Here is a 72,089-nt window from a genome sequence, read left to right as displayed (position 1 = left end):
TAAATGAGTTCCTGACATGGAAGAAAAATGACACCTGCTGGAGTGCACCTCTACATAGAAGAAGGAGGTATGCAGGAAATGACATACATGTGGTTATATACAAGAGCATTTTGGGGATTTAAAAGCATTTTTTATTTTATTATTTTTATCATCTTTACATTTAATTTTGTTTTTTTATTATTTATTTTTTTATTCTTAAGTTAGCATACAGTGTAGTCTTGGCTTCAGGCATAGAATCAAGTGATATGTCACTTACACATAATACCCAGTGCTCATCCTAACAAGTACCCTCCTTAATTACCATCACCCATTTAACCTGCCCCCCAGCCCCCACCCCCATCAATCCTCAGTTGGTTCTCTGTATTTAAGAGTCTCTTGTGGTTTGCCTCCCTCTCTCTTTTTTATCTTATTTTTTCTTCCCTTCCTTTATGATCATCTGTTAAGTTTATCAAATTCCACATATGAGTGAAATCATGTGATATCTGTCTTTCTCTGGCTGACATATTTCACTTAGCATAATACCTTCCAGTTCCATCCACATTGCTGCAAACAGGAAGATTTAATTTTTTTCATTGCCAAGTAGTATTCCATTGTGTGTGTGTGTGTGTGTGTGTGTGTGTGTGTACCACATCTTCTTTATCCATTCATCAGACAATGGACATTTGGGCTCTTTCCATAACTTGGCTATTGTTGGTAGCATTGCTATAAACATTGGGGGTATGTGTCCTTTGAAATCAGCATTTTTGTATCCTTTGGATAAATTCCTAGCAGTGCAATTGCTGGGGCATAGGATAATTGTATTTTTAATTTTTTGAGGAACCTCCACACTGTTTTCATTAGTGACTGTATCCGTTTGCATTCCCACCAACAATGCAAAAGTGTTCCCCATTCACATCTTCCCAACATCTGTTGTTTCCTGAATTGTTAATTTTAACCACTCTGATAGGTGTTTTCATTGTCTTTTTGATTTGTACTTTCCTGATGACGAGCAATGTTGAGCATCTTTTCATGTGTCTGTTTGCCAATTCTCTTCTTTGGAGAAGTGTCTATTCATGACTTCCGCCCATTTCTCCACTGGATTATTTGTTTTTTGGGTGTTGAGTTTAGAAAGTTCTTTATAGATTTTCAATACTGACCCTTTATCCAATATGTCATTTGCAAATATCTTCTGCCATTCCATCAGTTGATGGTTAGTTTTGTTGATTGTTCCCTTTGCTGTGCAGAAGCTTTTTATCTTGGTGAGGTCACAATAGTTCATTTTTACTTTTATTTCCCTTGCCTTCGGAGACATGTCAAATAAGAAGTTGCTGCGGCCAAGGTCAAAGAGGTTGATGCCCTTTTTCTTCTGGAGGATTTGATATTTTCCTGTCTCACATTTAGGTCTTTCATCCATTTTGAACTTATTTTTGTGTATGGTGTAAGGAAGTGGTCCAGTTTCATTCTTCTGCATGTTGCTGTCCAAGTTTTTCCAGCACCATTTGCTAAAAAGACTGCTTTTTTTCCACTGGATACTCTTTCTTCTTTTGTTGAAGATTAGTTGGCCATAAAATTATGGGTCCGGAAACAGGAAGATGGCGGCGTAGGAGGACGCTGGGCTCACCGCGCGTCCTGCTGATCAATTAGATTCCACCTACACCTGCCTAAATAACCCAGAAAACCGCCAGAGGATTAGCAGAACGGAGTCGCCGGAGCCAAGCGCAGACGAGAGGCCCACGGAAGAGGGTAGGAAGGGCGGCGAGGCGGTGCATGCTCCACGGACTGGCGGGAGGGAGCCGGGGCGGAGGGGCGGCTCGCCGGCCAAGCAGAGCCCCGGAGTCTGGCCTGCAAAAGCGGAGGGGCCTGACGGACTGTGTTCCCACAGCAAGCGCGACTTAGCGTCTGGGAGGTCATAAGTTAACAGCTCTGCTCAGAAAGCGGGAAGGCTGGAGGACAAAGGGAGGGAGAGCTGCTGAGCCCCCGGACGACAGAGCTCAGTTTGGTGGGGAACAAAGGCGCTCGCCAGCGCCATCTCGCCCGCCCATCCCCCAGCCAAAATCCCAAAGAGAACCAGTTCCTGCCAGGGAACTTCCTCGCTCCGCGCAAACACCCAACTCTGTGCTTCTGCGGAGCCAAACCTCCAGCAGCGGATCTGACTCCCTCCCGCTGCCACAGGGCCCCTCCTGAAGTGGATCACCTAAGGAGAAGCGACCTAAGCCTGCCCCTCCTGCCCCTGTGCACCTTGCCTACCCACCCCAGCTAATACGCCAGATCCCCAGCATCACAAGCCTGGCAGTGTGCAAGTAGCCCAAACGGGCCACGCCACCCCACAGTGAATCCCGCCCCTAGGAGAGGGGAAGAGAAGGCACACACCAGTCGGACTGTGGCCCCAGCGGTGGGCCGGGGGCAGACATCAGGTCGGAGTGCGGCCCCGCCCACCAACTCCAGTTATACACCACAGCACAGGGGAAGTGCCCTGCAGGTCCTCACCACGCCAGGGACTATCCAAAATGACCAAGCGGAAGAATTCCCCTCAGAAGAATCTCCAGGAAATAACAACAGCTAATGAGCTGATCAAAAAGGATTTAAATAATATAACAGAAAGTGAATTTAGAATAATAGTCATAAAATTAATCGCCGGGCTTGAAAACAGTATACAGGACAGCAGAGAATCCCTTGCTACAGAGATCAAGGGACTAAGGAACAGTCATGAGGAGCTGAAAAACGCTTTAAATGAAATGCAAAACAAAATGGAGACCACCACAGCTCGGATTGAAGAGGCAGAGGAGAGAATAGGTGAACTAGAAGATAAAGTTATGGAAAAAGAGGAAGCTGAGAGAAAGAGAGATAAAAAAATCCAGGAGTATAAGGGGAAAATTAGAGAACTAAGTGATACACTAAAAAGAAATAATATACGCATAATTGGTATCCCAGAGGAGGAAGAGAGAGGGAAAGGTGCTGAAGGGGTACTTGAAGAAATAATAGCTGAGAACTTCCCTGAACTGGGGAAGGAAAAAGCCATTGAAATCCAAGAGGCACAGAGAACTCCCTTCAGACGGAACCTGAATCGATCTTCTGCACGACATATCATAGTGAAACTGGCAAAATACAAGGATAAAGAGAAAATTCTGAAAGCAGCAAGGGGTAAACGTGCCCTCACATATAAAGGGAGACCTATAAGACTCGTGACTGATCTCTCTTTTGAAACTTGGCAGGCCAGAAAGAATTGGCACGAGATTTTCAGTGTGCTAGACAGAAAAAATATGCAGCCGAGAATCCTTTATCCAGCAAGTCTGTCATTTAGAATAGAAGGAGAGATAAAGGTCTTCCCAAACAAACAAAAACTGAAGGAATTTGTCACCACTAAACCAGCCCTACAAGAGATCCTAAGGGGGACCCTGTGAGACAAAATACCAGAGACATCACTACAAGCATAAAACATACAGACATCACAATGACTCTAAACCCATATCTTTCTATAATAACACTGAATGTAAATGGATTAAATGCGCCAATCAAAAGACATAGGGTATCAGAATGGATAAAAAAACAAGACCCATCTATTTGCTGTCTACAAGAGACTCATTTTAGACCTGAGGACACCTTTAGATTGAGAGTGAGGGGATGGAGAACTATTTATCATGCTACTGGAAGCCAAAAGAAAGCTGGAGTAGCCATACTTATATCAGACAAACTAGACTTTAAATTAAAGGCTGTAATAAGAGATGAAGAAGGACATTATATAATAGTTACAGGGTCTATCCATCAGGAAGAGCTAACAATTATAAATGTCTATGCGCCGAATACCGGAGCCCCCAAATATATAAAACAATTACTCATAAACATAAGCAACCTTATTGATAAGAATGTGGTAATTGCAGGGGACTTTAACACCCCACTTACAGAAATGGATAGATCATCTAGACACACGGTCAATAAAGAAACAAGGGCCCTGAATGAGACATTGGATCAGATGGACTTGACAGATATATTTAGAACTCTGCATCCCAAAGCAACAGAATATACTTTCTTCTCGAGTGCACATGGAACATTCTCCAAGATAGATCATATACTGGGTCACAAAACAGCCCTCCATAAGTTTACCAGAATTGAAATTATACCATGCATACTTTCAGACCACAATGCTATGAAGCTTGAAATCAACCACAGAAAAAAGTCTGGAAAACCTCCAAAAGCATGGAGGTTAAAGAGCACCCTACTAACGAATGAGTGGGTCAACCAGGCAATTAGAAAAGAAATAAAAAAATATATGGAAACAAACGAAAATGAAAATACAACAATCCAAACGCTTTGGGACACGGCGAAGGCAGTCCTGAGAGGAAAATACATTGCAATCCAGGCCTATCTCAAGAAACAAGAAAAATCCCAAATACAAAATCTAACAGCACACCTAAAGGAAATGGAAGCAGAACAGCAAAGGCAGCCTAAACCCAGCAGAAGAAGAGAAATAATAAAGATCAGAGCAGAAATAAACAATATAGAGTCTAAAAAAGCTGTAGAGCAGATCAACGAAACCAAGAGTTGGTGTTTTGAAAAAATAAACAAAATTGACAAACCTCTAGCCAGGCTTCTCAAAAAGAAAAGGGAGATGACCCAAATAGATAAAATCATGAATGAAAATGGAATTATTACAACCAATCCCTCAGAGATACAAACAATTATCAGGGAATACTATGAAAAATTATATGCCAACAAATTGGACAACCTGGAAGAAATGGACAAATTCCTGAACACCCACACTCTTCCAAAACTCAACCAGGAGGAAATAGAAAGCTTGAACAGACCCATAACCAGCGAAGAAATTGAATCGGTTATTAAAAATCTCCCAACAAATAAGAGTCCAGGACCAGATGGCTTCCCAGGGGAGTTCTACCAGACGTTTAAAGCAGAGATAATACCTATCCTTCTCAAGCTATTCCAAGAAATAGAAAGGGAAGGAAAACTTCCAGACTCATTCTATGAAGCCAGTATTACTTTGATTCCTAAACCAGACAGAGACCCAGTAAAAAAAGAGAACTACCGGCCAATATCCCTGATGAATATGGATGCAAAAATTCTCAATAAGATACTAGCAAATCGAATTCAACGGCATATAAAAAGAATTATTCACCATGATCAAGTGGGATTCATTCCTGGGATGCAGGGCTGGTTCAACATTCGCAAATCAATCAACGTGATACATCACATTAACAAAAAAAAAGAGAAGAACCATATGATCCTGTCAATCGATGCAGAAAAGGCCTTTGACAAAATCCAGCACCCTTTCTTAATAAAAACCCTTGAGAAAGTCGGGATAGAAGGAACATACTTAAAGATCATAAAAGCCATTTATGAAAAGCCCACAGCTAACATCATCCTCAATGGGGAAAAACTGAGAGTTTTTTCCCTGAGGTCAGGAACACGACAGGGATGCCCACTCTCACCGCTGTTGTTTAACATAGTGCTGGAAGTTCTAGCATCAGCAATCAGACAACAAAAGGAAATCAAAGGCATCAAAATTGGCAAAGATGAAGTCAAGCTTTCGCTCTTTGCAGATGACATGATATTATACATGGAAAATCCGATAGACTCCACCAAAAGTCTGCTAGAATTGATACATGAATTCAGCAAAGTTGCAGGATACAAAATCAATGTACAGAAATCAGTTGCATTCTTATACACTAACAATGAAGCAACAGAAAGACAAATAAAGAAACTGATCCCATTCACAATTGCACCAAGAAGCATAAAATACCTAGGAATAAATCTAACCAAAGATGTAAAGGATCTGTATGCTGAAAACTATAGAAAGCTTACGAAGGAAATTGAAGAAGATTTAAAGAAATGGAAAGACATTCCCTGCTCATGGATTGGAAAAATAAATATTGTCAAAATGTCAATACTACCCAAAGCGATCTACACATTCAATGCAATCCCAATCAAAATTGCACCAGCATTCTTCTCGAAACTAGAACAAGCAATCCTAAAATTCATATGGAACCACAAAAGGCCCCGAATAGCCAAAGGAATTTTGAAGAAGAAGACCAAAGCAGGAGGCATCACAATCCCAGACTTTAGCCTCTACTACAAAGCTGTCATCATCAAGACAGCATGGTATTGGCACAAAAACAGACACATAGACCAATGGAATAGAATAGAAACCCCAGAACTAGACCCACAAACGTATGGCCAACTCATCTTTGACAAAGCAGGAAAAAACATCCAATGGAAAAAAGACAGCCTCTTTAACAAATGGTGCTGGGAGAACTGGACAGCAACATGCAGAAGGTTGAAACTAGACCACTTTCTCACACCATTCACAAAAATAAACTCAAAATGGATAAAGGACCTGAATGTGAGACAGGAAACCATCAAAACCTTAGAGGAGAAAGCAGGAAAAGACCTCTCTGACCTCAGCCGTAGCAATCTCTTACTCGACACATCCCCAAAGGCAAGGGAATTAAAAGCAAAAGTGAATTACTGGGACCTTATGAAGATAAAAAGCTTCTGCACAGCAAAGGAAACAACCAACAAAACTAAAAGGCAACCAACGGAATGGGAAAAGATATTTGCAAATGACATATCGGACAAAGGGCTAGTATCCAGAATCTATAAAGAGCTCACCAAACTCCACACCCGAAAAACAAATAACCCAGTGAAGAAATGGGCAGAAAACATGAATAGACACTTCTCTAAAGAAGACATCCGGATGGCCAACAGGCACATGAAAAGATGTTCAGCGTCGCTCCTTATCAGGGAAATACAAATCAAAACCACACTCAGGTATCACCTCACGCCAGTCAGAGTGGCCAAAATGAACAAATCAGGAGACTATAGATGCTGGCGAGGATGTGGAGAAACGGGAACCCTCTTGCACTGTTGGTGGGAATGCAAATTGGTGCAGCCGCTCTGGAAAACAGTGTGGAGGTTCCTCAGAAAATTAAAAATAGACCTACCCTATGACCCAGCAATAGCACTGCTGGGAATTTATCCAAGGGATACAGGAGTACTGATGCATAGGGGCACTTGTACCCCAATGTTCATAGCAGCACTCTCAACAATAGCCAAATTATGGAAAGAGCCTAAATGTCCATCAACTGATGAATGGATAAAGAAATTGTGGTTTATATACACAATGGAATACTACGTGGCAATGAGAAAAAATGAAATATGGCCTTTTGTAGCAACGTGGATGGAACTGGAGAGTGTGATGCTAAGTGAAATAAGCCATACAGAGAAAGACAGATACCATATGGTTTCACTCTTATGTGGACCCTGAGAAACGTAACAGGAACCCGTGGGGGAGGGGGAGGAAGGAAGGAAAAAAAAAAAAAAGGAAGAGAGGTTAGAGTGGGAGAGAGCCAAAGCATAAGAGACTGTTAAAAACTGAGAACAAACTGAGGGTTGATGGGGGGTGGGAGGGAGGAGAGGGTGGGTGATGGGTATTGAGGAGGGCACCTTTTGGGATGAGCACTGGGTGTTTTATGGAAACTAATTTGGACAATAAATTTCATATATTATAAAAAAAAAAAAAATTATGGGTCCATTTCTGTTTTGGGTTTTTTTTTTCCAGTACCATACTGTCATGTTGATCACAGCTTTGTAATACAAGTTAAGAAGTCTGGGATTGTGATGTCTCCAGCTTTGGTTTTCTTTCTGAGCATTACGTTGGCTATTAGGGGTCTTTTGTGGTTCCATACAAATTTTAGAATTATTTGTTCTAGCTCTGTGAAGGATGCTGGTGTTATTTTGATAAGTATTGCGTTGAATGTATAGATTGCTTTGGGTAGTATTGACAATTTAACAATGTTTGTTCTTCCAATCCATGAGCGTGGAATATTTTTCCATTTCTTTGTGTCTTCTTCAATTTCTTTCATAACCTTTCTATAGTTTTCAGTATACAAATCTTTTACCACTTTGGTCACGTTTATCCCTAAATATTTTATGGTTTTTTATGCAGTTGTAAATGGGATCAATTCCTTGATATCTCTTTCTGTAGCTTCATTATTGGTGTACAGAAATGCAAATCAATTTCTGTACATTGACTTTATATCCTGTGATGTTGCTGAATTCATGTATCAGCTCTAGCAGTTTTTTGGTAGAGTCTTTGGGCTTTCCATATAGAGTATCATATCATCTCAAGAGTGATAGTTTGACTTCTTCTTTGCCAAAGTGGATGCTTTTTATTTTGTTTTGTTTTCTGATTGTTGAGGCTTGGACTTCCAACACTACGTTAAACAACACTGGTGAGAGTGGACATCCCTGTCACATTCCTGATCTCTTAATCTCTGAAAAACTGAGAGCTTTCCCCATTTTTGATGATATTAGCTGTGAGGCTTTAATATATGGCTTTTATGATGGTAAGGTATGTTCCTTCTATTCTGACTTTCTTGATGGTTTTTATTAAGAAATTATGCTGTATTTTGTCAAATGCTTTTTCTGTATCTGTTGACAGGGTCATATAGTTCTTATCCTTTCTTTTATTAATGTGATGTATCACATTGATTTATTTGCAAATATTGAACTAGCCCTGCAGCCCAGGATAAATCCCACTTGATCATGGAAAGTAATTCTTTTAATGTACTGTTGAATTAGATTTGAGAGTATCTTGTTGAGAATTTTTGCATCCATGTTAATCACAGATATTGGCCTGGAGTTCTCCTTTTTCGTGGGGCCTTTGTCTGGTTTTAGAAGCAAGGTAATGCTGGCTTCACGGAATGAGTTTGGAAGCTTTCCTTCTGTTTCTATTTTTTGGAACGGTTTGAGAAGAATAGGTATGAACTCAGCTTTAAATACCTGATTCTTAGACACCCCACACTACCAAAACACAAACAGGAAGAAAAAGAAAATTTGAACATACCCATAGCTAGTGAAGAAATTGAATCAGTTATCAAAAATCTCCGAACAAATAAGAGTCCTGGACCAGATGGCTTCCCTGGGAAATTCTACCAGACATTTAAAGCAGAGTTAATACCTATCCCTCTCAAGCTGTTCCAAAAAATAGAAATGGAAGGAAAACTCTGAGACTCATTCTATGAAGCCAGCATTACCTTGATTACCAAACCAGACAGAGACCCCACTAAAAAGGAGAATTATAGGCCGATATCCCTGTATGGACATGGATGCAAAATTCTCACCAAGATACTAGCAAATCGAAGTCAACAGCATGTAAAAATAATTGTTCACCATGATCAGGTGAGATTCATTCCTGGGCTGCAGGGCTGGTTCAATATTCACAAATCAATCAGTGTGATACATCATATTAATAAAAGAAAGGATAAAAACGATATGATTCTGTCAATAGATGAAGAAAAAGCATTTGACAAAATACAGCATAATTTCTTAATAAAAACCCTCAAGAAAGTGGGGATAGAAGAAACATACCTAAACATCATAAAAGCCATATATCAGAGTACATAGCTAATATCATCTTCAATGGGGAAAAACTGAGAGTTTTCCCCTGAGATCACGACAGGGCTGTCCACTCTCACCACTGTTGTTTAACATAGTGTTAGAAATCCTAGCCTCAACAATCAGGCAACAAAATGAAATCAAAGGTATCAAAATGGGCAAAGGTAAAGTCAAACTTTCACTTTTCTCCGATGACATGATACTCTACATGGAAAACCCAAAAGACTCCACAAAAAGGCTGCTAGCACTGATATGTGAATTCACCAAAGTTGCATGGTACAAAATCAATGTACAGAAATCGGTTGCATTTCTATACACCAATAATGAAGCAACAGAAAGAGAAATAAAAAAAAAAAACTGATCCCATTCACAATTGCACCAAGAACCATAAAATACCTAGGAATAAATGTAACCAAGGATGTAAAAGTTATGCATGCTTAAAACTGTAGAAAGCTTATGAAGGAAATTGAAGAAGACACAAATAAATGGAAAAACTTTCCATGCTCATGGGTGGGAAGAATAAATGTTGTTAAAATGTCAATACTACCCAAAGAAATCTACACATTCAATGTAATCCCAATCAAAATTGCACCAACTTTCTTCTCAAAGCCAGAACAAACACTCCTAGAATTTGTATGGAACCACAAAAGACCCTGAATAGCCAAAGTAGTATTGAAGAAGAAAACCAAAGCGGGAAGCATCACAATCCCAGATTTTAGCCTCTACTACAAAGCTGTAATCATCAAGACAGTATGGTACTAGCATAAAAACAGACACATAGACCAATGGAATAGAATAGAGACCCCAGAATTGGACCCACAAATGTATGGCCAACTAATCTTTGACAAAGCAGGGAAGAGTATCCAATGGAAAACAGACAGTGTCTTTAGCAAATAGTGCTGGGAGAACTGGACAGCAACATGCAAAAGAATGAAACTAGATCACTTTCTTTCATTATACATAAAAAAACTCAAAATGGATGAAAGACCTAAATGTGAGACAGGAAACCATCAAAACCCTAGAAGAGAAAGCAGGTAAAAATCTCTTTAACCTCAACCGCAATAATTTCTTACTCGACACATTTCCAAAGGCAAGGGAATTTAAAACAAAAATGAACTATTGGGACATCATCAATATAGAAAGCTTCTGCACTGCAAAGGAAGCCATCAACAAAACTAAAAGGCAACCAAAGGAATGGTTAGAGCGATTTTCAAATGACATATCCGATAAATGCTTAGTATCCAAAATCTATAAAGAACTTACCAAACTCCACACCCGAAAAACAAATAATCCAGGGAAGAAATGGGCAGAAAACATGAATAGACACTTTTCCAAAGAAGACATCCAAATGGTCAACAGACACATGAAAAAATGCTCCACGTCACTCATCATCAGGGAAATACAAATCAATACCACACTGAAATACTACCTCACACCAGAGTGGCTAAAATTAACAATTCAGGAAACAACAGATGCTGGCGAGGATGTGGAGAAATGGAAACTCTCTTGCACTGTTGGTGGGAATGCAAATTGGTGCAGCAACTCTGGAAAACAGTGTGGAGTTTCCTCAAAAAATTAAAAATAGAACTACCATACAACCCAGCAGCAGCACTATATTATATGACTATAATTATAAATTCTTGTCCAGATGTATTGTTTATATCTGTTTTGAGCAAGTTTCTGGCTGTCATTTTTTCCTGAATTTTCTTCCTGGGAGAATTCTTCCATTTCTTCATTTTGGCTGTTTCCATCTTTTGCATGTTTTAATAGCTTGTTAGGTGTCCTGCACCTGTGAGTACTAGTATATTAAAAAGGGGGTCATACACTGTCCAGGGCCTGGCACTTCAAGAAGTGTTTTTGGTGTGTGTTGTATGTACTCTGTTGTGTTTGGCTGCTGTATCCCACTGGTTGGTCTTTTGCAAAGCTCCTCCTTTTTTGGGGTGGTGGAGTGTTTGGACCTTCAACCAGGTGTGCTTTGATTTGTTCATTGAAGTAACCCTTGAATAAAAGGAAAGTGCGGGGAAGACAAGGAGAAAAATGAAAGGAGAGAAAAGAAGACCAAGCAGAGAATTAAAACAAAACAAAACAAACAAACAAACAAACAAACAAACAAAAAAAACATATGGCTAAATCCAGAGAGAGAGAAAGGAAAATAAAAAGGAAGAAGATGAAGAAAAGGTGTAAAAAGAATAGAGTAAAAATGCATGATTAAACAATTGAAAAATATATATACATAAATTGTATACAATTTTTACAATTTTACACAATTTATACAATTGTGTACGATTTATGTGTATATATATATAGAATTATATATAGAGAATTTTATTCTATGTATAGTATAGAAAATATAAAAAATCTATATTTATTATATGTATACATTTTATTATACATATAAAAGAATTGACCAAAAACAAATCAGAAACTATGAGCTTGATTCCAAAAGAAAAGAAGAAAAGGGTAGAAAGGAAAAAGAGAAGAGAACAGACAGACATACAAAAACAAAAAACAGGTGTCTGTTGGTGCCTGGGACGGGGGGGGGGGGGGCTGTTCTAGTCTGGAAGAGTCTGTCTGTGTTGGCTCAGTGTCAGTCTTCCTCCAGTAGATAAACAGTTGCCGGGAAGGGAGAGGCGGGGTTTAGTGTAAGGGAGTCCCACCTCCACTGGGAGCTTCTGTGATGCTTTCAGAAGTCTCACCTTGTTGGTGTTGGGGATAAAAATGGTGATGCCCCAATCTCTCTTCCCCAGACTGGGTGTCTTAAACCACACTGTTTAGGCAGCTCTCACAGAATAATGAGGGCGGTCAGCTTGCTCTGCTCGACAGTACTCTTTCCCCTCCTAGGCACTTGGGATTCAAAACCTGATGTCTTAAAGGACCTTCTACCATGCAGACCCTGTTCTGGTGTAGTGCCACTCAGGCCTGCCGATAAAAGGCCTTTGGCTGGTGCTTGCAAGGTCTTTTGTCCTTGGGGAGTCAACGAACCCTCTTCCCACAGTATTCGAGGAAGGGGCTATTCTCTTCCAGTGCACCCCTGAGGAGATTGTTACAGCGCTGCCGGGCCAGCTCCTTCCTCTGCAGGTGCGTGCACAGGGCTCTGGCTTTGGTCAGAGGAAAGTCGTGCACTTTTGAAACTTCTGAGTTTTGGCACCTAAGGCTGTTTACAAAATAGAAACTGGCACTCTCTGTATTTCTCATTCCCTAGTCTGTGGTCCCGAGAGGTTTCTTCTTATGCTAACTAGATACTGAAGCCATCTCTTTCTCTCCCTTTTGTCTCCGCATAAAAAGGGTTCCCTCCCCTCTGTGCCTACCCTGTCTTATCTCCCCCAATTCACATACAGTCACCTCTATCCTGCCAAGCTGTCTCCCTCCAACCATGGAGCTCCTTCTGTCACTCCGCAGATCAATTTCCTGGGTGTTCCAAGTGATCTGACCTCAATACAGCTGCGTTTGAGGGACGAGGAAAATACCTTTCCCTCTACTTCTCCACCATCTTAACTCCCTTTTCCATTTAAGCAATTTTAAAGATAATAGACTATACAAAAGAAAAATAACAGTGTATCATGGAATTTACAACATAGATACAAGGTAAATAAGACAGGACAGGGTGTGGAAAATGGATGGGTACTATTTGTATAGTTCTTACATGAATTGGTATAGTATTAGTTGATAATAAACTAATAATTTAATGATGCATAATGTAAATAAACTCTAGAGCAAGCACTAAAATTAAAGCCAAGGGTTATAGCTAATAAGCCAAAAGTGGAAATAAAACAGAATAGTAAAAAAGTGTCAATTACGTTTTTTAAAAACAAGGAAAGAGGATAAAAAAGAACAGTGAGAAATGGGTTTATAAAAGCAAATAGCAAGGCATTAGGTTTAAACCCAATCATAGTAATAATTAAAGCAACTATTGTTTAAACACTCCAAGTAAAAATGAGAAATTGATGGATTGGATACAAATCCTAACAACTTATGTACTTTCTATGAGCCATACACTTTAGATATAAAGACACAGAAGGGTTGATAGCAAAAGAATTGAAAAAGAAATAGTATGGAAACACTAATCATAAGAAAGTGGGAATGACTAGATTAACATCAACAAAATAGATTTCAGACCATGAAATGTCCATCCACAAATGAATGGATAAACGAATATGGTATATACATACAATAGGATGTTATTCAGTCTTTAAAAATAAAATAAAAAAGAAATTCTGACACATACTATGACATAGATGAACTTCGAAGACATTATGCTAAGTGAAATAAGTCAAGAACAAAAGGGCAAATATTGTATGTTTCCACTTGTGTGAGGTACCTAGAATAGGCAAATTCATAGAGGCAGATAGTATAATCATGGTTGCCAGGAGCTGAGGGAAGGGAGGAATGAGGAGTTTTTTGTTTAATGGGTACACAGTTTCAGTGTGGGGAGATGAAAACGTCTGGAGATGGATGATGGTGGTGTTTGCACAACCCTGTGAATATATTTAATGCCGCTGAAATATACACATAAATATGGTTAAAGTGGTAAATGTTATATTATGTGTTTATGTTTATTACCAATGAAAATAAATTTAATAAACCAATGAATGAGGAAAGCTTTGGATTAAGAGATCTAAAAGACATATCAATAAAGTGTTGTTGGAACGTCTTTCAAACAAATGTAAATTTTTTTTAAACATGATATTTTTGGGGACAAATGAAAACTTCAACACTGAATAGATTTTTAATATTAAGGAATTATTATTTTAGAATAATAGTAATATTTTAATTAAGTTTAAAAAGTTTATCTTCTAGAAATCAAATGTCAACACATGGGATTATATGTTGCCCTGAAATTTGTTTCAAAATAATATAGAAGGAAAAGAGTGGGTGAGAATAAAAACAAATTGACTGTCAATTGAAAATTATCATAGTTTAAACTATAGAATGCTTGTGAAAAAAATTGAAGAAGACACAAAGAAATAAAAAAAAACATTATATGTTCATGGATTGGAAGAACAAATATTGTTAAAATATCTATACTACCCAAAGCAGCCTCCACATTCAATGCAATCCCTATCAAAATAACACCAGCATTCTTCACAGAGCTAGAAAAAACAATTACAAAATTTGTATGGAACCAGAAAAGGTCTTGAATAGCCAAAGTAACCTGGAAAAAACAAACAAACAAAAAAGCTGGAGACATCACAATTCCAGACTTCAAGCTGTATTACAAAGCTGTAATTATCAAGACAGTATGGTACTGGCACAAAAACAGACACATAGATCAATGGAACAGAATAGAGAACCCAGAAATGGACCTATACTTGTATGGCCAATTAATCTTTGACAAAGCAGGAAAGAGTATCCAATGGAAAAAAGACAGTCTTTTCAACTGGTGTTGGGAAAACTGGACAGCAACATGTAGAAGAATGAAACTGGACCACTTTCTTATACCATACACAAAAATAAGTTCAAAATGGATGAAAGACCTAAATATAAGACAGGAAAGCATCAAAATCCTATAGGAGAAAACAGACAGCAATCACTTTGACCTCAGCTGCAACAACTTCTTACTAAACATGTCTCCTGAGGCAAGGGAAACAAAAGCAAAAATGACCTATTGGGACCTCATCAAAATAAAAAGCTTCTTCACAGTCAAGGAAACAATCAACAAAACAAAAGACAACCAACGGGATGGGAGAAGATATTTGCAAACAACATATCTGTTAAAGGGTTAGTATCAAAAATCTATAAAGAACTTAAACTTAACACCCAAAAAACAAGCCAGTTTAAGGGCAGAAGACATGAATAGGCACTTCTTCAAAGAAGACATCCATATGGCTAACAGACAAATGAGAAGATGCTCAACATCACTCATCATCAGGGAAATACAAATCAAAACACAATGAGATACCACCTCGTGCCTTTCAGAATGGCTAAAATTAACAACTCAGGAAACAATAGATGTTGGCAAGGAAGCACAGAGACGGGAACCCATTTGCACTGTTGGTGGGAATGCACACTGGTGCAGCCACTCTGGAAAAAAATATGCAGTTTCCTCAAAAAGTTAAAAATAGAACTACCCTAGGACCTAGCAATTGCAATACTAAGTATTTATCTAAAGGATACAAAATTCTGATTAGAAGAGGCACATGCACCCCCATGTTTATACCAGCACTATCACCAATAGCCAAATTATATGGAAAGTGCCCAAATGTCCATTGTATGATGAATGGATAAAGAAGATATGGTATATATATATATATATATATATATATATATATATATATATATATACAGTGGGATATTACTTGGCAATCAAAAGGAATGAAATCTTGCCATTTGTAACAACATGAATAGAACTAGAGTATATTATGGTAAGCAAAATAAGTCAGTCAGAGAAAGACAAATATACAATTTCACTCATATGTGGACTTTAAGAAACAAAACAGATCAACATTGGAGAAGGGAAGGAAAAATAAAATAAGATAAAAACAGAGAAAGGCAAACCACAAGCGACTCTTAAATGTAGACAACAAACAGGCTGCTGAGGGGAGGTGGGGGGATGGGCTAAATAGGTGATGAGTGGGGTGCCTGGGTGGCTCAGTGAGTTAAACATCCAACTCTTGATTTCAGCTCAGGTCATGATCTCACAGTTCATGAGATCGAACCCCACATTGGGCCCTGTGCTGACAGTGTGGATTCTCTCTCCACCACTCTCTCTTTCTCTCTCTTTACCCCCTCCCAAGCTCACATGCATGTGTGCTCTCTCTTACTCTGTCTCTCAAAATAAATAAATAAACTTAAAAAAAATACAAAACACAATTGAGAGAAATGAAAAAAATGTCTAAATAAATAAATGTAGAGATATATCATGGTCATGGATGAGAAGACTGAATATTTTTAAGATGTTAACCTTCCTTTCCAACTGATCTACATAGTCAATACAGTCGCAATCAAAATCCAAGAAACTATCTTTGTACAAACTGACAAGATGTCTCCAAAATTTATACGGTTTTATAATAGCTAAAAAAATTGTAAAAATGAAAAACAATCTGGAAGACTCAAAATTTTTATGTTATGATATAGCTGCAGTGACAAAGGCAGTGATGGTGGGGTGCGGAATTGAATAGATCCATGGAACAGAATGCATAGTCCAGAAATAGACCCAAACATATATGGTCAATTGGTTTTCAACAAAGGTGCCAAGATATCTCACAGGTTATCATTGATATTCACTTGACATCATGCACAAAAAGTAACTTGAAATGGATCATACACACTAATATGAAACCCAAAAGTATGAAACTTCTAAAATAAACATAGCAGAAAGTCTTTGAAGCCTTGGGATAGTAAAGATGTCTTGGGTTAGACAAAAAAAGGGCACAGATCATTTTAAAAAGCAGCTTCACAATAGAACTTCAACAAAATTAAAAACTTCTGATTCTTGAGAGACATCACTAAGAAATTAAATGACAAGCTAACGACTAGGTTAAAATAGTTTCAATGCTTATAGTTGACAACTAGTTTGTATTTAAAACGTATATAAAGAAGTCTTAAATCTCAAAAGTATAAGACAAACAACCAATAAAATGGGCAAAATATTTAGATACAAATTTCACAAAAGTAGATATGTACACTGACAATAAGAACCTGAAAAAATGCTCAGCATTGTAAGACCCTAGGGAAATACAAAATAAAACCATATTAAGATACCATTACACATCTAACAGAATGATTACAATTACAGAGGCTAATAATGTCAAACATAACTATAAAACATTGATGAAAGAAATTGAAGACAACACAAATGGAAAAATATTCCTGGCTCACGGATCGGAAACACAAATATTGCAAAAATGTTCACACTACCAAAAACAATGTGCAGATTTCTGCAATCTTTATCAAATGTCAACAACATACTTCACAGAAGCAGAATAAACATTCCTAAAATTTGTATGGCACTACAAAAGATCCCAAATAGCTAAGCAATCTCGAAAAAGAAAAAAAAAAAAAAAACAAAGGTGGGGGTACACAATTCTAGATTTCAAGTTATACTACAAATATGTAGTAATCATTTTTTTTATAATATATGAAATTTATTGTCAAATTGGTTTCCATAAAACACCCAGTGCTCATCCCAAAAGGTGCCCTCCTCAATACCCATCACCCACCCTCTCCTCCCTCCCACCCCCCATCAACCCTCAGTTTGTTCTCAGTTTTTAACAGTCTCTTATGCTTTGGCTCTCTCCCACTCTATCCTCTTTTTTTTTTTTTTTTTTCTTTTTTCCTCCCCCTCCCCCATGGGTTCCTGTTAAGTTTCTCAGGATCCACATAAGAGTGAAACCATATGGTATCTGTCTTTCTCTGTATGGCTTATTTCACCTAGCATCACACTCTCCAGTTCCATCCACGTTGCTACAAAAGGCCATAGTTCATTTTTTCTCATTGCCACATAGTATTCCATTGTGTATATAAACCACAATTTCTTTATCCATTCATCAGTTGATGGACATTTAGGCTCTTTCCATAATTTGGCTATTGTTGAGAGTGCTGCTATGAACATTGGGGTACAAGTGCCCCTATGCATCAGTACTCCTGTATCCCTTGGATAAATTCCTAGCAGTGCTATTGCTGGGTCATAGGGTAGGTCTATTTTTAATTTTCTGAGGAACCTCCACACTGCTTTCCAGAGCGGCTGCACCAATTTGCATTCCCACCAACAGTGCAAGAGGGTTCCCGTTTCTCCACATCCTCGCCAGCATCTATAGTCTCCTGATTTGTTCATTTTGGCCACTCTGACTGGCGTGAGGTGATACCTGAGTGTGGTTTTGATTTGTATTTCCCTGATAAGGAGCGACGCTGAATATCTTTTCATGTGCCTGTTGGCCATCCGGATGTCTTCTTTAGAGAAGTGTCTATTCATGTTTTCTGCCCATTTCTTCACTGGGTTATTTGTTTTTTGGGTGTGGAGTTTGGTGAGCTCTTTATAGATTCTGGATACTAGCCCTTTGTCCGATATGTCATTTGCAAATATCTTTTCCCATTCCGTTGGTTGCCTTTTAGTTTTGTTGGTTGTTTCCTTTGCTGTGCAGAAGCTTTTTATCTTCATAAGGTCCCAGTAATTCACTTTTGCTTTTAATTCCCTTGCCTTTGGGGATGTGTCGAGTAAGAGATTGCTACGGCTGAGGTCAGAGAGGTCTTTTCCTGCTTTCTCCTCTAAAGTTTTGATGGTTTCCTGTCTCACATTCAGGTCCTTTATCCATTTTGAGTTTATTTTTGTGAATGGTGTGAGAAAGTGGTCTAGTTTCAACCTTCTGCATGTTGCTGTCCAGTTCTCCCAGCACCATTTGTTAAAGAGGCTGTCTTTTTTCCATTGGATGTTCTTTCCTGCTTTGTCAAAGATGAGTTGGCCATACGTTTGTGGGTCTAGTTCTAGGGTTTCTATTCTATTCCATTGGTCTATGTGTCTGTTTTTGTGCCAATACCATGCTGTCTTGATGATGACAGCTTTGTAGTAGAGGCTAAAGTCTGGGATTGTGATGCCTCCTGCTTTGGTCTTCTTCTTCAAAATTCCTTTGGCTATTCGGGGCCTTTTGTGGTTCCATATGAATTTTAGGATTGCTTGTTCTAGTTTCGAGAGGAATGCTGGTGCAATTTTGATTGGGATTGCATTGAATGTGTAGATCGCTTTGGGTAGTATTGACATTTTGACAATATTTATTCTTCCAATCCATGAGCAGGGAATGTCTTTCCATTTCTTTAAATCTTCTTCAATTACCTTCGTAAGCTTTCTATAGTTTTCAGCATACAGATCCTTTACATCTTTGGTTAGATTTATTCCTAGGTATTTTATGCTTCTTGGTGCAATTGTGAATGGGATCAGTTTCTTTATTTGTCTTTCTGTTGCTTCATTGTTAGTGTATAAGAATGCAACTGATTTCTGTACATTGATTTTGTATCCTGCGACTTTGCTGAATTCATGTATCAATTCTAGCAGACTTTTGGTGGAGTCTATCGGATTTTCCATGTATAATATCATATCATCTGCAAAAAGCGAAAGCTTGATTTCATCTTTGCCAATTTTGATGCCTTTGATTTCCTTTTGTTGTCTGATTGCTGATGCTAGCACTTCCAGCACTATGTTAAACAACAGCGGTGAGAGTGGGCATCCCTGTCGTGTTCCTGATCTCAGGGAAAAAGCTCTCAGTTTTTCCCCGTTGAGGATGATGTTAGCTGTGGGCTTTTCATAAATGGCTTTTATGATCTTTAAGTATGTTCCTTCTATCCCGACTTTCTCAAGGGTTTTTATTAAGAAAGGGTGCTGGATTTTGTCGAAGGCCTTTTCTGCATCGATTGACAGGATCATATGGTTCTCTTTTTTTTTGTTAATGTGATGTATCACGTTGATTGATTTGCGAATGTTGAACCAGCCCTGCATCCCAGGAATGAATCCCACTTGATCATGGTGAATAATTCTTTTTATATGCCGTTGAATTCGATTTGCTAGTATCTTATTGAGAATTTTTGCATCCATATTCATCAGGGATATTGGCCAGTAGTTCTCTTTTTTTACTGGGTCTCTGTCTGGTTTAGGGATCAAAGTAATACTGGCTTCATAGAATGAGTCTGGAAGTTTTCCTTCCCTTTCTATTTCTTGGAATAGCTTGAGAAGGATAGGTATTATCTCTGCTTTAAATGTCTGGTAGAACTCCCCTGGGAAGCCATCTGGTCCTGGACTCTTATTTGTTGGGAGATTTTTGATAGCTGATTCAATTTCTTCGCTGGTTATGGGTCTGTTCAAGCTTTCTATTTCCTCCTGATTGAGTTTTGGAAGAGTGTGGGTGTTCAGGAATTTGTCCATTTCTTCCAGGTTGTCCAATTTGTTGGCATATAATTTTTCATAGTATTCCCTGATAATTGTTTGTATCTCTGAGGGATTGGTTGTTATAATTCCATTTTCATTCATGATTTTATCTATTTGGGTCATCTCCCTTTTCTTTTTGAGAAGCCTGGCTAGAGGTTTGTCAATTTTGTTTATTTTTTCAAAAAACCAACTCTTGGTTTCGTTGATCTGCTCTACAGTTTTTTTAGACTCTATATTGTTTATTTCTCCTCTGATCTTTATTATTTCTCTTCTTCTGCTGGGTTTAGGCTGCCTTTGCTGTTCTGCTTCTATTTCCTTTAGGTGTGCTGTTAGATTTTGTATTTGGGATTTTTCTTGTTTCTTGAGATAGGCCTGGATTGCAATGTATTTTCCTCTCAGGACTGCCTTCGCTGCGTCCCAACGTGTTTGGATTGTTGTATTTTCATTTTCGTTTGTTTCCATATATTTTTTAATTTCTTCTCTAATTGCCTGGTTGACCCACTCATTCGTTAGTAGGGTGTTCTTTAACCTCCATGCTTTTGGAGGTTTTCCAGACTTTTTTCTTTGGTTGATTTCAAGCTTCATAGCATTGTGGTCTGAAAGTATGCATGGTATAATTTCAATTCTGGTAAACTTATGGAGGGCTGTTTTGTGACCCAGTATATGATCTATCTTGGAGAATGTTCCATGTGCACTCGAGAAGAAAGTATATTCTGTTGCTTTGGGATGCAGAGTTCTAAATATATCTGTCAAGTCCATCTGATCCAATGTCTCATTCAGGGCCCTCGTTTCTTTATTGACTGTGTGTCTAGATGATCTATCCATTTCTGTAAGTGGGGTGTTAAAGTCCCCTGCAATTACCACATTCTTATCAATAAGGTTGCTTATGTTTATGAGTAGTTGTTTTATATATTTGGGGGCTCCGGTATTCGGCGCATAGACATTTATCATTGTTAGCTCTTCCTGATGGATAGACCCTGTAACTATTATATAATGTCCTTCTTCATCTCTTGTTACAGCCTTTAATTTAAAGTCTAGTTTGTCTGATATAAGTATGGCTACTCCAGCTTTCTTTTGGCTTCCAGTAGCATGATAAATAGTTCTCCATCCCCTCACTCTCAATCTAAAGGTGTCCTCAGGTCTAAAATGAGTCTCTTGTAGACAGCAAATAGATGGGTCTTGTTTTTTTATCCATTCTGATACCCTATGTCTTTTGGTTGGCGCATTTAATCCATTTACATTCAGTGTTATTAGAGAAAGATACGGGTTTAGAGTCATTGTGATGTCTGTATGTTTTATGCTTGTAGTGATGTCTCTGGTATTTTGTCTCACAGGGTCCCCCTTAGGATCTCTTGTAGGGCTGGTTTAGTGGTGACAAATTCCTTCAGTTTTTGTTTGTTTGGGAAGACCTTTATCTCTCCTTCTATTCTAAATGACAGACTTGCTGGATAAAGGATTCTCGGCTGCATATTTTTTCTGTCTAGCACACTGAAAATCTCGTGCCAATTCTTTCTGGCCTGCCAAGTTTCAAAAGAGAGATCAGTCACGAGTCTTATAGGTCTCCCTTTATATGTGAGGGCACGTTTACCCCTTGCTGCTTTCAGAATTTTCTCTTTATCCTTGTATTTTGCCAGTTTCACTATGATATGTCGTGCAGAAGATCGATTCAAGTTCCGTCTGGAGGGAGTTCTCTGTGCCTCTTGGATTTCAATGCCTTTTTCCTTCCCCAGTTCAGGGAAGTTCTCAGCTATTATTTCTTCAAGTACCCCTTCAGCACCTTTCCCTCTCTCTTCCTCCTCTGGGATACCAATTATGCGTATATTATTTCTTTTTAGTGTATCACTTAGTTCTCTAATTTTCCCCTCATACTCCTGGATTTTTTTATCTCTCTTTCTCTCAGCTTCCTCTTTTTCCATAACTTTATCTTCTAGTTCACCTATTCTCTCCTCTGCCTCTTCAATCCGAGCCGTGGTGGTTTCCATTTTGTTTTGCATTTCGTTTAAAGCGCTTTTCAGCTCCTGGTGACTGTTCCTTAGTCCCTTGATCTCTGTAGCAAGGGATTCTCTGCTGTCCTCTATACTGTTTTCAAGCCCGGCGATTAATTTTATGACTATTATTCTAAATTCACTTTCTGTTATATTATTTAAATCCTTTTTGATCAGCTCATTAGCTGTTGTTATTTCCTGGAGATTCTTCTGAGGGGAATTCTTCCGCTTGGTCATTTTGGATAGTCCCTGGCGTGGTGAGGACCTGCAGGGCACTTCCCCTGTGCTGTGGTGTATAACTGGAGTTGGTGGACGGGGCCGCAGTCCGACCTGATGTCTGCCCCCGGCCCACCGCTGGGGCCACAGTCAAACTGGTGTGTGCCTTCTCTTCCCCTCTCCTAGGGGCGGGATTCACTGTGGGGTGGCGTGACCCGTCTGGGCTACTTGCACACTGCCAGGCTTGTGATGTTGGGGATCTGGCGTATTAGCTGGGGTGGGTAGGCAGGGTGCACAGGGGCAGGAGGGGCAGGCTTAGCTTGCTTCTCCTTAGATGATCCACTTCAGGAGGGGCCCTGTGGCAGCGGGAGGGAGTCAGATCCGCTGCCGGAGGTTTGGCTCCTCCGCAGAAGCACAGAGTTGGGTGTTTGCGCGGAGCGAGCAAGTTCCCTGGCAGGAACTGGTTCTCTTTGGGATTTTGGCTGAGGGATGGGCGGGCGAGATGGCGCTGGCGAGCGCCTTTGTTCCCCACCAAACTGAGCTCTGTCGTCGGGGGCTCAGCAGCTCTCCCTCCCTTTGTCCTCCAGCCTTCCCGCTTTCCGAGCAGAGCTGTTAACTTATGACCTCCCAGACGCTAAGTCGCGCTTGCTGTCGGAAAACAGTCCGTCAGGCCCCTCCGCTTTTGCAGGCCAGACTCCGGGGCTCTGCTTGGCCGGCGAGCCGCCCTTCCGACCCGGCTCCCTCCCGCCAGTCCGTGGAGCATGCACCGCCTCACCGCCCTTCCTACCCTCTTCCGTGGGCCTCTCGTCTGCGCTTGGCTCCGGCGACTCCATTCTGCTAATCCTCTGGCGGTTTTCTGGGTTATTTAGGCAGGTGTAGGTGGAATCTAATTGATCAGCAGGAAGCGCGGTGAGCCCAGCGTCCTCCTACGCCACCATCTTCCCTCCGACTCTCAATATGTAGTAATCAAAACAGTATGTTACTGGCACAAAAATGGACACACAGATCAATGGAATAAAATAGACATTCCAGAAATAACCCCATGATTATATGATCAATTAATCTTCAACAAAGAAGGAAAGAATATGTAATAAGAAAAGGGCAGTCTCTTCAACAAATGGTGATGGGAAAACTGTATAGCTATATGCAAAAGAATAAAACTGCATTTTCTTACACCATACACAAAAATAAACTCAAAATGGATTAAAGACCTAGATGTGAGACTCGAAATCACAAATACCCAGAGAAGAGCACGGGCAGTAATTTCTCTGCCATCAGCCACAGCAACATTTTTCTAGATGTGTCTCCTCAGGCAAGGGAAACAAAATCAAAATAAACTTTTGGGAGTACATCAAAATAAAAAGCTTCTGAACAGCAAAGGAAACAACCAACAAAACTAAAAGACAACCTACTGAATTGGAGAAGATATTTGCAAATAACATATCTGATATAACATTAGTATCCAAAATATATAAAGAACTTACACAACTCAACACCACTAAAACAAATAATTCAATTGGAAAATGGGCAGAAGACATGAACAGGCATTACTCTAAAGAAGACATCCAGGGGCGCCTGGGTGGCGCAGTCGGTTAAGCGTCCGACTTCAGCCAGGTCACGATCTCGCAGTCCTTGAGTTCGAGCCCCGTGTCAGGCTCTGGGCTGATGGCTCAGAGCCTGGAGCCTGTTTCCGATTCTGTGTCTCCCTCTCTCTCTGCCCCTCCCCCGTTCATGCTCTGTCTCTCTCTGTCCCCAAAATAAATAAACATTAAAAGAAAAGTTTAAAAAAAAATAAATAAAAATAAAGAAGACATCCAGATGGCCAATAGACACATGAAAAATGCTCAACATCATTGATTATCAGGGAAATGAAAATCAAAACCACAATGAGATATCACCTCACATCATCAGAATGGCTAAAATCAGAAACACAAAAAAAACAACAAGTGTTGGTGAAGATGTGGAGAAAAAGCAACCCTTTTGCACTATTGGTGGAATTGCAAACTGGTGCAAACACTGTGGAAGACAATACGGAGGTTTCTTCAAAAAAAAAAAATAGAACTACCATATGATCCAATAATCCCACTACTGGGTATTTACCCATAGAATATGAAAATACGAATTCAAAAGAATGTATGCACCCCTATGTTTATTGAATCATTATTGACAATAGCCAAATTATGGAAGAAGCCCACATGTCCATCTGTAGATGGACACATGTATGTATATAATAGAATATTACTCAGGTATAAAAATAATGAAATCTAGTCATTTGTAACAATGTGGAAAGATTTAGAGAGTATAACGCTAAACGAAATAAGTTAGAGAAAGAAAAATACTTTATGATTTCACTCATATGTGGAATTTAAGAAACAAAACAAAGGAAAAAAATAGACAAGCAAAAAAAACAGATTCTTAACTAAGAGAACAAACAGATTGTTACCAGAGGGCAGGTGGGGCAGGGGAGATGGGTGAAATTGATGATGGGAATTAAGAGCACACTTCTCTTGATCAACACTGAGTAATGTATAGAGGTGTTGAATCACTATATTATACACCTCACACTAATATATGACACTATATGTTAACTACACTCAAATTAAAATTTTAAAAAATAATAAAATAAAATAAAAAGACAAAAAGTTGCCAAGCATTTTGGAGAATATGGAGCAAGAGGAACTCATATTTTGCTGGTGGGAAATTTTTCTTACAATTATATATATTAATTTCCAAAATTCAACTATTCTGGAAAACTATTTGGTATTTTCTTAAAATTCAGCTATTCTACTTTTAGGTATTTATTCGCACTAAATGAAAATTTTCTTTCACAAAAAATATTTGTATGTGAATTTTCATAGCAGTTTAGTTTTGTAAAAGCTTATTATTGGGAATAATCCATAAACATGTGGACAGCCATAGAGGAAATGAGGCCCTCAGTCTAGAAGCTTTCTACAAACAAAAATCCTGCCAATAACCTTGTAAATTAGAAAGTCGACCCTCTTTTAGTTGAGCCTTAAGATGATATTGCAGTCAGGTCAACATCTTGATTGCAATCTTGCGTATGACCTTGTGGGAGAGCCACCCAGTTAATCTGTGCCCATTTCTTGGCTCACAGAAACTGTGAGATAATAATTGCTTGTTGTTGTAAGCCAATAAATATTAGGGCTGTTTGTTATGCAGCAATAGATAACTAAACACATACAGTTGAACAATAAAAAGAAACAAACTATTGATTCAGTCCATAACATGGATAAAGCCAAGCACAAAAGAATGCATGCAATATGATTACATTTAGACAACATTCTTGAACAGGAAAGCTTATCAATAGTGATAGAAATCAGATTACTGGTTTCCTGGAATGAAGTTTGGTGGGGTAATGGCTGCAAAAGGGCATGACTTTCTGGGAGCAATGAAAACGTTTCATATCTTAAATACAATAGTGTTTATGTGGGAGTATACGCTTGTCAATACTCAGACTCATTTGAAATGTACTCTTCATATATATGATTTATTGTATGGAAATAACATCTTTGAAAGTTGTTTAAGAAAAGTGGTCAAAACAAAAACAACACAATGTGGGACTAATGCCTCTGCAAAACAAAGAAACTACTTTATACTATAAAAGGCTATACAGAAACCCCTCAATTGTCATAGCTCTGTAGCTATGTAGTTTTATCCTAGATGTGTACCTTCTGCTGCCTGAGTGAAAAACACAATGATATCTTGAATAATTGCATGGAATCGCAGGACAAAGAAATTCAGATAATCCTGAATTACATACACTAGGAAACCACTGAGATAATCTAAACGATAGGATTCTTAACAACCCTGATCTTGCTTGTCATGAGGTCACTAGGAGACTCCAAAAGCTCACCATCATTACCCTTGCTATTATGTAATGATTTTTGAAAAGGTGTCTTAGGTCATATTCATGTAAATAAAAAGAAATCATGTAAGTTTTAAAGAGTTTTTATTACAAAATATAACCTAGAAACATTAAAAATGTAAACATTAGTGAAATAGTATAAGGTGAACACTCTTGTTTTAACTATAACTCAGATCATAAAACTTCATAAATAAATAAATAAATAAATAAATAAATAAATAAATAAATCTTCATAAGTAAAACTTCCAGCCACTCCAGAAACTCCTCCATATGCCCCATCCTAACGGAAGCATGCCTTTTCTACCCTGAAAGTAACCGCTGTCCTAAATTTTGTAGTAATCTCTTTCTTTGGTTTCTTTATGGTTTATCTTCCAAGTGTGCATATCTGGATATTATAGTTTAGTCTTCTCCTTTAGAAAATGGTGCTATATTTATTTAAAGTCTCTATTAATGTACAGGTTTTATCTCCATTTCTTTCTATTTCTTACCCATTATCTATGGAAGAAATTGGGCTGTTTGACTTTTAGACTTTCCTAGAGTCTAGATTTTCCTAACTGCTTACTTATGGTTCAACTTGATCCTCTATTCTAATTCCTGCAAATTGGCAACTATATCCAAGAGATTAAAATATTGACTCTAACACCTTGCCCTATCCAGACATCATTTCGTGACTACAGGTCTATGGCGACCAAATTGACTTTCAAGTCTCTGTTGATATTTTATAGTCATTTTTGAGTGAGATCCTGTGCTCTTAACACTAATTAACCCAACCTGCCTTATTAATTTGTCTAGTTGCTCTATCTTGAAATGTTAGATCCTTGTCTGACTCTCACCCCTTCTATAGCCAGTAAGCCTCTATCTTTCTTCAATGTGACAGCTGAATTTGTCATTTTGCTGTTTTAGGCCCTCATGACCTTTCATCTGAACTACTAGGGCAGACAATTCTCTGATATTCCTCCCACTCTCCTCTCCCTCTCTTCTTTTGAGAAATTTAAGTAAGGTGTCCATGGATACACACTAGTTGATGTTGAGTCTAGGAACTAACCCAAGTTTTAGAATGAGGACTGTCTCAAATGTTCCCATATTTTCTCCCATCTTTGTTCACTGATGAGTCAATAGTTATTTGGGAGAAACTTTCACATGCCCAGCACTTCTTTGTGTTCTCTTAATGTTAAGGACTAGGTCTCAGAGAAAGGCACAACATTGGTGAAAAATATACTGTCTCTGGTTAGGCCAAATAGCCTTTCACACGAGACCATTTGGAAATAGCTATATTAAAGGGTGAACTGTCTGGCCAATAGAAGCTACAAGAAGGCAAAGGCCATGTTGGCCTGAAATAGAGAAAGTCTCAAGGAGGAAAATGACATTGACCTGGGCCTCAGAACATGGGAAAGATCTAGAAGTTAGGTTGGAAACAGAGAAAAGAACTATCTGACTGAACCCAAGCCCCCATCCTTAGCATTAATCACTCTGACCTGTCTTATGCTGCTTTGTGGGTACAAGCCCACTTGTTCCTCCTTTAGAGGTGCTTAAGTCTATTGATGGTCTATGATTTCAAAGCAGGTTCAGGGCAAACTTTTTCTGACATGAAATCAATAAATCTGTGCTCCAAACTTCCCCAATGGCTTTCTCACTTATTTCCAGGTAATAGAATCCAAATATGTTAACCTTTCTTTATGGAACTCAGGCATGTGCATTTAAAATATAGGTCCCTCAGTCAGTTGATCATTTGGCTCTTGATTTCCGCTCAGGTCATGATCTCACAGTTCGTGGTATTGAGCCCTGCATCTGGCTCCATGCTGAGAGCTCAGAGCCTGCTTTGCATTATTTCTCTCCCTCCTCTCTCTGCCTCTCTCAAAATAAAATGAATAAACTTAAAAAAAAAATAAAATAAATAAAATGAATAAACTTAAAAAAAATACAAATCCATTCCTAAGCATCCATCCTAAGGAAATAATCAATGATGTTCACAAAAATACTGTAACTGTAACAAAAGTTATAGTACATATGGATGGTCAAGTTCTCTTTATACTACAATGATATTCAATCAGTTGATTTTTCTTAGACATGAATAGAGAAAACCTTATGCTTTGCACTAAACTGAGTTGTGCGTGGATGTATTCCAAATGAACAACTTTGCTAAAGTCTGACTGATAAGTGTAACCTTATTGCTATTACTCCGTTTAGCCAATATGGCTAATTTTCCCCAGTAACAACTTTCTCCATCTTCTTCTAAGTAATAGGACTCCCTTCCCCAAAGTTTTAAAGGAACTCTTCATCAGACAACTGGAAACTAACATTCCCCAGCCTCCCTTGCAGCCAAATACGTCTTTGTGTCCAAATTCTATGCCATGAAATATGTTATGTGGAGCACGCAACTTCTGTATCATTTTTTAAAAGGAAATTGTTTGCCTAATAATTTCTCTTTCCTCCTTCCTGTGTCCTAGAATTCAAAGTGTATGTACAACACTCTAGGAGATAACAGAGCAGGAAAATAGAAAGCACTTGACCTCACACAGCAGACAAATCCACCTGCCCAAAAGTCCCTTTCTATCTCTGGACTATTTTGTATGAGAAAAATATATTTTCCTCTCTCTCTCTTGTTTGAACCATTGTATTTTGGGGGTCTGTATATTGTAGTGGCTCATCCTGTATCCTAAACAATTTTGGGAAGCAAGTGATAGATTTTCCACATAGAGTGAAAGGAAGGATTTTTCCTCATCACTTTTTTTCTGACGTGAAAAATTAAGTTAAAATGAATTCATGATATATGTTCTGCACATGTTTCCTAGTTTGTTATTTACTATTTTTGTTTCTAGTGGTTTTATGTATAGAATTTTTTTTGTTTGTTTTGGGGGTGCCTACATGCTCAGTCAGTGGAGAGCACACTCTTGACCTTGGGGTTGTGGGTTTGAACCCCATGTCTGGTGTAGAGATTCACCTAAAAAAAGGCTTAAAAAAAGAAGTTTTTTGTCTTAATATTGACAATATAAGTATATTCAGAAATAAAGATTGATTATATTCTATTTATTACAGTCTATGTTTATATATATGTATATACATGTATATTAGAATTCCACTGAGCACAGTTTTTAATTAACTTTTCTATTATTTAAAGTGTAAATCATGAAAAGATTTCTTAATCATTAAATACCCCTTTATAGCACATTTTCTTTCTTTTATTAACTTTAATTAATTAATTTTTAATTACATTTTTAATTTTAGTTCCAATATAGTTAATATACAGTGGTATATTAGTTTCAGGTGTACAATATAGTGATTCAGTACTTCCATACATCACTTGGTGCTCATCACAAGGGCACTCTTTAATCCCCATCACCTATTTCACCCATCCGCCCACCTACCTCCTCTCTGGTAACCATCAGTTTATTCTCTAAATTAAAAGTCTGTTTCTTGGCTTGTTTCCCTCTTTTTTTTTTCCTTTGTGCCTTTGCTTTGTTTCTTAAATTCTACAGACAAGTGTAATCATATGGTATTTGTCTTTCTCTGACTGATTTATTTCACTTAGCATTATACTCTCTAACTCCATCCATGTTGTTGCAAATGGCAAGATTTTTATCCTTTTTTGTGGCTGAATAGCATTCCATTATATATATAGCATATTTTTCTTATTTTATAGAACTCAATTATACAAATAGGCAATGATATGTTTAAGCCAACTAATCCATATTTGCTTATTTTTTCATTTTGTTTATATTTTTGCTTATGTTTTCCATTATTTTCCTCATATTTGTTTTGCTACAATGAATATCTTTATAAATTTCTAAACACATGTTTAATTTTTTTAAAAATAGAATAGCATCTAAAAAATTAAATGACTACATCAAGCAGTATGAACATTTCTAAGACTTTTAATAATTACTGTCAAATAGCCTTCCAGGAAGAATATATCAAATTACATACCCACCAATAGTGTGATAATTTTTTTGAGGTTTAACAATTTACTATGAGAAGAATTGTGTCAGTTTGTTTTGCATTAAGGAAAATTTTAAATACTGTATAAAATACATATGCAAAAGTGAGCAAATCATGAATACCTAGCTCAGTGAAGTTTTACAAACTAAAACTACTTAACCAACACTCAAAATGCAACAAAATAAAACCCCAGACCACTACCAACACTGTAGAAGCTCTGTTCCAGTCATTATGCAAGGCTGTCACTACCTTGAATTCTAACATCATAGTTTTGCCTACCCTAAACTCATAAAACTCATACATTATTCTTTTTCACTCTGACTTTTTTATCTCAACATTATATTTTTGAGATCTATCCATATTACATGTACTCATAATTTTTACATTTTTATTACTGAATTACATCCAACTGTGTAAATATATGATTTACTTATACATTTTCCTGAAGAAGGACATTTGAGTATGTCTAATTTCAGGAAACATTATATGTGATTTTATAAACATGTGTAAATGTTGTTTGGTAAACCAATACACACATTTTTATTATACATATATCTGGAGTACAACTGCTTGGTCATAAAGTGTACGTATGTTTACATTTATATACTGTGATAAACAGTTTTCCAAAGTGGTAGTACCAGTTTATGTTGTACCACAACCTCATAAAACACTTGACATTTTCAGTTTTTATTATTTTAGGCATCCCTAGAAAGGGTGGGGGGTGTATTGTGGTATCACATTTTGGTTTAATTTGCATTTCTCTTCAAACTGATGAAGTTAAACATATTTTCACAAATTTATTAGATATTAGGATATTCTGGTTTTTTGAAGTATTGTTTTAAGGTGTTTGCCCATTTTTCTATTAAATTATCTGTCTTTTTAAAATTTATTTGTAAGAATTCTTTGTGCATTATAGATGTGAGCCATTTGCCAAATATATGTGTTCCTTATGTCTTTCCTAGTTTGTGGTTTGCTTCCTTATTCTTTTAATGGTCTCCTGATGAACAGAAGTTTCTGATATTAATAAAGTACAATTTACAATCATTTTTATCCTTCATAATTAGTGATTTTTGTGTCCTTTTTAAGAATACTGCCTATTCCAGGGGTGCCTCGGTTGCTCAGTTGGCTAAACATCCAAATCTTAATCTCGGCTCAGGTCATGATCTCACAGTTCATGCACAGAACCTGCTTGGGATTCTTCCTCTCCGTCTTTCTCTGCCCCTCCCCTGCTCACACGTGCTCTCCCTCTCCAAAATAAATAAATAAACTTTAAAAAACCCAATAATGCCTACTCCAAAGTCATGAAGATGATTTCCTCTGTATTTTACATTAGAATGACATTTTTACTTTTCCCACTTCGATCTGCAATTCACTGGGTGTTTATTTTGTGTGTTATTTAGGGTGGAGTCAACATCATTTCTTCACATATAGATATCCAGCTGATCTGCTACCACTTTTTGGGGAAAAAAATCCTTTCTCCACTTCACTGCACTGTCATCTTTGTCATAAATCAAGTGACATGTGTAGGTATGTTTCACAGGTCTGTGCATGCATGTGTGTACACAAATATGTTAATCTCTTAGACCATATGCTATTTTTTCATAATTTACTCACTATAGCATTGTACCAAATTTGGTATCTAGAAGTGGAAGTCTCGATGCTCCCTTCACTGTTACCTTGGCTATATTTGGTTCTTTGCATTTCGATATACAGAGTTTGGATCTGCTTGTCAACAAAAAATAACTAGCCAAGATTTTTATATAGATTGCATGAATTTAAACATCAAATTGGGACCAATTATATGGATCGCATGAACGTAAACATCAAATTGGGAATAATTGACAACCATAAAATATTGAATCTTTCGGGGCATATGGATGGCTCATTTGGTTATGCATCTGACTCTTGGTTTTGGCTCAGGTCATGATCTCATGGGTTCGTGAGTTTGAGTCCTGCATCAGGCTCTACACTGACACCACGGACCCCGCTTGGAATTCTCTCTCTCCCTGTCTCTCTGCTCCTCCCCCACTCTCTTAAAATAAATACACTTTTATAATATTTAATCCTTAAATCCATGAACCAGGCATATCTATAATTATTTAGGTCTTCTTGAATGTTTCTCAAAATTATTTCTTCATTTTTAGTGCAGAGGTCTTGCAACTATTTATTTAGATTTATTTCCAGATATTTCATTTTTAATCAGGATTTTTTTATCCTGGATTTTTTATCAGGATTTTTTAAGGATATAATTATCAGGATATAATTTTATCAAGATATAATTACATACAATAAGATACATACACTTTACCTATACAGTTCAATGATTTCAACAAATGTATTAGCCAGCAGAGTCACTACCTCATCAAGATACAGAACATTTCCCTCAGCTGAGAAAGTTCTGTTATGCCCCTTTTACAATTAAAAAAATAATTCCAACCTTCAAGCCAGGCAAACACTGACTTGACCCAATTTACATCAATATAAATTAATTTTGCCTCTTCCCAAACTTTATATAGATGGAATCACACAGAAAGCACTCTTTTGTGTCTGATATCTTTCCCTGAGTATAATAGTTTTTTTTTTTTAGATTTATCTATGCTATTGATTGTACCGGCAGTTTGTTCTTTATTATTCCTTAGTTGTACCCTAGCATATGACTATATCACAATTTGTTTATACATTTCCTGGTTGATGAACACTTGGATTGTATCCAGTCTGGGGCTATCATAGATGAAACTGCCATGAACATTCTTATTCAAATATTTTTGAGGAAATATGGTTTGAATTCTGTTTGGGAAAATTCCTAAGAGTGAAATTTCTTGGACTTATGGTAACTGTAAGTTTAACTTTTAAAGAAACTGTCAAAAAGTCTTTCAAAATGGTTGAACTTCTCATCAACAATGAATGAGGAATGAGTGCTCCAGTTGTTCCATATCCTCTAAAATACTAGGGATTGTCAGACTTTTTAATTTTAGCAATTCTGATGGCTGTGTAGTGGTACTTAATTGGGTTTTTTGTTTGTTTGTTTTACATTTCCCTGATGATTAATAACATTGAGCATCTTTCCATGAGCTCTTTGGTGATTTGTACATGTACTTTTCTGAAATGCTTGTTCAAATCTTTTGATCATTTTTAATTGCATTGCTTGCCTTATTTTGAATTTTAGGAGGTCTTTATATGTTTTCTGGACACAAACATTTTGTTGGTTACACATTTTTTTCTTGGTTTCCCACCTCATTTCTTAACCATATCTTTCATAGAGCAGAAATTTTTAAATTTAAATTCAATTTCTATGTATACTCCATTACTACTCTACTTTTATTACATCTTTAATTTTTTTTTAAACATTCATTTATTATTGAGAGACAGAGAGAGACAGACCATGAGCACGGGAGAGGCAGAGAGGAGGAGACACAGAATCTGAAGCAGGTTCCAGGTTCTGAGCTGTCAGCACAGAGCCTGACACAGGCTGAACTCAGAAACAGGGAGATCATGACCTAAGCCAAAGTCGGATGCCTAACCGACTGAGCCACCCAGGAGCCCCCACTTTTATTACATTTTACGTCTATAAATCAAATAGTATAATTCTCCACATTTGTGGGTTTTTTTTTCCAAATTATTTTGTTTATACTAGGTCTTTCTCGTTTCCATATAAATTTGAGGGTAATTTTGTCAAGCTATACAAATATGGCTGCTGAAATTTTGATTTTGAATACACTAAATTTATAGATTGATTTGGAGAGAATTTAGCTTACCAGTATTGTATTTCCTGATCCAGGACCTTATTTTTTCAAATTTATACGTAAGTATTTCACCTTTTTGGAAGCTATCATGAAATTATATATTTTATCATTATAATTATATATAGATAATAATTTCAATTTCCAATTATTCATCACTAAAACACAGGAATACAATGGATTTTTATAATATTTATCTATAACTGCAAACCCACGAAATTAAAGTACTAGTTCTATAGTAGGTTTATTGTAGATCCCTTAGGATTCTTTAAATACATGATCATGTGATTTGTAAATAAAAACTTACTGCTTTTTGAACTATAAATTTATGAAGGAATTTTAATTTTTGATGTTGTTTTAGTTTTGAAAATTCATCAAGACTCTGCTGCACTACGGTCTAATTGGCTCATCTCATGGAAGGGATTCAGGTATCTAGGGGCCCCTAACAAGAGGAGCCATCAGCTGCCCTGTTTTTTTCCAAGTTCTAAAAAAGAAGCTGGCTGTATAGTCTATATTTATGTAATGACTTATCAGAAGAGACAGATGGTTGGGTTACCCCCAACTTTAATTCTTATTTTCAAATAAAAATAACTAAAGTATATTGATTTGGGAGGATTTAATATAAAAAGAACAAAACAGATATTAAGAATTTTTAAAAATCCACTCTCCTGGGCTCTTTTCCTCACTCATCTCTTCTGCGCATTTAAAATTCTTTTTAACGTGTATTTATTTTTGAGACAGAAAGAGACAGGGCATGAACGGGGCAGGGTCAGAGAGAGGGAGACACAGAATCTGAAACAGGCTCCAGGCTCTGAGCTGTCAGCACAGAGCCTGACACGGGGCTCGAACTCAGGGACCATGAGATCATGACCTGAGCTGAAGTCAGAAGCTTAACCGACTGAGCCACCCAGGCGCCCCTCTCCTACACATTTTAAAACTGGAGGGAAAATGGAGAGAGAGCACTAGTAGCAGAAAAGACAGCAAGTGGAAGAAAGCATATCCTTGGAGCAAAGAAGGGGAAGAAGCAAGTCCCCAGAGAAGAACTGGGAATGGTCAACAGGCCCCTGAGAAGATACCGCCCTTCCCAGGCAAGCAGAGAAAAGCCCAGGAATATACAAAGACGAAGAGTCACAGAGCCCAGCCTGGAGTTACTTCGAAGGACAAGGCGGCAGAGGGAAGGTGCGCAGACCAATCAGCTCTGCGCCACCTAGCGGGCAGCAAAGGGCGCGGGATGGGGGCGCTCGCGGTGACGAAGGCCTCACGTGACCCGCCAACGGTGACTCGAGCGCCTAGCTCTAGCGTCAGACTGGGCCGGCGCTCGCTCCCTTCTCGGTACCTGCTCCCGGTGGCCCCGAGGGCGTGCGGGACAGGGGCAGCCCCAAAGGGTTGGAGGCGGAGGGGGAGCAGGTAAGGGACCCGGAGGAGGGGGAGCGTCCCCTGGGCTCGGTGTGGGAGAGCCCACGCGGCCCGCGGAGCCCTCCTCGGGTTCCAGCTGCCCGATGGCGAAGCCGCGGAAGGACCGCAGCCTCACGCCCAGCTGCGGACCGCGTTTGGCCGCAGAAAATGGTAGGGTGGAGGGCTGGACCGCTGTGAGGCAACGACCCTTTGCAAACACCTGCCTCCTGCACGCCCGGCCCCGCCCCCGTCCTTCTTGGTGTAGAAAATGGTGGTCTGCGCGGGGCATGGGGGGTCTTGGCGTAGGGATGCGACGGCCGTAGGGTCCCGGGGCCTAGGAAGGGCTGGGTGGCGACGCGTCGGACCCAAGCGCTGGTTGCATCAGTCCCCGCTCCCTTACTCCCGCCCTCTGCAGGTGTGCGGGTCTAAGTGTCGCAGCGGCGCACTCGCGGCTAGAATCGGGAGGAGGAGACTGCAAGGATAGGCCCAGGTCGGTGTGGGGGACAGTGGGGGGGGGGGCGGGGGGGGAACGTGTGGAAAGCCCTGAGACCCCCAAATCCCCCGCCCCACCAAACATCCCGTCCTCCATCTTGGTGCCCGCAGAGGCCTGGGCTTGGATCGGCAGGGAAAATGGTGGGCTTTGCGCGAGGGAGGGGAGAGGAGCGACTGGGAGGGGGTAGGGCTCTTACTGGGGGCCCCCTAGAGGGCGTAGGGAGCCTCTCAGGTGGGAAAAATGAAATTTTAAAAAGGCTAAGAGATCCAGGGCTCTGAATCTTGGAATGTGCGTAGTAGGGCCTCTGTCCTCGGTGCTGATCAGTCCTGATAAATCCTTCTCTGTCTTTTGTCTCTTAGGAGCAATGGCTTCCAAAGAGGAACAAGCAGTAAAAAATCTCAACATGGAAAATGCCAACCAGGAAAACGAAAAAAAGAATGAAGAGGAGCAAGTTGCAAATAAAGGAGAGCCCTTGGTCCACCCTTTGGAAGCTGGTGAATATTGTGTGCCTAGAGTAAATCGTAGGCGGTTCCGTGTTAGGCAGCCCATCCTGCAGTATAGATGGGACATGATTCAGAGGCTTGGAGAGCCACAGGCAAGAATGAGAGAAGAGAATATGGAAAGGATTGGGGAGGAGGTGAGACAGCTGATGGAAAAGCTGAGGGAAAAACAATTCAGTTACAGTCTGCGGGCAGTTAGCACTGACCCCCCTCACCGTGACCATCATGATGAGTTTTGTCTTATGCCTTGAATTCTGATGTTTTCTTTGAAGTTAACAGGAAAACACACCTACCTAAACTTACATGTTTTCAGTGTACCTTTGTTGTAAACCTTTTGGTGTTAACCTGTTTCTTGTGCGTCTCCTATGACCGCTTCTGATTGAATATTGTATTTTGACCCAATGTGTAAGATTCTGTCAGCAAGGGAATCTTACCCTATTGAATGGCAAGATGCTCATTATATATTGTGAAGTTAATAAAGCAGTTTAAAAAGGCATTCTCTGTATTCTTTTCTATTTCAGATCTCCTATATTTTGTATATGAAGACAGTCTAAGAATATATAAAGTAAAAAGTTAAAGTGTTTATCTTTTTATGGTAGAATTATGAATAATTTTAATTTTCTTACCTATATTTCATTTCAGAACTAAACACATTACTAATGAAAGAGCTTAGCCACCTATAAAAACAATGTGGGCACTTACCTAAAAACTTGTGACAGAATCTCAGTTTTAGCTTACCTCTGGATCTCTATTTAGAAGTATAAACTAATAGTGATAAGAGACACATCTTTTTAAAAATCATACTCACCAGAAAGATGATGATAACTCCAAGGGCTGCTGTGTGTACCTGGTGAAGCAATAAGTGTAAGCTTTCTCCAAGTTCTTGTTCTCACTGGAATGTGTGCATGACCCAACTCTAGATATTCCTTTCAGCTATTTGGGGAAGTTTCCAAAGCCAGTTCTTCCCTATACTCCCAAACAAGTCTAGTAGACTAAGAGGTAAGTACTTCCATTCCTCTGCTACTGTGCCCCATTCCCATCTTCTCCCCTGGGTACATCAGTTCAGGAGTCCTCAAGGTGAGGAAATCCCACTGATTTTTTTTTCCAAAACACTCAATAAAGTGAATCCTCACTCTTCTATAAAAGTGTAAATTCCCTCTTCCTTTTTAGCTTCATGAAAAGACCTTGTCTGTCTAGTTCTCTATTTCTTTAGGTGTGTAGTTCTTTCCTAAGAAACCTCCTTAGTTCATTAGACTATACAGGATGTGTAAGGGAACACAGCTCACTTTCAGTCTGAGACAGTCCCTCCTCATTCCAGCCCCCTGAAGTTTAGGAATATAAAGAATTAACCTACATTGAGTTGAATGCCAGGAGATTATGTCAACGGATACCCAGATGTGGATAATTATGAGAAGTCCATTGGAGGACTGTTGGGTTTAAGTTCCAATAGAACTTGGGAAATGAAGTTGCCTTGGAGTGTGCTATGTAGGTGAAATATATATTATATATGAAGACAGTCTTGTGGAAATAAACTTAGAATTTAGGATTCTAGGGGTGCCTGGGTGGCTCAGTTGGTTGGACACCAACTCCAGCTCAGGTTATGATCTCACGGTTTGTGAGTTCAAGCCCTACATCGAGCTCTGCTGACAGCTTAGAGCCTGAAGCCTGTTTTGGATCTTGTGTCTCCCTCTCTCTGCTCCTTCTCTCTCTCTCTGTCCCTCTTTCTCTCTCTCTCTCTCTCAAAAGTAATATAAACATAAAAAAAATTTAAAGAAGTTCAGATTTTAAAATGGAAGTTTGCAAACCACAATCTAAGAGCCAGATTTGGCCTATTATTTTTGTGTCCAATGAGCTAAGAATAAATTTCATGTTTTTAAATGGTTGAAAAAAATCAAGAATATTTTTTGACATGTAAAAATTATATGAAATCCAAATCTTAATGTCCATAAATAAGTTCTTATTGGAATACAACCATACTTAGGAATTTACATACTGTCTGCACCACAGTGGCAGAGTTGAATAGTTGTGAAAGAAACAGTTTTGCCTGCCCGCAAAGTGTACATATTTATTATCTAGCCCTGACAGAAAAAAATTGCCAACCCCTGCTCTGGAATATAATGTCACAATAGCAGTTGTGAAACCCAAGGAAAAAATGGATAAGCAGGTGAAAACCATGTAACGGCAACCCCCAGACATCATAAATCAGATGCGTAAGCAATTCCAAAGCCCTCCCTCCTCCAGGTGCTTGAGATATAAGGCACATTCATGCAAGACAAGTTCATACAGAGAAAAGCTAGAGTTGAAAGGGCAGGTGAACTGATGAACAGAGAAGCATATGCCCTACCATACTTCCTAAACTTGATTGTTAATATTAGCACCAGATTTTCTGGAAAACAGAAGCATCCTAGATTCACTGGCCCAAGGATATTCTTCATCCTTGAAGAAAAAGTGGAAGCTTACATGTGAACTCATGCCATACTGTAATAGAAGTTTAAGCATGTATATGCCTAGAAAAATGTACATCTCTTCCATGTAAGGCAGATCCAAGTTGCCTTGTTAACCTCAGAGAAGGATCAGTTCAGGATCCTAGTCTTTGAAGAGAGACACTGCTGTTAACCAGCTTCCCTTGGTTGTTAGTAGTGTTTGGATCTGAAGGGACATCTGAGGGAGTAGTATGTGAGTGGTTAGGCTCCCTATACAACGTTCAGGTAACAAACAACCAGCAGAAAGTGAGTGAAAGCCAGTAAGGGAACAGAGCATCAGGTTCCCTCAAGGGAAACAGACATATATTTGCCCATTTATATCATTTCTATGTGTTGTGTAGTGAGTCTCCTTTTCTCCCTCTGGCCATTGTCCATGAAAAGAACAAATTATTCCCATAAGTGCCTAAAAATTTGGATAAAGAGAAGGCAGTGAGATTAGGGATTGTGCCCTGGTTCTCAAAAAAAAAAAAAAAAAAAAAGATGTGCAAGAAAGAGGCTTGAGATATAGATATGTGGTGGGCCATTGGAGTTTTAGCATATCATGCACATCTAGTAGGTATCTGGTGAATGAAAAATTCAACAAAGTAAGTATGGATTTACTGGTATTCAGCAAATGACAAGTATGTACATCTTTGAATCCTTATGTAAATTGAGATAATAATGCAAATAATGTTTCATAACTTTTGAATAAAAATAATTACTGTTTGTTTTCAAAAATTCAATTCAATTGAAGGAAATTCAGAAAATAAATTTAAAGGCCACAATGTGACCAAAGAAAGCAGTGCAATTTGAACTTTCTAGTCAGGCAGAGCAGGGAGAATACACAGACACTGGACTCTTACAGGAGTCCAGGTAGCATAGAAAACTTTGGTTAGAGGTGAAATAAATCCTTCATGATTAACTATCATTTAAAACACAAAGCCATATTTATGCTTCAAGTGAAAATGGAATAACGGTATGGATTTACCTCCCTAACTGAAACAACTAAAACCGGGACAAAATACATGAAACAACAGTTTTCAGTTATTTAACGTCAGAGAGTTGGGAAAGTTAATTGAAAGAGCAGAAACAAATAATATGAGCCTTCTAATTGCCCCCAGCTTACTGTGTATTGTAGGATTTATAGCATATGTAGAAGGAAAATGTATGTCAATAATAGCACAAAGACCAGGACAGGGTTAATAGGAGTACAGGATTTTGAAGTTCTTATTCTATACATTAATATCACTTGAAGGTAGATTCTGAAATATTAAAAATGTATAAACCTTAAAACAATCATGTAAAAAGTTGTAGCTGATGAGCCAACATATGAGATAAAATGGAATCTTCAAATAGTCAATGAAAAACGTTAGAGGAAAAAGAACAAAGAGCAGATGGGACAAATGGAAACAAATAGCAAGATGATTGATTTAAGCCCAAACAAATCAATATCAATAATTGCATTCATGTAAAAGGTCTAAATACCTCAAATATAAACCAGATATTATCAGATTGTATATAAAAGGAAGACAAATATATGCTGCCTATAAAAACCGTATTTTAAATTTAAAGATACGAATTGATTACAAGGAATGGAAAAACAATCAGCAATCTTAACATCAATCAACACAAAGCTTCAGTGGCAATATTGATTCAGATACAATAAATTTCAGGGCAGAGAATAGTATCAGGGATGGGGCACCTGGGTGGTTCAGTCAGTGAAGCATCCAACTCTTGATTTTGGCTCAGGTCATGATCTCACAGTTCGTGGGTTTGAACCCCACATCGGGCTCTATACAAACAGTGCAAATCCTGCTTGAGATTCTCTGTCTCCCTCTTTCTCTCTGCCCCTCCCCTGCTCTCTCTTTCTCTCTGAAAATATTTTTTTAAAAAAATAGTAATAATACCAGGGATATTACAGTTATAGAAAGTCATTACATAACTTTAAGTGCTAAGTTTGTCAAAAGGACATAGCAACCATTAACATTCACATGTTACAGTGCTTTAAAATAGATGAAGGAAAAACTGATAGCACTGAAAGGGAAACAGACAAATCCACAATTACAGTCAGAGATTTCAACACCTTCTCTAAAATATTGATAGAACAAGTAGACAATCAACAAGAACATATATCACTTGAAGATCACTATGAAACAACTTATCTAGTTGACAATTGTAGAACTTGCCACTAACAACAGTACAATGTACCTTTGCTTCATTTGCACAAGGAACACTTACCAAGATAGTCCATATTCAGGGCCAAAAAGTAAGTTTCAAAAAATTTAATAGGATTCATATCATAAAATATATGTTTTCTGAGCAAAACGGAATTAAATGAGAAACTAATAACAGAAAGATATCTTGAAAAATCCCAAATATTTAACATCAAACAGCACATGTCTAAATAACCCAAGGAAGAAATCAAAGAGGAAATTATAAGGCATTTTGAACTGAATGAAAATGAAAATTCAACATATAGTAATTTGTGAGATGTGGCAAAAGCACCACTTGGGCAGTAATTTATAGCACTGAACATACATATTAGAATAGAATGAAGCTCTATATCTATTAAATAAATAGAAATCTTTAAAAAAAGTTTTTTATTTGAAGTATTTTTGGTATCCAATGTTATATTAGTTTCAGGTATACAGCATAGTGATTTGACAATTTTATACATTAAGCTATGCTCACCATGAAAATAAATGGAAATTTTATTTAAAATACTTCCTCTAAAGAAAACCACAGGTCAAGATGGCTTAACTGTTAATTCTACCAAACATTTAGGAATTACATAATACCAATTCTATTCAAAATCTTTTAGAAAATTGAAAAGGAAGGAATAGCTCCCAACTCACCCTATGAGGCTAAAATTACTCAGATAACTAACCAGACAATTATGTTACAAGGAAAGATAACCATAAACTAATCTCCCTCATGAACATATATGTTCATTTTTTTTTAGAGAGAGAGAGAGAGAGAGCATGAGCAGGGGAGAGAGAGAGAGAATATTTTGTTTTTGGTTGTTTTTATGTTTTTTTAATATGAAATTTATTGTCAAACTGGTTTCCATACAACACCCAGTGCTCATCCTAAAAGGTGCCCTCCTCAAGAGAGAGAGAATCTTAAGCAGGCTCCACATTCAGTGCAGAGTCTGACATGGGGCTCGAACCCATGACCCTCGGATCATGACCTGAGCTAGGCACTCAACTGTCTGAGCCATCCAGGCACCTGCCCTTTTTAAAATTCAGTTATATATACAAAACATAATACACCATTACTAAGTAAGGTTTATCCCAAGGATTCAAGATAGTGTTAAATTAGAAAATCATTGTAATTCACTACATTAACATAAAAGAGAAAAAAAAACATAAGATAATCTTAATGGGTGATGAAAAAACATTTGCTAAAATTGAAAGAATTATTACTGATTAAAATACTCAGCAACCACATATAAAAGAGACCTTCCTCAACCTGATAAACTACATCTACAAAAAACATACATAAGGATGTGTATGTAAAGACTAAATGTTTCCCACCTAAGATGAAAAACAAAGCAAAATAAACACTTTCATAAATTATATTTAAAATTATACTAGAAGTTTTAGTCAGTACAATAAGAAAAAGAAATAAAAGTCATACAGATTGCAAAGGAAGAAATAGAAAATACTCCTAGAAAACTATTATCTATGTAGCAATTCTATGTAGTATACAAAAAGCTACTAGAGCTAATAAATAAGTTCAGAAAGGTTGCAGGATACAAGATTGAAATACAAATGTAGTTGTTTTTCTAATTTTCTGAGACTGCTATAACAAATTACCATAAGCTTGGTGGCTTTAAAAAAACACCCGGAAATGTATTCTCTTATAGTTTTGTAGGCCAGAAGTCCAAATCAAGGTGTAAGCAGTGCTATGTTCTCTCTGAAATTCTCTAGAAAGGAATCCCTCCTTACTTGTTCTAGCTTCTAGTGGCCTCAGACAGTCCTTGACTTGTGGCAACTTTAATTTTTGCTTCTCTTCTGTATGTCTGTCTATGTGTTCTTTGTTTCTTCTAAGGATACATCCATTGGATTTAGGGCCCACCCTAAGCCACTATGATCTTTCTCAACTCTTTTTTTTTAATATTCTATTTTTAAGTAATCTCTATGCCCAACATGGGGCTCAAACTCACAACCCTAAGATCAAGAGTTCCATGCTCTACCAACTGAGCCAGCCAGGCACCCCTCATCTCAATTCTTAATTAATTACATCCACAAATACCTTATTTACAAATAAGATCACATTTTGAAGTGCTGGGTAGACATGAATTTTGGGGGAAAATATTCAGTCCTGTACAACAATGAACAGCCAGATTAAAATTTAAAACAATATCATTTACAATAGCATCAGAAATATGAAATACTTAGGGATAAATTTGGTAAAGATATTCAAGACCTGCACATTGAAAGCTATAAAACATTGATAACATACATTAAATCCACCAAATTCATAGGAAAAGGGATCAGATTTGTGGTTACCAGCAGTAGGGGGGAGGGTAGGGAAAATTGTAGAAAAGTGGTCAAAAGGTAAAAATTTCCATTTATAAAATAAATAAGTCATGGGGATGTAATGTAAAGTGTGATGACTATAGTTAACACTGCTGTATGATTTATAGAAAAGTTATTAAGATAGTAGATCCTAGGTGTTCTCATCACAAGGAGAAATTCTTTTCTTTTCTTTTTATTGTATCTGTATGAGATGATGAATGTTAACTAAGCTTACTGTGGTAATCATTTCACAATATATGTAAATCAAAGCATCATGCTATCTTAAACTTATACACTAATGTGTGTGAATTATCTCTCGATAAACTGGGAGAAAAAGTTGGAAACAACCTAAGTGTCCATTGACAGATGAATAGATAAACAAAATGTAGTATATACATAAAATGGAACATTATTAAGTCTTAAAAAGGAATGAAATTGTGACACAGGCTACAATATGGATAAAACTTGAAGACATTATGCTAAGTGAAATAAGCCAGACAGAAAAAGATTTGTGATTTCATTTATTCAAAATACCTAAAGTAGTCAAACACTTAGGGACAGAAAGCAGAATGGTGCTTGCCAGGGCATAAAGAGAGTGGGGCAAGGGGACTTAGTTTAATGGGTACAAAATTTCAGTTTGGGGAGACAAAGAAAGTTCTGGAGATGGATGATGGTGATGGTTGCACAACAATGTGAGTGTACTTAATGCCACTGATATGTGTACTAAAAAATGGTTAAGAAGGAAAATTTTATATTATGATAACTTATCATAATTAAAAAAGAAATTTACAAGTCAATCTTCCAGGCCCAACATTGCCTTTAGAGTCTGCACACATCCCAGCCTCCTTATAATACCAGAACCATGAAAACATGACTCGTATCAACCCGAGTAGGTATCTACTTGGAAATAATACCACAGTCCCACATCCTAGATGACATCACCCCAATCCAGAAGCTTGCCACTGGAAATAATGTTTCTTCAGATAACATGGTCCCAGTCAAAGATCTTATATTGGAAATGACTTTGCTCTCTAAACAGGGGAAGACTTCACCCCAGACACTGAGACCATCATCTCAACAATGTCTATATGCTGCCTTTCCTAAAATACTGACAAATTGAACACAATATATTTATTGTTTTTCTTTCTTTGATATTGGGGATTCTATTACATTTCTTCAGTTCATTATTTACTTAGTTCATAACCTGGTATATGTTTTTCTCTCTGCCAAAAGGTATACTGTATACTTCTACACTTCCATATCTAAAGGGGAAATCTTGTAGAAGTTACAACTATTAATGCCATTTTAAAAATTAATGGAGATTATTGCTTGCCTCATGAGGCAACTACCTCCTAGACCACCCCTCATCTACCTTGGTTATGGCTGGCCTATAAGAACGTCTTATTCTTCTACTTGTTTTCTTCCTTTTTATTCTCATAATAAAAGGTTTTTTATGTTGTTTAGGGCAACTTATGTCCTGCTCTCTGTAAATCTTTTCTACTATTTGAGCCACTCAAACATCCCAATAATGGAGTTCAAGATGGATGTCAAGACATCTAGCCATCAACTACGTCATCTTTTTTATTTTTATTTTTATTTTTTTGTAAAAATGCTGTCGAGTCAATTGTGAGGCCCTGGCTAGAGGCTGGTTAGTTGCCCTTCATGAACAGATGATAAAGTATACACTTTTACCACTTCCCAGATCATGCATTCACACTCTGTGACACTATGCACCAGCCCTTTTTGCCCATGGGCCAGGTTCCAGACAACAAAGAACAGCCCCTATGCCCTGGAGCCTGAGAAATTATTCAAATTAGCCAATCCTCAAAGGTCCAGAAAAATGTAGCTAGCCCCACCTAATTTGTAATACATAAACTGCCCTTGAGAGATCCAACTAGCTGTTATCCAGGTGTAATGCCTGTAGCTCTGCTTGGCAACTAACTTTCTCTCTTTTGGAGCTATAAGTAACAAAGGGTTCTGCCTTCTATCTATTTTTGTGACAGTGTGTTGTGTTCGGCAATCAAAAGAACCTTTAAATTGTATAAAGTCATTTACAAAAAATAAACTCACACAATATACAAAAATTAACTCAAAATGTATCAAAGAGCTAAATATATGAGATAAACTTTAAAACTCTTGAAAGAAAACAAAGGTATAAATCTTCACGTCCTTGAATTTGGCAATGAAGTTTTAGATATGACATCAAAAAGAAGAACAACAAAAAGAAAAACATATAAATTGGACTTCATAAAAATTAAAAACTTCTGTGGATAAGAAGACACTTTCAAGACAGTAAAAAAGCAATCCACAGAATGGAAGAAAATGTTTGCAAATCATATATCTGAAAAGGGTTTTGTATCCAGAATATATGAAGAACTCTTATAATTCAATAAGAAAATGACAAGCAAGCCAATTTAAAAAATGGACAAGGGTCTTGAATAGATATTTCTCCAAAGAAGATCGATAAATATCTGATAAATACAAGAAAAGATGCTTAATGTTATTAGTTATTAGGAAAATGCAAAAATAAAAAAGTGAAAATTAACAGTTGTCTTTGAGAATGGAGAGCAATTGGAACCCTAATATATTGGTGGTAGGAGTGCAAAATGTTGCAGCCACTGTGGAGCAGTTTGGCAGTTCCTGAAAAAGTTTTACATAGAATTACCACATGACCCAGCAATTCCATTCTTAAATATTACCCAAGAGAAATAAAAACATACACCCACACAAACACTTATACAGAAGTGTTTAAGGCAGCACTTATAATGGTAGAAACATGGGGGCGCCTGGGTGGCTCAGTCGGTTGGGCGTCCGACTTCAGCTCGGGTCACGATTGGGCGTCCAACTTCAGCTCGGGTCACGATCTTGCGGTTCGTGAGTTCGAGCCCCGCGTTGGGCTCTGGGCTGATGGCTCAGAGCCTGGAGCCTGCTTCCGATTCTGTGTCTCCCTCTCTCTCTGCCCCTCCCCCGTTCATGCTCTGTCTCAAAAATAAATAAACGTTAAAAAATTTAAAAAAAATGGTAGAAACATGGAAATAACTCAAATATCCATCAATGTTGAATGGCTAAACAGAATACAATATGGGCATACAATTAAATATTATTCAGCCATAAAAAGGAATGAAATACTGTACATACTACAATGTGAATGGACCTTGAATATATTATGCTAAGTGAAAGAAGCCAAACATGAAAGGTCACATATTGCATGATTCCATTTATATGAAATATCTAAATTGGATAATTCCATGGAGACAAAGCAGATTAGTCATTGCTAGGAACCAGTAAAAGGGAAAAATTGGTAGTGACTGCTTAATGGGTTTGGGGTCTCCTTCAGAGTTAATGCAAATATTTTGGAATGGAATAGAGGAGATGGTTTCACAACATTGTGAATGTACTATATGTCACTGAGTCATACACTTTAAAATAACTAATTTTGATGTTATGTTAATTTCTCCTAAAAATAGAGTCCTATTTGAAAAAAAAATTTATAAAAGTATATTCTCTAGGCTAGTTGGCCTTCACTTGTTTTTATATTGCATACCCGTCTGAATATCTTATGATACTAGTGGATCCTATCCTAGGCACACACCCGGTGCCTAGGTACACACCCGGTAACAATGTACATATCGCTCCCAACCACACACACATGCACATCATTTTGAATATAATTCCAGAGGATTAAGACAGTTCTCTAGTTAAGAATGCTGGAATCCAAGGAGAAAGTGCTCTCACTTTAACATAGGTCAGCTTCTATTTGTGTCTTCCTTTTCTCACTCCCAAGTAGCTTCTTCTCCATCTCCTCTATATCTTTTCTCTACCTATAGCTTCTGCTTTTCCATGATATCAATCTGCTCATGTATCAGGGTTTCTCTGGTTCCTAGGTACAGACCTTTTCATAAGTGCACATACTCTAGTACCTTCTAAGCATATGCAATCTTGCATACCATTTCAGGTGGTCCAAGACTTCATCAGTTGAGAATGCATGGTCTACGTAAATCAGTACAGTCACCATGTCAGACTTCCTTAGACACTGAACCAAACCTGGCTCAGAGGGCACAGGATGGGTATGGACTGGGAAGCAGAAACCTTGCAGCATGCAAGGTGCTTTGGTGCTTCCTAGGTGCTCTGGCGAAGATACTGCAATTTAGAAACCCATCGGGCATCACCTCCTAAGTCAAGCAGTAGGCAGCAGACAGGGTCAAAGAAACTTCTACTTGGACACTCTGAATAAGGGCAGAGAACAGGTAGGTATGGAGGCTCTCCCCAGAGCAATCATTTCTCTGGGTTTTATAGAAAACTTCCACTGAAGGGGGCTGGAAGGGATGTGTCTTGGTTTTCAGTTGTCAGGACAGCATTCCCATCTCTGCTGGGGTTGACTTACTTCTGTGAGAATTTGGAAGAGGGAGGGAAGGATCCAAAGACATTTACTCAGGTCACTACCATGGTCATCTCTCCATGTTCGTTTTGGAGTAAGCAATAGTCAGGTGCCTGAATGCAAAGGAAGAGAGGCTCTGGAAGGTGAGAAGAGGATCTGGAAACTGCATATTCCCCGCTTCTCGAAAAGGCAGGGAAAATCAGACCATATCTGCATCCCTCAGATCCTCAGCCACCTTTCCACAACAGCTAAACTTCTGAATGAAAATAGCCATGGACCAAATGTTGAAGATTGATATTGTGTCTGCCATCAGATTTCAGCAAGTCTACTTAACACTCAGTGATTGTTTAGGCACAATAAATACATGTATTTTTAATAGAACATGGAAGAACTACCTATTTATGAAAATTACAAAAAATATTTTGTGTATAGCCAGTTCAAGCCATTTTCCATACAGTAAAAATTAATGCAATGAACTTAATTTTGGAAACTTGTTGGGTTTTTTTCTATCCTAAACACATTCTTTGCCCCCAAATGAAAATAGCTTAATTTAATTTTTGTTTATAAGAATAACCCATGCTGAGGGGAGCAAATTAAATAAAACTGAAAAAAAATATTTAGAAGAAAATAAAATCCCCACTTCAACTATCTGCTTCCCTACCTGGCAATCCACCATGTACCTGCTATGTGAAGATCTGGAGGAGAGGAGAAATGAAAATCAGTGGCTAAATTGAGTAGATTGACGGGATGGGGTAGGTGCTCTGAGATCAAAGGAGAGAAAGAAAAAACAATCCTCAGAAATGTACCAGTGGCCAGTTGCCCTAGGAGAAAATGTAGCTCTTCCCTGATAAAACAGAACAAACACATACCACAGGGAGAAGGGGCCACATTTGATCTTTGGGATTAGCAAAGACCAAAATGGGTGACAGGGGCTCAAACGGTGAGAGGAGGGGACTTAAGCAGAGCGAGGCGGAAGGGGGCTAGTGAAGGGAAGAAGTGGGCTGGCTCCTGACGCACTTTCTGCTGGTGGGAGGGGAACTAGGGACCCGAGCCCACTGGTGACGTTTCCTTCACGTGATCAGAGGCCTACGTGTGCAGAAGTCCCTCTCCTCCAGGTACCAGCTCCCTATTTCCGTGGAGAAAGATTTCAGACTGAGGGACAGAGGGCAGCTGCCCTATAGCCCTGCAGGTCGGTACAACCAGAGGAGAAGTTGCGGGGGGCGGGGGGGGGTGGTGCACTGGGGTATGGATAGTAACTGATAGAGGCTACAGAGGATCCTGTCTGCTTTCCAGATGCCACCCCCTCCCACCACCATTCATTTTGGCGCAGGAAATTGTATGAGTGTTGAGGGAGAGGTCTGGGTACCAGCTCTTATTTCCCCGGATAAATGTGGGCTTATGGCAGAAAGAAATGTGAGGAAACGGAGGCATCTCTCTGGAAGGGCTACAAATCCACAGGCACCTGCGGACCCCTGGGGTGGGGGATGGCAAAGGGCAAAGACCCGAGCGGGTCCAGGACTGGATTCTCTCTATCCCTTCCTTTCCCAATGGGTGTGTATTTGGTACAAGAAATCCAGGGCTTGGCGGGAGGAGGTGGAGAGGGACAAGGGGTTGAGAATGGGTACCAACTGGGATCTCCTAGGAGGCAGGTTATCCAGAGACGTCTGGCGGAGAGGGCCGGGGGAGGGGGATGACGATGAGGAGGAAATAGCCTGATCTATGCCGGGCAGCTGGAGGATGGCACAGCCTGTGAGCCAAAGGTGGGGAAGGCCTGTGTTCTCTGCATCTCTTCTCCAACTTCCGTCCATTTTGTAGCCGAAAATGATGGCCTGCAGGTAGCGGGGGAGGGGGGGAGGAGGTGCTGCAAAGAAGGGAGACAGAGGTTCAGTCTGGAGACTGGAGCTCCCTGTTGGGGAGGAGTGGCTTCTAAACTAAAGAACACTAACAGGAGATAAGATGATCCAAACCTACTGAATTTGGAAATAATTTGTCTCTTGCATTGTAGGAAAACGTGGTATTCTGTGTATGTAGAGAGGCAAGGGGTGTCAGGAGTGCTCTGGACGTTTCAGTCCTGCCTCCTGACTCTATCTTCATCATTTTCAGAAACGTGATGGACTTTGTGCTATGTGGGCACCCTGGAGTGGGGGGTTGGGAAGGCAGATACCTGAGCCCAGCAGGATCTGCCTTCTGAACATCACTGTCCTGAACCTCACTCATTTTAGTGCAAAAACAAATGAGATATAAATTTGGGAGGAAGATTCAGAAACATAGTAACTCTTTGGAAATAATTGTTCTCTGCCATTGCCCAGTGGTAGAAAATGGAGGTATTAGGGAGGGGCTGTAAAGGGGGATCCGGGAAGCAAGGAAAAGGATTGGGGGGTGGCACTAGTTGGGAAAGTGTTGACAACTATAGTGTGAAAAGAAACAGCGTCCCAGTTGCCAGTCATTCACTTCTCATTTACCATCTGTCTCTTGTCTCTTTATAGGTCTTCAGGTCGGTAGTTGTAGGCACCAACCCAAACAAGAAAAGGAAAGACCTGCAGTATCAGTGCAGGTCAGTGGGAGAAGGTAACTGTCCCAGGACCCCTGGGAGTAGCAGTGACTTAAGCTTGAGCAGAGGTTGGGGAGGACAACCTTCCTCCAAGCCACCCTACTGCAGTCTCAGAATACATGGCCTATGTCAGGACCCTAAGGGAAGGAACATGGTGCTTTATGGCTGGTGAGGACCAAGGGAAGAACAAAGAAGTGAGAGACGAGAGGCATGGCATCTGTGAAGCCCCTTGAAGATATTAGAATAGCTCTGAAATCTGAGAACTGGCCATTATCTGTTATATCTGCAGTTTTAGAAGTCTTACAACTGCAGGCAAGGAAAAAAAGAAGCTAGCCAGGATTCCTGCAGGTCAGTGTGAGTTGGGGCTACCCATTTAAAATTGTCCTGGGCATTGCTAAGGCCAGAGAAAAGTTTAGGGACAAATCTGCTCTTATACAGTTCTCAGCACACCCCACTTAAATGTAGAGAGAAGCACCTGTGAAAGTTTCTGTAAGGCTGGCTCATGTAAACATGTGGAAGCGGGGAGGAAAGGGAAAAAATGTATAGGTAAGAGTGCACCTGTAATTTGGGTAGGGTAAGGAAAACTCTAAATCATAAAAGCAAATATTTTTAGGACCTATATTATACAACCTAAGTTCTCCTTTTTGTCTCCTAGGACAGGCAAAGGAGGGAGAATCTTAACATGGAAAAGGTCTACAAAGAAAATGAACGAAAGCCAGAAAATGAAGGAAACTTCAAAAATGAGGGAAAGCCAGAAGACGAAGTAGATACAGAAGATGAAGGAAAATCAGATGAGGAAGAAAAGCTGGAAGTGAAGGGAAAGCCAGGGCATGAGGGAAAGCTCCAGAATGAGGGACAGCCAGATGATGAGGGACAACCAGAAGATGAGAAAAAGCAAGAAAAGCAGGGCAAGTCTGAAAATGAGGGAAAACCACACAGTGAGGGCAAGCCAGAGTCCCTGACAAGGGCTGAGAGTGAGTCACGGGCTGCCGAAAAGCGCCCAGCTGAAGATTATGTGCCTAGGAAAGCAAAAAGAAAAACGGACAGGGGGACAGACGATTCCCCCAAGGACTATCAGGAGGACTTACGGGAAAGGCACTTGGGCAGTGAGGAAATGATGAGAGAATGTGGAGATGTGTCAAGGGCTCAGGAAGAGCTAAGGAAAAAACAGAAAATGGGTGGTTTTCATTGGATGCAAAGAGATGTACAGGATCCCTTTGCCCCAAGGGGGCAACGGGGTGTCAGAGGAATGAGGGGTGGAGGTAGGGGCCAGAAGGACTTAGAAGATGTCCCATATGTTTAATGCCTTTGGCCTTCAATTCTGATTTCTCTAGTGAGAATATTGCTGACCCTGCTTTCCCTGGTAGGCATTTGCCGGGCTATGTGCTTTAACCTTATGCGGATACTTTGCTTTAGGTGTCACTCTCGGTTACCAGCAGCCTTCACCCAACTGCAGCACTCTGTCTTTAAGTAGGGAACTTTCACCCATGTGCATGGAAAATATGTTCATGGTACATTGTAAAATAATAATAAAAAAAACAGTTTTCAGAACCGCATATACAGCATCAGCCCATTTTTGAAAAAAAAAATAGTTACATAATACATCCATGAGTAGGGAAAACTATGAGTGTATCAAAAGAGAAATGGTGGCTTTCTCTGTGTAGTGGCAATGGAAGAGATTATCTTCTTTCATCTGCTTTTTTCCTGAAAAAAACATAGATTACTTTTACCATAAAATAAATAATAAAAGATGTAAAAATGGGAAAACACATACAAAGCAATCAAAATAACAGTTCAGTGAGTTTATGAACGCAGTGGAGACACTTAAAATTACTTTGGCAGGATATGAATGATGTGTTAAATTCACATTCCCTCTAGGACTCAAAAATGGAGGAATTAACCTGAGAGTTATTACAGATCCATTTCTGTAACAGTCTCATCATCTGTGAAATGGGGATAAAACTTCTCTTCCAGGGCTGTGGAGAAGATCAGATGAGGTACTGAGTATGTGAGCTGTATTGAGTTGACTCCTACCCTCTGACCTGCAGTAACAGAAACAGAACTCTGTTTGGGGGAGGGCTGAAGGAAGTCTCACTTGTGTTCAGGAATAAGTCCTGGAAGCTAAGAGGTGGGTGCCACTTTACCTTGAGTGATACTATGTTTGATGTGCACTGTGCTTCTTCTCATGGGTCCTGCACTCCCCTAAGAGCCTCACTGCTGCTGGTGGGTTGGAATCTTCAAGGTAACAAAACCTCTTTGATTTCCAGAGAGTCTCTGCTGAGTTGAATCCTCACTATGTTCCCTGCTAAACTGTGGAGAAAGTCCCTCTTTCCATGTTATACTGTAGTTTTAACATTGACAAGAAATGTGGGAAAATGCTTTGTAAATTTTTAATTAATATACTTTTCAGACATTAAAATTACCCCATTAGACTTGCCCTTTTCAAAACAAAGAATTCATCTTACTGATTTTGGTACCCACAACATATAATAGAAGTTTTTTTTTTTAAAAGCCAGTACATTATCAAGTCAGAATGCCTCAATTCTTGCTCCAGTTCTGTTCTCTGATTGAATATGTAAGCCTGAGCACAAAATTTCATTTTTTAGCAACTTACACTCCAAAAGGAACACAGCAGTACAGGGATTATATCACAATTCATTGGTAAATTATTTTAACATTGGATATAGTAGTAGTCTCAAATTTTGCTAGCTGCCAGCAGACTACCTGCATTAAAATCCTCTAGCTACCTTGTCAAAAATTCACAATCCTGGCACATCCAATATAGAAGAATCTCTTTTGACTTGTCCTCACAATGTCGGTGTGTGTGTCTTTTGTTCTTAGCTCATTTTTATCAAATGGATACCTGTAAATTTTTTTAATCCAATAGTGCAAAAAATTTATTATTAAAAATCTCAGTCTGCCTTGCCATTCCACATTCTTATCTTCCAAAGGCAACTACCATAAACGTTTTTGGTTTCTTCTAGTATTTATCTCCATACTTCTGAATAATATACTTACGCTGCAATTTCTTTTTTTATAAACAGTTGCATTGAAATGTAATTCACATACCACAACATTCACCCTTAATTTTAAAGTGTACAATTCATTGGTTTTTAATATATTAACAGAGTTCTGAAACCATCACCACTATTAGTTCCAGGATATTTTCATCACCCTGAAAAGAACTTTATACACATTAGCATATAATGGTGTTCCCATTCTCTTCTCCCCCCAGCTCCTGGCAAACAATGATCTACTTTGTCTCTACAGATTTGCATATTCTAGACATCTCATATCTATGGAATCATACAATATATGACTCCTTTCAAGTAGCATGAAGTTTTTAAGTTTCATCCATATAGTAGCATGTATCAGTACTAAAAATTCATGTACATGGGATTTTTTGCCTTTTAAAATAAACTTCATTGAGAAGACAAAATATGATATTTACAAGTACAGAAATTATGGTTCTGTCTTAGCTTATTATGTAGATAACCTCAGTGCATGCTAATGATTATGTCCAAAGTTGCATTAACTTCATTTAAATGCTTTGATTCCTTTTATGAAGAGGTACTCTAAATTTAATGTACTTGTTTCTTGTCTGTTTTAAAGTAAACACAGGTGTGTAGTATGTGATACACTACTTATTCATTTCTGCTGAAAGAACCAAAAATGTTTTTTCCATTCTTTTTTTACTTGAAATCTTTCATTTTATTGAAATATAATTTACATGCATTGCTATATGTTTAAGATGTACAGCATGTGGATTGATTTACATATTTGTAAATTACCACAATAATTAGTTGTATACCCATCATCTCATATAGATATGATAAAAAACAAAACAAAACAAAACAAAACACCTGTTGGGAGAGGGGCCTGGAGCAGCACCACCTGTGTGGTGCAATGGTGTTGCGTGGAAGGTTCATGTAGGCTGAGTTTTGAGTGGATGCACGACTGTATGAGTGTGCGAGTGGGCCATGCAAGGTGAGTGTGTGCCCCAATCCCTGAGCCCTTGCCCTCCCCCACACTTTGATAGTATTTGATCAAGGTGTGACCCTAGCCCTGAGGAGCTGACCTGAGATGAAAAGCTTCCCTCCCGAGAAGTCCCCTCCTCTGTGCAGGGATCTCCCTCCTCAAAAAAGGAAATAAAGAAAAAGAAAAGAAACGAAAAAGAAAAAAAATATGGTGATAGAACTATTAGGATTTACTCTCAACAACTTTCATATATATTATACAGTAATGTCAACTTTTTGCATTTAAATATGTGTTTTATTTCCTTGAGTATATACCTAGGAGTGGAATTGCTATGCTATGTGGTAATTCTATGTACAACTTTTTGAGGAACTGCCAAACTGTTTCCTAAAGCAACTGTGGCATTTGACAGTCCCATCCAGATCCTGTGTTCAAGTGTTCCAACTTCTCTGCATCCTTGCTAACACTTGTCATTGCCTGCATTTTTTATTTTGGCCATCTCAGTATAAAGTGGAATCCATTGTGGTCTTGATTTGCATTTTCCTAATGGCTAATGATGTTGAGCATATTTTCATGTGTGTATTGTTCATTTGTATATCCTCTTTGGAGAAATGTCTATTTAAATCCTTTACCCATTTTAAAATTGGGTTGGTTGCCTTTTTATTGTCAAGTTTTGAGTTCTTTCTTGATCTTGGCTACAATTCTCTTATCAGATATATGACTTGTAACAGCTATTTTCTAACTTATTAACTTAGTCATTATCCACTGGCTTTCTGATACCATAATTGAGTAGTTCTCTCTTCTCATCACAATCTCCATATCTATTGCCTATCTCCTAATATAGCTTTATCACATCTAATGTGTATTGTAACAAGCCTTCAGTGATTCTGTTGTTTAACTCTGAGGACCATTTGTGCATTTGTCAGGTTAGGCTAAGCTTATTCTAGGGTAGCTACCAACCCCAAAACATCAGTGGCCTACCACAACAAAGGTTTATTTTTGAAACTTCATGAGGATTGGGTATGGACAGGTTCTGCTCCCTCTAGTTTCCCAGAGATCCAGACTAATCACGATACCACTGCAACAGAGGAAAAGCATACATGGAGATCTCACACTTATTTTTCCACACCGTGGTCTAGAAGTGATATAAATCACTGCTGTTCACAGCCCATTTTTTTTCATATTTCTAACTCTTCAATTCTGGCAAACAATTCTGAGAAAGGTGTTATTATGCCTTCCATATAGGTGACTTAATTGAGGCTCATAGAGTGTAAGTGATTTATGCAAAGTCACATACTGGTAAGGGGAAGGGCCAATATTGGAACTTGGGTTTACTTGGCTCTAAGGCGATGATGCTTAACTAGTTTGCTTTCCTAAATACAAGGATTTGAATTTTATCTTCACCCTATTGACCAACCAATCCTTTAAGATGTCAGAATAGTGGTAATGTTTTTTTCAGATGACAGATCTAAAGAGCAAGGCTCACAATGACATTGCTTCCTCCACTATTAATGCCTTTAAAAGACATTTAATGCCAATTCACGGCTCGATTGCCTTGGCCTCCAAGTCATGGGCTCTTCCTATAGTACATGTAGGTATTCAGACAGGTGGTAACACCTGTTTTATCCTGAGTTGGAAGATCACATTCCTTCTTAAGCTCCCTTTGCCTGGAATCTCTTATACATTTGGGCCTGGGATGACTCAAACATTAGAAGTACTGCACTGGGCAGATACAGAACTGATGTCACTACAAAACCACCAAAACAGGCCCAGGCACAATCAAGGCCTTTCTGGGAGTTGGAGCAAGGTTGGCTGTACTAATTGTCCTAACTTCATCCCCATGCCTATTGTTCTGGGGGCTATTTCAATAGACTCTGAGAGAAGGGTTCAACATGTCTACTTCAAAACTCAAATTATCTGTTCAAATCCAGGTTTTAACTGGCTCTGAAAGGGAGCAATGCTTTAAAGTTTTATGGTATGGAGTTTAATTTCTATCCCTACAAAATTCTCCTTCATACTTCAAAAGTGAAAAGGACAGAGAAAACAAACAAACAATAAAGCCTTATGACTAACAATGAAGAATTTCTGTCATTGGAGACTATGGAACCTATTACCTGTTCCTTTTAGCCAACAAAGAATGACCTATGTTGCTAAGGATAGTCATGTAAGAGATAGCTACTTTGCTTCTCCCTCACAATCTTCCCAACCCATAAATACTTTTGGGATAAGAAAATAAATGTTCCTGAGAATAGATATCAACTCCCTGTCCACTGCAAGCCACAAGAGGAAAAGAGTTTGTACTTCTTATGGGAACCAAAAGGAACCTTAAATCAAGTGTTATTTAATTTGTAAAATGAACAAGACAAATTTTGGTTTCATCCCCAAATGGAGAGCTAAAAAGAATAGCACTCACACTACAACAGGAAAAAAAGTTGTATAAATGGCAAAATAACAATTTTTCTTAAAACTCTCAGAGAACTGAGTTCACAGGGAAAACAATTATCACAAAATCTAGAGAGAGACTTGTGGAGGGAGAAATAGGACCTGAGTATCTGCTTATCTGGGATAGACACTACCAAACAGCATGTAGACCAGTAAGAAAATTTGGCTTGAAAATGCTAATGACTTTCTAAAGACTGAGTGAGGGCTAGCATGAGTGTGTGAAGTCCACGAGGGCTGCAGATATAAAGGGCTTACATTCAGGTTTTATTCCAAAAACTTCAAGTGTTCCTAGGGACGATCAGGGAGAATCTGAGAAAGCTTGCTCCAAAGTGTCAGCTAAGAGACTGAGACAGCAGTCACTGATGAAATTCCAACCAGACTAAACTCCCCTGATAAACAAAAGACTTAATCATGCAGGAAGAAGGACAACAGAACCCAGATCTTGAAGGCACAAGTAGAACCCCACAGCAGTTGGGGAAAGGAAACGGAAAAACAAAAAGCTCTATGAGGGGAGGGAGCAGGCATGTGTGCTAGGTTCAGCATTGTATCTGAAGGAGAGGCATGAATACATGCAAAGGTTACATCACTAAAACTCAGGTTCACGGTGCTTACCTAAGATGAAGACCTTATCAGAACATCAGAGAATGCCTGTCCCTCTCTCTGCAACACGACACTAACAACCACTGAGTAAAAATAACAGTGGAGGACAGCAAGAAACATTCTTTCTCAGAAGAGCAAAAGAAAACTGCAAAGCCAATTGGAAAGACTCAAAGCCAATGGGAAGAAAACATCAAACTAAGCCCAACTTCTAACTAGATTAAACTTCCATACTAAAAACTTAGCAGGAAGGACATGTTCATCTTCAGTCATAAACTCTATTTACCTCAGTAATTACTATCTTACCAAGTTTTCAGGTAATATTATGAGAAATACAAAGACAAGAAAAGAAAACATTCTGAAGAGACAAAACAATAATGAGAACCAGAATCAAATATGACATGGGTCTTGAAACTATCAGACAGGGAATTTAAAATAACTGTGGTTGGTGTTCCACTTCTGGCATGGTAATGTGAGGAACTCTGAGGATCCATTCCCCGGTGAAATTGCTGAAAGTTATTTTTTAATATAACCATTTGAATTCTTTCAAAATTATCATAAGGGTATACAGGAAATGAAAAAAAAATGATACATTTCTTTAAAAAATCTAAAACAATAAGAACAATGAGAATCTGTGACATTTGAACCAAGACTTTCTCCATCCTTACACCTTCCCAGCTCAGCATAATGGAAATTATACTCCAGAAGGGTACAGCCAAGAGCACAGTTCCCTTCTCACCTCAGCTCACATCTGAAGGGTCACTTTATCTTTCCAGGAGAGAAGGAACTTCTTATACTGCTTTGAGTTAATCTGTTGCTCAGACTATAAGTTTTAGGTGAGTGTAGCCAAAAGGTGAGGGCTCCCTTCTGCCCAGGCCCAATTTATCAGAAAGAAGCTCTCCCTTCAGCACAGTGTGCTAAGAATACTGGGCCCCCAGTTCCCTGGGACAGGCAAGTCAAGAAGAATTGATGGTACTTAATCCCCATTCAAGTGCACAGGTCCTAAAGCAGGAGTGTCACTCAAAGAGAATTGTGCCACTGTGCCCATCCCTAGCTCCAGAGCCTTGTATCAGAGGTTTGTTGTTTTGTTTTGTTTTGTTTTTTCCATTGGGAGAGGCAGGTTTTGAAGCAGAGAGCTCCAATCCCTTTTCAAAGCACTGTCACACAGTGTGGAGAGGTTGAAGTTTGAAAGCATGATAAGAAATGAAGATTGTGGTCAAATGCAATTAAGAGGAGGTCAGTAGATTAGAGATGTAACTTAACATTATGCCAGCTAGTTTATCAGAGGATTAGAAAAAGAGACAGATAAGTAGATTCTTATTGGGATCAAAACAAACATCAAACAATGACATCAAAAACTATGTCTGAAAAGGAGCCAAAATTTCATACCATAAATCTGTGAAGCAATTTATGCCCCAGAGCAGTTTCAAAAACAATATAGCAATTGGGCACCTGGGTTTCTCAGTTGGTTAAGCATCTGACTTTGGCTCAGGTCATGATCTCCAGGTTCATGAGTTTGAGCCCCACATTGGGCTCTCTGCTGTCAGCACAGAGCCTGCTTCAGATCCTCTGTCCCCCTCTCTCGGCCCCTCCCCTGCTCTCTCACTCAAAATAAATAAATAAATAAACATTAAAAAAATTAAAAACAGGGGTGCCTGGGTGGCTCAGTCAGTTAAGCATCTGACCTCAGCTCAGGTCATGATCTCATGGTTCATGAGTTCAAACCTCGCATTGGGTTCTGTGCTGACAGCTCGGAGCCTGGAGCTTGCTTCGGATTCTGTCTCTCTCTGTCTCTCTTTCTCTCTCTGTCTCTGCCCCTCCCCCACTTGCACTCTCTCTCAAAAATAAATGAAACATATTTTTTTTAATTAAAAACAAAAGAAAAAGAACAGAACAATCAGCCAGCTATTAGTGGAGCTTAACAGCTAAGTATGTTCAGGGAAAAAGACAGTGAAGAGAACTGACAAAACCATTGTCATACAACAGTGACTGTGGGCATACCCAATTCTGTGCTCTCTCAGGAACAACGAAAGAGTCTTTACATAGCTGGGAAGAAATGGACATGACTAAAATAGCCAGCCACTGAACAAACAAGCAAACAACAACAATAATAAGCCCCAGGAGAAGAACACAAGTACTCAGAGTTGCTAAAATGTATTACCTAAAAAATTGCAAGACATGCAGAGAACCAGGAAAGTATGCCCATGTATGGGGAGCAAAGCAGGCAATAGAAACTGCCTGCAAGAGTGACCAGATGTTAAATTTAACAAAAACTTCAAAGTAGCCACTATAAATATATTTCAAGAATGAAAAACCCTGTGATTAAAGAATAAAGGCAAGTATGATAACAATGTTAAATCAAGTAGAAAAAAATTAAAATGAGATATTATGAAAAGAAACAAGTGGAAATTCTGAAAAGTACAAAGAATGAAATAAAAAATTCATGAGAGGAAACAAACAGTAGATTTGAGCTAGCAGAAGAAATAATTTGTAAATTCTAAGATTCATAGATTTTATGTAATCTAAAGAAGAGAGAAAAAAGAAAACTGAATAGTCTCAGAGAAATATAGAATAGAATTAATTGCACTAACATGCACATAATGGGAATACCAAAAGCAGAGGGAAAAGGAGGAGAAAAAATTCAAAGAAATAAGGTTTGAAAACTTCCCAGATTTAATGAAAAATATTCATCTACATATCCAGGAAGCTCAGTGGATTTCAAGTAGAATACATGCAAGAGATTGGCAAACAGACACAACATAGTAAAATACTGAAAGCCAAAAACAAGAAGAAAATATTGAAAAAACCAAGAGAAAAATAACTCCTAACTTATAAGAGAACCACAGTAAGATTAATAGCTAATTTATCATCAAAATAATGGATGCCAGAAGGAAGGAAGACAACATATTCAAACTGCTCACAGATATAACCTGTTAGCCAGGAATTCTGTGTTCATCAAAGTTAATTTTCAAAAATGATGGCAAAATAAAGAAATAGATAAAAAATGAAAGAATCTGTTGCTAGCATTCTTACCTTACAAACAATACTAAAGAAATTTCTCTAGTTCTGAATGTGAATGCCCCCAGACAGTAATTTGAATCCATGGAAAATAAAAGCACACATACAGGTAATTATGTAATTCTAAAAGACAGTACAAGTGCATATTTTTCCCTTTCCTTCGCTTAACTGATTTTGAAAAGGAACTGTTTAAAACAGTACATTTATAATGTGTTGTTTGGGGCTATAACATATAGAGCTGAAATATATCTGCCAATAAGAGCACAAAGGATATGGGTGGGAGCAAAGCTGTAATAGGATAAGGACATGAATCCACAAGGTAACTAAAATACCTCTGAAGAAACGAAGAGAACCAGAAGTGATAAATAAGGAGACTAACATAATTCTACGGATATTACTTGCTATCCTTCTTCTCGCATCTTTCATGAAAGACATAAAGTTATGTAAAGTAATAATAAAAATGGATGGGCTTATAAGATTTTTTGATGTGATATGTATAACAATATTACCAAAATGAGTGGAAAAAGGGAATAGGACTGTATGGGAATGATGTTTCTATGTCTTACTAGAGTTTAGTTAGTATAAATATGAAATAGATCCTGGTAAGTTAAGATGTATGCGCCAAGTCCTAGGACAATCACAAAGGAAACACTTCTGAAAAATATAATGAAAATGTTATTAAAGAAACTAAAATTCTTTATTAAAATATATTCAATTAATGTAAGGAAAAGAAGGAAAGGAAGAATAGAGGAACAAAAAATACATGAGCCATATGACAGACTAAAAGTGAGTTGGCAGAAATAATTACAATTATATCAATAACATCAAATGTGAATGAATTAAACAACTCAAATGAAAGGCAAAATTGTCAGACTGAATTTTAAAAAGATCCAACTATATGCTGTCTATAGGAGACATACTTTAGATTCACAAGTAGATTGAAAGAAAAGGGATGAAAAAAATATAAATCATCTAAATCTGAGGCATTGTATTACAGATGAATGCCCTAACCTTATGAAAGGGTCGGGGGAAAAGAGCTGACCTAAGATGCTTTGGAAAATAGTGTTTTCACTGTATATTATAAGGATGAAGACAAAAAGAACTGACAAAATAAATTCTGTGCTCTTATTGGGAAATTTGTTTCCCACAGATATACATGACAACAATTCTGAAACTACTTTAAATATATAGTAGGGTTAAATCAGTCAATCAATCAATCAATCAATCAATCATATATAAGGAGAACCAGGTTTCTCACTGTCAGTGACAGAAGCTAAAAATCAGTGGAGGGACTGGGGTGCCTGAATGTTTCAGTCAGAAGAACATGCAATTCTTGATCTTGGGGTTGCAAGTTTGAGCCCCACATTGGGTGTAGAGATTACTTAAATAAATTTTAAAAAACTTTAAAAATAAGTGGAGAAAAAGCTAAATTAATACCTGTCATAATGGATTCGAGTCATAAGTATGAATGTATGTATTGTGGGGAGGGGAGAAGGAGGGAAGGAGAGATACAGACACAATAAATAGATGTAGGTATATATACATCTCTTTGCTCTATCAGCTGAGAAGTCCTAGAAACAATGACACTCCATTAGCAACAGATACACCTTGCATTCAGATCTTAATTATATATGATTAATAAAATAAATAAAAGTAACCAAGATTTCTTGGAGAAGTGGCTGATTATTGGGCCATTGGAAAAAGGAAAATACAAGATGAATCTGGAATATCTTGTAGTACCAGAAAGCAAGGAAGCAGAAAAAGGATAATGGTATGCTAACCTGAAAGAGCCCCTATGGCCAAGGGTGGTATAATTTGGGGGGAAAAACCCAAAAACAATAATGATCATATTGAATTACAATGCCAAAGATTTAAAAATTCATGAGTCATAGTGATAGAAACAAAGATTTGTATCAATAAGTAAATCGGGGGAGGGGGAGGACAAATCTTTAATATAATAAATAATTTGGAAGTATTAAATGTAGAAGGAAATGAGTGATATAAAAATTTTACCATAAGAACATCATTGTAATAATTGCTGCAGGAAAAATCCACAGGATATTTTTCATAGTTTCAAATTATTTGACTCCTATTATTTATTAATTACTATGGTTATTTTCTTCTCATTTTTAAAAATTTTTTTAATGTTTATTTATTTTTTAAGAGACAGAAAGAGACAGAGCATGAGTGGGGGAGGGGCTCAGAGAGAGGGAGACACAGAATCCAAAGCAGGCTTCAGGCTCTGAACTGTCAGCACAGAGCCGGACATGGGGCCCCAACTCACAAACCATGAGATAATAACCTGAGCCAAAGTCAGACGCTTAACTGACTGAGCCACACAGGCACCCTACTATGGTTGTTTTCAAACACATATCTACAAATTCTTTGGTACTCCCCCATCCAGGGGGTAGAACTTAATTCCTCTCCTCTTTAATGTGAGCTAGAATTGGTAACTTGCTTCTAACAAATAGAGTTAAAAAAGAGAAAAACAGTAACTTTATAAGTGGAGAAACCCAGTAGACATCATCTTAACCAAGTGATGAAAATTAACTTCACCATTGATTGGTCATGTTGATATCATGTAAGCCTGATATTATGATGAAAATGGCATTTCACCTCTGTGATATTCTTCTTCCAAATCAGTAACTCTGGTGTAATTATGAGAAAAATATCAGACAAACCCAAATTGAGGAACATTCTACAAAATACCTCACTCTTCAAAAGTGTCAAGGTCATGAAAACCAAGGAAGACTGAGAAACTACAACAGAGCAGAGTAGACTAAAAAGATGTGTTAACTTTGTATCCTGGGTTGAATCTTGGAATAGAGAAAAGTTATTTGTAGAAAACCTGGAGAAATCTGAATAAAGTCTGTAATTTAGTTAACAGTAGGGCACAAAAGTTAATTTCTTTATTTTTATAAATGTAACATAATTATTACACAAAGCTGGACATAGAGTATATGGGAACTCTTTGTACTATCCTTAAAAGTCTTCATTAGAACTAAAATAATTTCAGAACAAAAACTTTAAAAAAATACACCAGGCTGAGTTTCAAGAACCCATATAATAAAACTCTCTTAATGAATGAAACTGACTAAATAGCTGAGAAAACAAACTGAAATGTCATTACATGGACTCATTATTCAGTGAGAAAGGGAGAATTTGACAGACTACAGTTGGCAGCAATTACTTGAAAAAATAAAACCATTCCATGTTATGCCAGAAAATTTGAACTACTTAATAAACTAGTTACGCACACATATATCTATTTATCATGTGTATGTGCATGAAAGAGTATTTTCTAAATACTGTTATGCCACTTCCTTCGCTCAAAAATATAATTTTAATTTATTTTAACATTTATTTAGTTTTGAGAGACAGAGAGAGATAGAGCATGAGCAGGGGAGGGGCAGAGAGAGACATAGAATCTGAAGCAGACTCCAGGATCTGAGCTGTCAGCACAGAGCCCGATGTGGGACTCAAACCCACAAACTGTGAGAACATGACCTGAGCTGAAGTCAGACACTCCACTGACTGACCCACCCAGGGGCCCCCCAAAATATTATTTTAATATAATTCAATGTCACTTATATGTACATTTTTCATTCCTTTTTATATCTACACAATTTCTACAGTATGGATAATTTATTTAATCATTCCCATATTGATGTAAATTATTTCCACCAACTTAATTGTTTCTATCAACATTGGAGTGGTTACAAAGTTGAGCCAGATAAAGTTTTTGTCCTTATGGCACTTTTAGGTAAGGGAGGGATACAAAGTAGAAAGCCAACAAAACAGGGTGAAAGTGTTAGGATGGGAAAATACAGCATCTAAAGGATAATGTAGAACAGGTAATGTAGGCAGAATCAAGAGGCCAGCAGAGACTTTCTTTTTATTATAAATTTAATTTTTAAAAGCACCAAGCCTGTTAGCAAGGGCACTTTCTCTCAAACAACTCAGCTTCTGCCACAGGAAAAGGTTGCCTGGCCCAAGCTGTAGTACAGCTGTTGTGTGCCTACCCTGAACCCAATAAGAGGCTCTACATAGATGTGGATCTCAAGGTTTAATTAAGCAAGGCAATCTAAAGAATCTACCTGAGGTGGATCTTGAGCATACTGTCATATTAAAAGTCTAAGCAGACCAACTCAAGGATTCCTATTAACTGTGGCCAACACGGATACCATGGGAACATTTGAAATGGCAGTGGTTATGACACAGCATTTCAGGTTCACAACAATTCATAAGCATTATGCCCTGATAACCAGAAACTCTTTGCCACAATAATCCACAATGTGTGCAGCATTTAGCTGTGAGTTCAGGAAACAGGCAGAATTATCTGGCAGAGATGAAAAGTTGTGCTTCAAGATAGGTTCATTTCCTTGAACATGGCCAATGGCTATTCTGAGTAGTTTGTGAAACTTTTGAAACATATCCATGCCAAATTTCCAAATGTCAGGGAATATAGTATGGAGGGATGGTAGAAGGGTTTACTTTCTGAAACAGATACAGTCTAATTGGAAATCATGTTTTCTGTGTTTCACTTAACAGAACATGAGTGGACTACTCTCAGTAGAACAAAGACCCAATGTATTATGTCTGCTTGTGCTCTGAAGGGGCGAATCATCTCATATGGTGGCCACTTGAATCTACATTATGCAGCCAAATCTTTGGATGTAGAGCAGATTTTGCCATGCTGGGAAGGATGCTTTCAATCCATACAGAGTGTGCTAGAGAAGTGAAGGAGAGGAATAGCTGTCTCAAGCTCTTCTATGGGATGAGCTTTGAAACAACAATGAAAAAGAAACATGCAGGAGGAGTTTCTGAATATAGAGATTCAGAACAAAAAACTATGGAAGTGACTTCTAAAGGGAACACAGAGGGGCACCTGGGTGGCTCAGACAGTTAAGCATCTAACTCTTGATTTTGGCTCAGGTCATGATCCCATGGTTCAGATCCAGCCATGCATTGGGCTCTGCACTGACAGCCTGACAGTGAGGAGCCTGCTTGGGAGTCTCTCTCTCTCTCTCTCTCTCTCTCTCTCTCTCTTTCTCTCTCTCTCCCTCTGTCTCTCTTCCCCCCCACCCCCACTAATGCTCTCTCTCTCTCAAATAAACATTAAAAACATAAATAAAGGGAACATAGAAAACAATATTCTGGATATCACAGTCTTGTACAAGAGCTCCAGGTTGGTAAAATGCTACCTTCCTTTCTTCTGCCCTCACACCATTTGGAGGACTTTGGGCTTTGCAGCCATCCCTAGTGTCCTCTTGGTACATGAAAACAGGACATTGATTAGGTCAGAAGCTCAGGGTATCTACTTTCTAGAACTCACATCTTTATTGTTAAATTAATATGTGCAAATTTTTCATTCCTTTTTACAAATAGTTTTCACTTTAATATAATGCTATTATCTTCAAGTATCTACTTATATTTATTTTTCTATTTCAAATTTTTATTTAGATTCTAGTTATTTAACATATAGTGTAATATTGGTTTCAAAAATCTACTTATATCTAAAATCTACTGTGATTAATTTAATTTTGAAGGTAGCTACGTGTTATATTGATGCACTGAAATTGCTCAGGGATAAGAATAAAGGTAAACACCTGTATGATCGTCCTGTCAGTGTACACCAGTGAGTGTCTGATCTCTCTCATCAGTATTTAGGAAAACAGGGTCAATATTTTCTATCGATATTTCCTTAAAAATGGTGTCAAAGTTGCTCAGACTACATGTAAGTAGAATAAGCAGAGGAGGAGACAATGAAACTTCTGCTCCATTTTTTTGTGCAGACAGAAAGGTTCATCTGTGAGTCAATCTGCAAACAGCTCCTTCTGAAACTCTGAGTTTTTGGGAGATGCACTGTTGAAAATTGTAAGAGCTACTCAAGCAGCATGTAAGCTGAAGCCTGACACTCCCCCCACTCCCCATCTTCAACCTACATCTGACCATCTGCCTGATTAGATATGCCTTCCCTCCAAATACACAGAAAAGTGCAAAGGTACAAGGCAACTTTCACTAAGGGCAATATAAAAGGTACAAACCCTGTATGTAGAATAGAGAGGGAAGGGAGAGATCACTTCCAGTTGTGGTGGCTTTAGAGGCTGGGTGATGAAGTCTGGGCTCCTAAGAATGAGCAGGACCAGGATTTAGGAGGAAGTAGAGGGCAATCAGGAGGAAGAAAATGGCATGTTGATGACAAAGAGAGAAGAAGACATACTTGGGGCACAGTGAATGAGAGTTCCTTTTGATGCAGTAGAGAAGTGTATGACAAGGCTGTGAACATGGGTCCTGAGAATCAATTCTGATCAATGTTGAATGTCAGGATGAGGAAAGTAGGATTTATTTCTCTGATGGTGGGGTTGCCATCCAGGACTTTCGAGCAGGAGAATAACAAGCTAAAAATAAGGAAGAGTAAAGTTGAATTTGATGGTAATGTGCTAGGTAAATTGGAAAGGGAGAAGGAGGCACTGAAAGCAGATAGGTCAGAGAAGGAGTTCCCTTCACAGTCAGGCGTGAGGCAATAATGTCCTAAACCTATACACAAATGTTTATAGGAGCTCCCTTCATAATTACTCAAAACTAGGAACAACTTAAATGTTCTGCAGGTAAATGGACAAATAAACTGTTACATCCATATAACAGAAAGTTACTCAGCAAAAAGAAAAGAATGAACTATCAGTGCTACATGAAACAGCTTAAATGACTTTCCAGGTCATTTTGCTGAGTAAAAGAAGCCTGTCTCTAAATGTGATATATTGTAGATTTCTTTTATATAACATTTTGCAAAAGACAAAACTATAGGAATTGGGAATAGACCAGTGGTTGCCAGAGTTCAAGGATGGGGGTAAGATATGACTACAAAAGGGTAGCATAAGGGAGTTTTTTGGAGGGGTGACTAAACTGTATCCTGGTTGTGGTGATGATTACATAAATCTATACTTTTGTTAAACTTCATAGAACTATCCACACAAAAAAGGGCCAATTTTATTGCATGATAATATTTTTTAAAAAATCAGAGTTGTCCCCCATTAAATGTAACATCTGATGGGGCACCAGAGTGGCTCAGTGGGTTTAAGCTTTGGACTTTGGCTCAGGTCATGATCTCACAATTTGGTTTGTGGGTGTGTTGGGCTCTGTGCTGACAGCTCAGAGCCTGGAGCCTGCTTCGGATTCTGTGTCTCCCTCTCTCTGTCCCTCCCCTGCTCACACTCTGTCTCTCTCGCTCTCTTTAAAATAAATAAACACATTTAACATGTTAAAGAATGGAAACATTTGGTCGTAGTTAATGATTACATCTTTATAATTCACTGTCTATATTTACATTGAAAACTCTCTCTTGAATAATAGAAAATGTATCCCTCAACTGTGGAATAAATTATTCATGCTTAAATATAAATTATGAAGCATTAAGCCTGAAAAAAATATTTATTTTTTGAACCTTTTCTTTCCCATGGCAGGCTTTGTTGTTGGCTGCCTCATCCCCCTGTGACCATCCTGGGCAAAAGATTCCTTACTTCCTCCTTTCCCTGACTCCCCAGCTGACTCCATTAGCCAGAATACCATTTCTGGCAACAACACACCTTCAAGTACTCAAGATTATGAGTTGTTAGGGTATCATTTTCCACTTTTAACTAATATATTTTTTTTAACTTTATTATTTTTTTTTTCAACGTTTATTTATTTTTGGGACAGAGAGAGACAGAGCATGAACGGGGGAGGGGCAGAGAGAGAGGGAGACACAGAATCGGAAACAGGCTCCAGGCTCTGAGCCATCAGCCCAGAGCCCGACGCGGGGCTCGAACTCACGGACCGCGAGATCCTGACCTGGCTGAAGTCGGACGCTTAACCGACTGCGCCACCCAGGCGCCCCAACTAATATATTTTTTTAAATTTCTTTTTAACGTTTATTTTTGAGACAGAGACAGAGCATGAACGGGGGAGAGGCAGACAGAGAGGGAGACACAGAACCGGAAGCAGGCTCCAGGTTCTGAGCCATCAGCCCAGAGCCCGACTCGGGGCTCGAACTCACAGTCCGTGAGATCGTGACCTGAGCTGAAGTCGGACGCTTAACCGACTGAGCCACCCAGGCGCCCCTTAACTAATATTTTTTTTTTGCAGCACTGATGTTCTCTCTGCTTCTGATCATAAGAATTATGCATGTTGATAGTTCTCTTTTTGAATGGAACAAAGTGAATGATACCAGAATATCTTAAGAGTGATATGAATGAATGAAAATTCTACCTAATAAGCCTCACACCAAATGGTGAGATATAGGGGACCAAATGGTGAGATATAGGGAACTCTCTCCTTTCTGAATGTTTGAGTGTATGAAAGCTATTTGAGTTCCAAAATAAAGTTCACTCTGAGGAAAGCTGGCTTTTCTGTGGACTCATCTGATTAACAAGGCACCAGATCCTAGAGAACAGAAGAGGTCTGTCTGAAGTCTATTTGAAACCCAAGCGGAATTCATCCATCAGTCATCAATGAAAAAGTCAGGCTTCTAACACTTGATAACTTGAGTTCAGCCAGAGAGAAAATAGTTGATTATTTATATAAAATTGTTAACAAGAGAAAACTGAGCTTCTTTCCACAGATTAATCTGGGAGCCAGTTTTTTTTAAAGGTGCACTTTTAATAAGATTTTTTTCTCCTAACACATCAATATGTTGTGCGAACTGTCATTTCATTTGTAGCCATTACGAAATTTTTCCGAAGTCTTAAAAATTGATAAAACTATCTTGTCCTCCATATTGTGTCAAATATCGACTATGAGGCATCTTTTTTAAGTATCATTGTAAAATATCATGATCATTTAATATCATACTTAAAACATTAAAAGATTCAAAAGAAGTCGTAAAAAAAATCCCACACTCTCACTCCTACATTCTTTTCCTGCCGCCTCTACCCACCACCTTCCCCCATCTACCACCTTCGCCCGTTTTAATGCTAGTTAGGACTCCAGGGGAAATGGTGGACTGTAGGTCTTCCCGGAGGAGAGGAGGTGGGCGAATTTGAAGCAGGAGAGAGAAGGAGATAATTCCCAAACGAAGGAGAAATGGTCGATTAACCCCTAAAAGCTGATCCTCCCTGGCAATCCAAGAAGGGCGAATAGCAACTGCAAGAGTAAGATACCAGTTCTATTGTCTGTGATTGGCAAATACGAAAAAAGATTGACAGTATCAACTGGAGGGAATGCAGGGGGCGGACTGCAGTGTTAAATGGGAGGAGTAACTGAAGACTGGAGCTCATTGATGACGCGACCCTCACGTGACCAGGAGTCGACGTGTGCAGAAGTCCTTATAGTCCAGGGCCTGTTTCCCTGTAGCTGCTACGTATTGCTGGAGAAGGAGAAAAGTGCCCCGGATCCTTTCAGGTCAGTATAAAAGCGGGCGCTGCCTTGGGGATCCTGAGGTCTAGGAACCAGAGAGCAAAAGCTAGTCAGGGTCGCCACTGTTTTCCTGACATTACAGTCCGCCAAACTCCCATTTTTTGCAGATTTGGGGCTGTTTGGTGGGGGTGGGGGATGGGGGAGGAAAGGCAGAATGCTAACCAATTGAGGGTTCCTAGAGAAACGGAAACAATTTGGGAAATAACTTGTGCCTTCCACTCCCTGCCTGCAGGGAGCCGGGGGGCACCGGGGAGGGAGGGCGGGGTTGCCTTAAAAGGAAGGAGAGGACAACTTTAGATGAACAAGGCCTAGAATCGTGAAAAGGATCCGAGATTCAGGTACTGGCCTGCTCAGCAAGCACTTCTGTCCTTCTGCAGGACTCTTGGTCTTTGGACGCGACACAGATCGAGTGAGGGAAGAGGCAGGAAAATCCCCTGGATCCCTGCAGGTCAGTGTAAGGTTGCCTCAGGTCCCTTCGGGTGGGGACGGGAGTGGGAGTGTGGATGACAGCAAAGCAGATCCTGGGGTCGCCACAGCCTCTCCCCATCCGGATTAAGCGCCGGAGGCCTTTGCAGAGCCTGCAGCGGAAATGGGGCGGGGGCGGGGGAGGTTGGAGAGACCGGGAAGGGGGAGGGGAGGCCAGATACTGCACCGCCCGGTCTCAGGTGAGTGGCGGGAGTTTGGAACCTCTTGGGAAAGCCCAGGAGGGCGGGAATATTGGAGACAGGCCTCTAAGGAGAGGGTTAATTGCTTCTGCGCTGCTTCCGTTTGTGTGCTAGGAGAGGCCTGTAAGCAGGGCCTGCTGGGAAATGGTGGGCTGGAGCGGGAGAAGGGAAGATGGAGCTGGAGCGAAACGGGGAGGGAAGGAAGGTGGAGGAAGGGGTGGAGTCAGGGGAGTTCTGAGCCTGAGGACCTAGGCTTCTCTAGTTGGAAAACTTAGACATATTAGGGACCTGAAAGAGAAGAGACCAGTCGCTATGGGAACCCATACTATGGCTGGTCTATTTGTCTGGCATCTAGTTTTGTTTCCTTGTTTTCTAGAATTAATTTATTCAAAAGAAATAACAGAAAAATACTCAACATGCAAAAGTCTTGTGAAGAAAATGAAGGAAAACCACAGAACATGCCAAAGGCAGAGGCAGGCCGCCCTTCAGAAGCTGTACCACAGGAGGCAGAAGGAAATCCTCAACCTTCCGAAGAAGGTGTAAGCCAGGAAGCAGAAGGAAATCTTAGAGGAGGGCTGACCCAACCTGGCCAGGGGTTTAAAGAGGACACTCCTGTGAGGCATTTGGACCCTGAAGAAATGATAAGAGGAGTAGATGAGTTGGAAAGGCTTAGGGAAGAGATAAGAAGAGTAAGAAACAAGTTTGTGATGATGCATTGGAAGCAAAGACATTCACGCAGCCGCCCTTATCCTGTGTGCTTTAGGCCTTGAATTTTTTTGTCTGATATTAAATCTGGCCCCTGCTTTCTTTCTGTTAGCGTTTTCTGATGTATCTTTGACTTTCGTTTTATTTTAATCATCTGGTGGAATTTTTTTTAGGTAGTTCCCTTGTTACCAGCATCTCACTGGATTTTGTATTTTGACCCATTCTCCAGGTCTGTTTTTCAATTGGAAAGTTTCACACATATGCATGAAAATATATTCATTCTATATTGTAAAGTAAAACATAACCGGTTACAAAGCAGTATATTTAGTATCAGCTCACATATGTAGGATTAAATCCCAAATTGTGTGTGTGCGTGCGTGTGTATACATACATACATATATCAAAAAATTAACTGCTTATTTCTGTGTAGCGTGAGCTTTTTTCTTTTTGCTTATATGTATTTTTTCATGAACACGTGTCACACACACAAAAAGAATAAAAGTTTTATAAGTAAGAGTCAAATAATTTGCAACCAGCTTATAAGGGCAATGGGGGCACCTAAATTCTTGATGGAATAACTAAAAGAAATATGTAAACCTCAAACTACCTCTGGATCTCTTAGCCAGAGGAATAAAACTGGCAATTATTGCAGATACACTTGCTTAGACTCCGTCTTTTCATGGGGAAAACATTTGCCTCACAGAGCTGCTATAAGGAAGAAATGAGGCAACACTGAGCTGTGCCAAGTAGACTCATTCCCACCTGTGCATACAGAACCCCAACCCACTACAGAACATCAGTTATTGGAGGGAGGTCCCTGGCATGATTTACCTGTGCTCAGGAACAAGTTCACTAGTAGGCAGGGCATTGGGGGCTTCCATGCCAGTTATCTGCTATTGAACCCCACTCCTCCCCTGGGTTCTGCCATGCCTGGTGGGCACTGCTACCTCTTCTGCTGGGTCCTTTACTCTCTGCTGGCCCTCACTGCTC

General features: G+C 38.7%; 3 protein-coding genes and 1 non-coding gene across 12 annotated transcripts; all 4 read left to right on the top strand.

The window, feature by feature from the left end:
• The first annotated feature begins 35,267 nt into the window (after positions 1-35,267).
• LOC123594745 (protein BEX1) lies at positions 35,268-36,886 on the top strand. Of its 6 annotated transcripts, none has more exons than XM_045471664.1 (3): positions 35,268-35,334; positions 35,813-35,887; positions 36,250-36,886. In XM_045471664.1, the coding sequence occupies exon 3, from the start codon at positions 36,255-36,257 to the stop codon at positions 36,639-36,641; it is 387 nt and encodes a 128-aa protein (XP_045327620.1). In that variant the 5' UTR covers positions 35,268-35,334; positions 35,813-35,887; positions 36,250-36,254; the 3' UTR covers positions 36,642-36,886. The 6 variants fall into 6 exon arrangements, with proteins under 6 accessions (XP_045327620.1, XP_045327622.1, XP_045327619.1 ...); XM_045471663.1 differs by having other exon boundaries at positions 35,278-35,409; XM_045471665.1 differs by lacking the exon at positions 35,268-35,334 and adding an exon at positions 35,461-35,568.
• An 11,931-nt stretch (positions 36,887-48,817) lies between these two features.
• TCEAL5 (transcription elongation factor A like 5) lies at positions 48,818-51,860 on the top strand. Of its 4 annotated transcripts, none has more exons than XM_045471740.1 (3): positions 48,818-48,942; positions 50,240-50,321; positions 50,960-51,860. In XM_045471740.1, the coding sequence occupies exon 3, from the start codon at positions 50,987-50,989 to the stop codon at positions 51,605-51,607; it is 621 nt and encodes a 206-aa protein (XP_045327696.1). In that variant the 5' UTR covers positions 48,818-48,942; positions 50,240-50,321; positions 50,960-50,986; the 3' UTR covers positions 51,608-51,860. The 4 variants fall into 4 exon arrangements, with proteins under 4 accessions (XP_045327696.1, XP_045327695.1, XP_045327697.1 ...); XM_045471739.1 differs by having other exon boundaries at positions 48,819-48,942; positions 50,240-50,307; XM_045471741.1 differs by lacking the exon at positions 50,240-50,321 and having other exon boundaries at positions 48,837-48,942.
• A 2,302-nt stretch (positions 51,861-54,162) lies between these two features.
• LOC123595571 lies at positions 54,163-54,427 on the top strand. Its single transcript, XR_006711258.1, has one exon. It is a non-coding gene; the product is annotated as a small Cajal body-specific RNA 2 (non-coding RNA).
• Positions 54,428-69,579: 15,152 nt separating this feature from the next.
• Positions 69,580-71,752, top strand: TCEAL8 (transcription elongation factor A like 8). The gene is made up of 3 exons (XM_045471001.1): positions 69,580-69,714; positions 70,107-70,177; positions 70,771-71,752. Exon 3 carries the CDS (start codon positions 70,811-70,813, stop codon positions 71,162-71,164), a length of 354 nt encoding a protein of 117 aa, XP_045326957.1. The 5' UTR covers positions 69,580-69,714; positions 70,107-70,177; positions 70,771-70,810; the 3' UTR covers positions 71,165-71,752.
• The last annotated feature ends 337 nt before the right edge of the window (positions 71,753-72,089 follow it).

This window comes from Leopardus geoffroyi, chromosome X (assembly GCF_018350155.1).
Source record: "Leopardus geoffroyi isolate Oge1 chromosome X, O.geoffroyi_Oge1_pat1.0, whole genome shotgun sequence".
NCBI classification, from domain to species: Eukaryota; Metazoa; Chordata; class Mammalia; order Carnivora; family Felidae; genus Leopardus; species Leopardus geoffroyi.
This window is presented reverse-complemented; position numbering and strand designations above follow the sequence as displayed.

Coding starts and splice junctions, on each gene's coding strand:
- LOC123594745 (XM_045471662.1), top strand. CDS start 35,502: ATGGCGAAGCCGCGGAAGGACCGCAGCCTCACGCCCAGCTGCGGACCG. Junction 35,569..36,249: donor GCGTTTGGCCGCAGAAAATG/GTAGGGTGGAGG, acceptor TTTGTCTCTTAG/GAGCAATGGCTTCCAAAGAG.
- TCEAL5 (XM_045471740.1), top strand. CDS start 50,987: ATGGAAAAGGTCTACAAAGAAAATGAACGAAAGCCAGAAAATGAAGGA.
- TCEAL8 (XM_045471001.1), top strand. CDS start 70,811: ATGCAAAAGTCTTGTGAAGAAAATGAAGGAAAACCACAGAACATGCCA.